Raw genomic sequence first — 72,089 nt, 5'->3', positions numbered from 1 at the left:
CTGAAGGTGGCGGCAGCGTAATTAAATTTAGATCTTTTTATAATTATCATTCACACTTCTGGCCGTGAATGAGCGCCCCACAATGAATGGTAAGGCGAATGCGAGAGAGGGATGTGCTGATTAAGCGTTTAGCGTGGTACAGTGCATGTGGCTGCTGCTTCCGCACTGATGCTATCCTATAATCTGTGAGCAGGAAACTGGAGCAGATATCAGACAGTACTGAGGAGAAACGGAAAGTACGAGAGATCTTTTGGATCAAAAGGAAAGATAACTTAAGTTTTATGTATTTTATACTCAATTGCTAGAAGAAGCAAAATTCCTTTTATGAGTGTGTTTTTCAGTTTGTTACCAAGCTTGACATTTCGAAAGAATGAAATCGGTATTACACCAATGACTGCAAGTGCGGAAGGCAGTATGGTGTCATTTAGTTCTTAATTATTCTTTTCTTTTTCTTTTTTCTTTCTTTTTTAACATTTTATGCAATGTACAATGAACAGTTCATGCTCTGTTTAATAATAATTATGCAGAATGTAAATGTATGAATACATGTTAATCAGATTTGTTTGAATGAACAGTGTCGGAGCACTGTCCAGACAATCAATTTAAAAAAAGTATGGAAGGCAGATGATGGCAAACTCGATCAACATCATGTTTTCATGTAAAAAGAACTGTATGGTTGTGCATATTTTCCTTTGGAAATGAAACGGTGTTTGCAAATGTGACTTATGAACCCCAGAGCAGCAGACGTCAGTTTAGCGTGGGAAAGAGAATGCAGACGATTTGAGAATGAATATGGCAAAATGAAGTGCGTGGGATAGCCATGGAGAGCAAAGACTGTCTGGAAGGTGAACATGTCATTATGAAGCACTTGGATACTTTGACAATACCTTGAACGCGAACAGGTTAGAGCCTGCGAGTGCAAAAGTCTAGAACATAGTTTAGCTAAGGTTGGGCAGTGTGAATACTGAGATTACTGATCATCAGTATGTCTTGTGCACCTAAAATGTTTGCCAGAAATATTGCTATATTTTTCTGTCACTGGGCACAACTTGAACTGTAGTGTAGCGACTCGCTCTCCCTGGGGAGAGCAGCCCGAATTTCACACAGAAATCTGTTGTGATATAAAAAAAAAAACAACAACAAAAAACAACAAAAACATTGCCTTGAAGTCAGACACTCGGTCGAAGAGTAAACAAATAATCGAATGTATAACCTTAGTGGCTGTCGCAGGTGATGCTGTCATGCTGACTGTTGTTGCTTGCACTTACCATTACAGGTTGTGACACAACCTCATGTTTGTTTAGCAGTGGCGAGACAATGGCGCTGGAAAAAAGAAATCTTTCAGCAGCAAGTTGTAGTGTTCTTCTGCAAAGCATATGTTGATAAAATCTTCTGTGCTGGTGAGTGTGCTGTTGTTTCCTTCTAAAATGGCAGTCCTGCCGACAGCCGTGATACCCTTTGCTACAAATGGTTATCTGAAAATTCGTCAATGAGAGCCACCTTTGTTTAGGTTAATACACGTCCCTTAACTTCAGCCACAGTGAAATTCAACTCTGTGATTGTTTATCTGATGGTTATGTTGTGGCTTGATATTCCTGTCGAATATATTCATGTTTTTTTTAATATTCGATCAGTGCTTACAAATAATATCAGAATTTATTGCTGCTCCGGTGCGAGTTCCTTTGTAAGAGAGAGAGAGAACAATAAACAACGAACAAATAGACAATGTACATTTGTTTACTCAAGCTACAACTTGAAAAAGAAAAAAAAAGAAAAAAGAGAGAAGAAAACAACAACAACAAAACAAACAAACAAGCAAGAACAAAAGCCAAGATAACGCGTCTGTTCCTTTCTTCTTTTTTTTTTAACCTGTTAACAATAACTTGGTTATACCCCATAAAAGCCACGGCTGCAGCTGTCTCACACTAGATGAATGACTTTATTCTTCCATCACTTCTTCTCCTGCATTCCCGGGTGGCAGCTCACTCGTTCATTCATCTCTGAGAATGGGTGTTTACGTTTATTGTAAGGTCGGGAAAAGAAGCCCAGTTGTGTTCAAACGCCCACCTCCTAATGTCGGAGATCATGTGACACAGCGAAATAATGATACGATTACCGCTTTCGCTTGACAGCCGACAAAACACGGAGGCAACACAGAAGTCAGACTTTTTTTTTCTCTTCACAAATTCACTTGTTTGTTTTTATGTCAATTTCATTAAACTCATGGTGATATAATTTTTATGTTGGTGTCTATTCTCTATTCAAAACATAATTCGAACATTTGTTTTATTTCATTTAATTTTATTTTTGTGAAAGGGATGTGTTAGCAGTTGAACTGTAGCGCTGAAAGTGATTTTTGACTCACTTGTGTAAACAAAGTGAGTCTATGTTTTAACCCGGTGTTCAGTTGTGTGTGTGTGTGTGTGTGTGTGTGTGTGTGTGTCCGTGTGGCTGTGTGTCCGTGGTAAACTTTAACATTGACATTTTCTCTGCAAATACTTTGTCAGTTGACACCAAATTAGGCATAAAATTAGGAAAAATTCAGTTCTTTCCAGTCATCTTGTTTAAAACAATATTGCACCTCTGGGGCGCAAAAAAAAAAGAAAAAAAAAAGAAGCCTAATTATATGCAAACTGCATTTACTGTTATATTTATAATTTTTGTATTCTCTAAACTTAGCACTTTGAGCTGATATTCGACACAACAACAAGAGCAGTCATTATCATTTTTTGTTCAAACATGAACTTCTTTTCCTAAACATGGAAGTTTTATTTATTTTGCAAACGTTTTGGTGCAGGTAGTAAAAAAGGGAAATTATTCTGTAATTAATGCTAGGGGACTTAATTTGCTTTAAACTGATCTTTCTCATCTTAAACATTATATTTTGAAATTATACTCAATACATAAAAAGCTTGTGTGTTTTTCTCTCAGTGTACAGGGCTTTCACTATGTTCATTCGCCCAAGTGGTCTTTTTCGGAAAATACTAAAATCAATACGACGAGTGGACTTTACAGATCTGATAGCTGAGCCCTGAAGGTCATGGGCAAAAATCAATTGCGTACACATATTTATACACATTCAAAGCGCGTGCTCATATTCTTCGCGAACGCGAACGGTGCCATTTTGTTTCAAGTTGTTGACCTGCCCGTTCAATCCTCTATTCAATGGACAATACACGATTACATGTGATGGAAAGTTGGAGGAGACCGTTAAATATTTATCCAGAGAAAAATTTGTGAACGCCTCAATGTTGCAGTGTGTTTGCAGCAATAGCCATTAAAAAGAATTTTTTATTGCCCTTAAAGATTTTTTGAATGCCCAAGAATAATATGATTTAAACAGCGTTCTCACTGCGAATACCACAATTGATTTATCGCCCTTTAAAAAAGTATGTTCAAATGTTAAATTTTAGAACATCAGTTTCGGAGCCACGATAGTGTAATGGATAAGGCAGTTTCTTCTCACCCTAACACGCGGGGTTCGAATCTGGTTAGGACTTTTTTCTTTCTTTCTTTTTTTTTTAAATGCGAAGCTATATAATAACAAATACAGAACACATTTTAACGATTATATTTTTAAAAAGTGTTTCACAAGTGAGTCTTGAAGGCCTTGCCTCTCTTGTTTCCCCTTGCGTTATCCCGAATATAATGTCCTCTGGGAGTTTTCATACTGAGCCAAGACGCCTTCCAAGTTGTTGGGGAAAGACACATGCCAATGGGCCTTTTGCCCCTTCACTAGGCGTTTGGCTCGCTATGATCTGGAAAAGATGGCGAACTCTTATGTTTCTTTCTGACGTATTCAAGTGCCCCATCACTGTATAAAAAAAGTGATGTGTTTGTGTGTGTGTTTGTGTGTGTGTGTGTGTGTGTGTGTGTGTGTGTGTGTGTGTGTGTGTGTTTGAGAGAGAGAGAGAGAGAGGGAGATAACAGGAACTCCACTGGCTTTGGATGGAGATGCTGGTGTATCCAGAGGTTGCAGCATACATCGTTGCCGTGCATATATATTTGGTGACAATAAATGCTGGGAATGTCGCTACAGAAAATCAGCTGCACCGGTGACAATATACACTGGTGACGATATGTGCTGCAACGTTGTGTGTATCTCTGTGTGCGGTTCTTTTTCCCTCGTCATATGAGTTATTTGGAGATTATCTTTATGACTGCAGATTGTTTAGTAACAGTTCATTCCAATCATGAATAATAAACATGACTTATTTATAGACTGTGACTCTACTCATGAGAGACAAGACACAAGATACGCACAAACTGTGTGCTTTTGTGCATATATCATATCCGCCAAACTTTCTGCACGATTGTCAAATGCAATGGGCACAACAGTATTTTTCTTGACAACATGAAACATAGGCCTATTACATGAGACGCTGCTCTGTAAACCACAGACGATGACATCACTGGGACCGGACAGACAAGTTAGGAATCTTGTTTATCTTAAGCGTCGTTTGTGTGTATCGTCTCGTCTGATATCGAAGTTCTAAGCATCCTTTGAAGCATTTCATTTTCCTGTGACTCGATTCCCCCTTATCCGTCAATTTCAGTAGATGAATACTTGATAATAATTCATTTCTCTGTTTAATTTGAAGTTGTACCCCTTTTCTTTATCTGCAGGGTTTGTAAAGCCGTCATCTTCCCCCAGAAAAGTAGATTTCTACTCATCGAAAATATGGCGATGTATTTATGGTGATGAGAAAGCTGTCGACGCTATTATTGAAACTACTGGAGGTATCATTTCAGTTTCTGCACCCACAAAAGTTTATAACTTTCAGCAGGACCTCTTGTGTTCCTTTACTTTGCAGATACCATCACAGTCAAAAGCGAAAATGCCCGTGCAACTGAAGATTTCGCTGCAAATGGAAATCTACAGCATGGTGGTTAACTGTGAGAGTCTCGCTGTCACCATTACGACAGGAGATGGGGAAAGTCTCGGGTGTGAGCACCTGAAACGTCTCAACATAGTGCAGTGTGGTAACCAATTGTCATTAGAGTTTCGGTACAAACCTCAGGTTGTCACAAATGACACAGTGAATATATGTATCAGGTATCACATTGTTCACGTCAAAAAAGGCCTCAAGAAAACGATTACTTCTGAAAAGACTGGTCAGTTTGCACAGTAACAAAGCTTACGTGCGCACGTGAGAGAAAAAGAAGAGAGAGACAGACAGACAGAAAGACAGACAGACAGTCAGACAGAGACAGAGACATTGACAGAGAGAGGTCTGTACGTGTTTGTGAGAGGGAGTGGACGTGTGGACAAATGAGTGAGAGTATGTGCATGCGTGTTTATATGAGTCATGTGAACTTGTGTTTGTGTGTGCGATTGTGTGCATGGGTGCGCGCATATGAGTATGTGTCAGTGTTTTACTTGCGTTTGCTCGAGCTTTCCTGGTTGTGTATCTATGCAGAAACAGAGTAATATATATGCTTGTGTACATTAACATATTTTGATTATGTGATGTACTTAATGTAGAAACTCGAAACAGAAATCTCTTGTATAGAGGTATTGTCTCTCATTTTCGTACTATCATACCAAATGAAAAGCTTTGCAGAGATTTTCATGAGGACATTGGCGTGATTTGCCTAAGCTGGAAGAACCATTTACACTCATGGCAGTTTATAAACTGTTGATTTATTGTGGAGTCATGGTCATGTGAAGAATACTGAGTGACAAAATCTGAATGACCTAGCATACACCAGTCATTTCAACCAATCGTTCATTCTACTACACTTTGAAAGTTCTGTCTTTGTTTTTGTCTTCTTTTCAGGATATGTGGAGACTAAATTCTGGAGAAGTCGCGTTACGTGTCTGTATAAAATGAATGACGGCATAGCTGTCACGTTGCCTAAAGGCCATAGTGTTATGATCAGCTTTCAACGCTCTCGACTGGATTCTTCTTTGCTTTGTAACGAAGTCGTGAAAGTTTATCTTTTTTTAAAAAAGCATAATGGCTCAAGACATTCAATATTTATGTCATCCTGTTCCACGATATGGCACCCTCCATTCATTATGTATGGTGAAGATATTGGAGTCAGATTTGATGGACAGACGTACAGCACTCGCTATGGAAGACTTGGCTTCCACATGCTTTACTCTTTTCACAACCAGTCTGCTGTTCTACTGCAACAACCTGGTCATGTATGGAATTGTTCTGTGCCACACTGGGCAGACTTCCGGCAGCACTTTCCTTGCAATCTGATGGCTGACTGTTCTGGGGGAGAGGACGAAGCTGTATGTCCGTACGCTGGTAAACCTCATTGCAGAGAAGGAGAGATTTCTGTCGGCGATGCGTGTTATGAATACGTCATTCCGAACGACCCTCTGACGTGGCAGGAAGCGACGGATCAGTGTCGTCTGCGTGACGCTCATCTGGCGAACCTGGTGACCCCATCAGAGTGGAATAAAATCATGAATATGTTGCAGGTGATAGACCTCTCAGATATTTATATTGGCCTACAGTCTGCAGACTTCTCTCTCCCAGCAATGTAAGTATCAGAGACTGTTTGATATAATGTACATCTCTGTTGATATTTTGTTAAATAATGAAATGACATCTGGAATTTATCTTTTCTAGTAAATTCGGCTTCTGTTTGTCTACCCTGTCATGAGTGGCATTTTCAGTGCCATCATTGTTCTCACACAGCTCATCCAAAGCAAGCCACACATTGCAACACTCATGCTCATCTGTCACAACACCATTGCTTAGGCTGCCATCACGTTCTTCCAAGACAGTCCCCAAGGATCTGCCGACGCCAAAGACTGGGACAGGAGTTCACTACGGGCATGGGAGTGGAGAGGAAAACGAAACAGGTCACCATGAGACCATGAATTCAAAAGCCACAGAAATTCGGACTTGTGTTTCTATATTTGATGATAAATATAGATGATGACGTCAACCATTGGCGCAATAGCCGAACGACTTTCAATCCTAAGGACCCGGGTTCGAATTTTAGTGACGGCGCCTGTTGTGTATAGGGTGGAGATTTTTCCGATCTCCCAGGTCAACATATGTGTAGACCTGCTAGTTCCTGAACCCCCTTCGCGTTAAAGATCCTGTCATCCATCTCAGCATGCACCCCCCAAAAAACGCGTATGGCTGCCCAGATGGCGGGGTGGATAAACAAAACGCTCATACACGTAAAATGTTAAATGTTATATCTCTTTCTGAGTGTGTGTGTGTGCGTGCCTGAAATCTGATTGAATGACACAGGAAACGAGTGATCAATGCCCAGTGGCAGCCGGAAGTCAGCTCTACCCAGGTAGACAGCCTGTTGTGCAAATGACCACATGTTTGTAAAGCGCTTAGAGCTTGGTTTTCAAACGAGGATATGCGCCATATAAGTATCTATATCAATCAATAAAAAAAAACAAAAAAAAAACTATGCTGCAATAGGGAATTATTTCAAGTGATTTTTTGACTGGGCAACATGGCTGCAGTCTATGCTTTTTTTTCGTACTACATTATCACGTAAACCAGGTGCGAGAGCAATACATATATAGTATTGTAACTATACAGATAGTTATTGGTCAGATAATGTGAGCAACGCTCTGAAAGACACATCCACAGATATCAGTTGAATTTATTCCAGCCCTTTACCTCCTTGTCTTCCGTTCGCAACTCGAACAGGATTGCCACTGTGGCTGGTTCATGTTATCTTCAGACTGTTTATAGGGAATGAGAACAGACTGTTTCTCATTCATCTGCTCAATACATCAGATACCACTATACACATCATCACCTGGATTACAAAATCTGACAATGGAGTGCAAAAAATGCACAGACTGTTTACCAACGCTCCCAGTGAAAACCTTTCATTCATCAGAGACTTTTAACAGAATCACATTTTCTGGGATTCTTCTTGCTGTCTCGTGCTATGCCTCGGGTAACGTGCACCAGCATTCCACTGAGGACACTTTGATATCTTTCCCTGCCAAGGATGCACCTGAAAATTAGAGCATGACTTCATCCGGACCATAGTGACACAAGACTTTGACCCACATGTTAAAAGTCCTTCGCCGCTGGGAGACCGCACCTGACGGCCGTGTTATGACGTCCACGTGACCCAGCCACAAGACAGGACAGCGTTCTTCCTTCAGTCTCAAATACCTAAAACAGCTTCCCTTGCCACGTGACACTCAATCACGATCAAGGTCAACATGGTTGATTCTTTTATTTTCTTTTTTTTTTTAAAAGAAGTCAAAGTGCGCAGACTTATCCAAATATACTACAGCACATTTACTAAAGAGTAATAACAAAAAAATTGCAACATTTGCAATGTCTGTATTAAATTCTATGTATTTATTTTCCAAATATATGGATTGGTGTATTTAAAGATGAAAACCATTTTGAGAGTTGTCAAATTTTTGTATTTGTTGTATCATGCACTTTATTCAGGTACAAAGCCATGCTGCAATGGTCATCGAAAAGTATCAGTTTCTACTCCGCAGTCAGTATCACAACAAGGAAGCCATTCTGCACGTACAGATCCCGTACTTTATTTTGGTAATCTGTCTCTCTGTCTCTGTCTCTCTCTCTTAGATATTAATAAATAAGCATAATAATGTCCTTACATTTTGAAACACACAAACATTTTGACAATTCACACGTGGATCTGCAAAATTGATAAAGTGAATGGAGAACAATCTTGGCTTACACTGTTAGCCTTTATCCGTGAAGTTGTCCAAAGTAAGTGTTTGTTGACAGTAACTAATAAGACATTTAGTATGCTTGGATCAACCAAAGTACATACAGTCCTTCACTGTTGATCTTTCTGATAATTTGGTAAAAAATAAATGTTACGTTAGGTTATGATAAATGCATGTTAATTATGATCATTATTATTTCCATTAATTGTAGCGACAATATAAGATAAACGATAAATAGATAATCAACCCTTTGTTAAAAAAAAAAAAGTAATCATTTGCATTATGACTGTACACAAAGTTTTATGCCTTGTGGGTTCCAAATATTTTAGATAGATGTACTTTCGTATCCTGTGATTTGTTATAAGTTCTGGTAATAAGAAATCTAGTTGCCCACATAGTTGTAGGCTTCCATGGTGTCATGCCTGTAGAGTTGACCAAAATCTGTTCAGTGCTGAAGGCAGGGTTTGCGCTGATTGGCTGACCAGACAATGAATCTGGCGGATGTGTCTTAGTGCTGCGTTTGTCACGCACGACATTTGGCCAACAGAGCAAAGTGACAGCCTAGTTGGGCATTGTTCAGTATATGACGCGAAATTGGGATTTATGGCCTGATCAATTGTATGAAACCATCATATCTTTTAAATATTTCTTTTAAACGTCAGTATTTATATTGAACAGCCCAGCTGAACATAATTATTTTTGATGGATAGGCAATTTATAAAATATCACTATTATCATTATTAGCATTATCATAATCATTATCATTAATGTGTCCTTTTCTTTTCTTGTGTGTGTGTGTGTGTGTGTGTGTGTGTGTGCGTGCTCTTGCACGTGTGCGTGTGTTCTCTGTTCCACTGTTCACTTTCTATTCCAAGGCCAAGAGAAAATTTTATATCTCTGGCAACGACAGCCTGTGATCAACCCAGACGAGCCAATTTTCTCTGTGAGCGCCATTTGAAAGCCAACAGGACTGTGCTCACCACCTCCCCTCAGCTGGCCACGCCGACAGAACATTTCACTGAGCATCATGACCGTTTCATCCACTGTCCCCGAGGCCATTTGACACAGTTGTTTTTGGCGTGTGACGTGCACGCAGATTGTTGGCATCATGACGTCATTGCCATGACCTCGTGTCTTGCCCCAGTGACCCCACTTCCGCCATCTTTTCAATGCTCCAACAACTTGGAGTTTGTGCCTTACTCCCTGCTGTGTGACTCTCGGTCAGATTGCAGCGATGAGAGTGATGAGGACTTCTGCGTTTTTCCTCCTTGTGTGGGGGCCATGGTGTTTGACTGTGACAATGGACAGGTTAGTGGTATTGGTGATTCAATGTGCTAATGTATCAATTGAATGACTGACAGAGCATGTAACAAATTGAATCATAACGAATTAGTGGGTGTTGTTTTATGTATTATATTGATTAATTAATCAGTGAGGTTGGTTAGTTAGCTGATGTTGACTGAGTGGTTGGGTGAGATTGTGTGAGCATTTATCTGATCCTACAATGTGAGTGTGCATGATGTCTGTGTGTGTAAATGCATGTATTATATCATTTTTCTTTTGTTGCAACATATTTCTTTGTGTGAAATTCAGACCGTTCCCTCCAGGGATAGTTCATCTCCACAGTGCAGTACCACCTCATTTTTGTGTAGGTGTGCTTCTTTTTGAACAGAGTAGATTTTTAAACTTGTTTTCCTCAGAGACAACCTTTGTGTTACAGTGGGTTCTTTTACTGTGGTAAGTGCATGCTGCATGCAAGACTGTGGTTTGTCTTCTCACATGAAAGACCAGTGCTTAAACCACAACTCAACTTCTGTTGGAAGAAAAATATGAAAATCGAAATCCATGCAGAAGTCAAACCCGTGAACTGTCACTTCACAGTCAGGAACATTACAACCAGGCCTTAACTTCATGCAGGTCTATAGATGCTTTGTCTGCATTCGTACATACACACATGAGTACTTACTTGTGCATGTAAATATCATGCCCCCCACCCCCACCCCCCCACCTCCCTTTATCCTCTGAAGATTCATTGAGTGCCTCACCAAAAAAAAAAAAAAAAAAATGTTTATCGTGATTTTCTGGTCTATCAGCTGTGTGTCAAGGACTGGTTAATTGCAAATGATTTCCCGATCCATTCTGCAACGTTGGTAGTTCACCGTTTTCCTTTCTTTTATTTTATCTCTTTTTTTGTCTTTCCCTTAATCTCCCATTTTCAACAGTTCCCAGAATGATCGCAAAGGATCAGTTACGTGGCCAAGGTAGTTTTTTTTTTTTTTTTTTTTTTTTTTTTTACTGATATCAGCACATCTCTATATAGTCCAGTGGTTTGGCACACTTGTTCATTGGTGATAATTATGTTCAAAGTCTATAATGATTAGTATTTTGCGTTGTCACCATAGTTCCATCACTTGGATTCTTCTCATCAGATCTGCTGAAAGTGTCATGTCTCGAATAAGCCTGATCTTGTGTTTCAAGATGTTGCTGTCTTCAATATGGGTTTCAGTCTATAAAGTGCTGGTGCTGTCTTTTTTGCCCTTGAGAGGATATCTGGTTTGGACCTCTTACTACTAATAATTAATTCGAGTTTATGAACTATTGAACGGTTTTTATCTTCATTCTATAAACAGTTCCGTTTGCAGTTATTTTGCGTCATGGCTGGCTATTAGACTGGTTTTTCTCAGTACTGATTTCAGTGCAAAATCTTGTCGATATTCCACCTTGTCTTTAATGAAGAGTGACGACTTCCTTCATGCTCACTGCCTTCCAGGCCACATGATCTGTAAAGCAAAGATTTTGTTGACTCTTCTTCCAACTAAGTATGCTGACAACATCTTGAAGTGTGTCAGTCAGGACGCATTCCAGGTATTTGTTGAAGAATGTGGGACATAGGAGGGGGCCCCAACAAACTTTCAACCGAAATGTGGAACCAGTCTCCAATAGGTTGTATTTAGTATAAATAGTATCCAAATGTTTCAACAGCTCCAATTAAACCTGAGTTTGAAAGGCATCTGTTTACCTTTGTTGCACGTGAATCCGCTGGCAAGGTGATACTTGTGTGATCACTGGTTTTGATTCAGTACATGTGTATGCACAAAATGTAAAAGGTATTCAGCAGCCAGCAGCCCACAGCACGATCTCTTGTTCCTTGTGACCCCAGTACCAGCAATTCTGGGTGCCTTCAATTTACAATGTCTGAAACCCCCAAGCTTTTCCTCTGTCAGCCTCGGCCTTCGCCCGTCGTCTCCACATGCTCGTAGCAAGGCGTTCGTCAATTTCAAGCCACAGCTTTAGATGTAGTGGCGCTACCTGGGCGTTGTATTTTGGGGTGCCAGGGGAGGTGATCAAAGTGATGTGAAATTGGAAAAGATCTGTGTATTTAGCCTGTGTGGATCAAATCATGCAACTCACCCTGGACTATCATAGAATGTGTGCGTGTAAAAATCAACCGCATAGTAGGGGGTGTTGAGGGTGTTAGTCATTGTGCTGGTGAATGACCAGTCGTTCTGCTGCTCATAAAAGAAAGATTTAAGTGGTATTTAGTATAAAAAATATTCAAATGTTTCGACAGCTCCAAACAGTTAAACCTGAGTTTGACTGCCATCTGCTTACCCTTGTCGCACGTGCATCTGCTGGCAAGATCGCGGCTTCAGATTCAGAGCAGGTGTTAAGTACAGATGTTCAGTACAGGTGTATTCGCAATATTTAAAAATTAGTCAGAAGCCAGTAGCGTGCAGCCCACAGCACGATCTTGTGCTCTTTGTGTGCCCCTCCACCTCTCCAGCCCCCATCTGCTTTAGGAGGCTGGTTGTGTTGAGCATTATTGTTAGTCTGGTGAAGCATGGTGGGAAATTAAATGTTTTTAGAGTACAGATATATCTATTGTTAACGTGTTTTCTTTTATGTTGTAGTTAATGACTATATTTTTATGTATGTTGTGTGGAAGAAATTGTCTTGTGTTGGGTTTTAGTTAAATTTGGAATGAAATAACATTTGCCTCTTTGGCATTCTATGACGCCCAATCCAGAGTTGAGGTCTCACTTGCGCGCACGCGCATGTGTGTGTGTGCGTTAGTCATTGTGCTGGAAGTGACCAGTCACGTTGCTGCTCATAAAATATAGATTTAACACCATGTGTGAGCACAACACTGGTCGCATTGGTGCATGGCTGCCAGATGGAGTTGATTACCTTTAGTCTGATGTTAAATTTCTTCATTTTTCCCCATTAAGCATCCTGCTGGATTCTGTCCGAGTCTTCGCAAACAATGATGACGTGGTGTTCCTTTGGTGTTGGAGACACATTTTCGCGATAGATACACAGGTTAAAATGTGCTGACGGTACTTCTGCCATTGCGGAATCTGGTCTGTTCTTTAGCAATGATGGTATCTGCTTGCTGTTGTAATCTGTTTAGAATGATTCTGACCATTACAATGCTGACATGGCTCATCAGACTTATTGTGCAATATTTCTGGTATTGAAGAGCTTTCTTGTCTTCGGAAGGGTGTTGATTAGTGATTGGGTCCATGAATCATTCTTTTCTTAGGAAGGGTGTTGATTAGTGATTGGGTCAATGGATCATTCTGCTCACCTGTGTTCTAAATTTGGTTGCATATTGTATTTCAGATGTCAGTTACTGTCCCTCCTCCATGACCGTTCCCTTTCTTTATAGCGCTGTATTTCTCCTTTTCTTTAGCATATGTCTTGTGCATTTTAATCTTATTCTAGTGTCACACATTTGTAAATATGAGACAGACATAGATGTGATTTAAAGGTACTTTCATTACAGACTGTTTTGACATTATGACTGCCAACTATAAATTAAGTGATTTATGTATGTGAAATTTGGGGAGTTTTTCACTAATGCAGTGACAACTTTAATTATGTTTCCTGTTTGCAAGCAAATGCGATTATCATCAAAGTGCATTTTTCTGCAGATTTATTCTAGGAACAACCCTTTTGTTGCCGTGGGTTCCTTTACAAGTACTCTAAATGAATGCCGCACACAGGACATTGGTTCATTGCCTATCGTAAAGACTTCCACCAAAGCACAACTGAAAAATAGTGGAGGGGAGGGGGAGTGAGAATCCTAGTCAGTTAGGTATTCATATCATGAATAATCGTTTCCTTGGCAGACACATTAGTATAATACAACCACACCACATAGATATGAATAGATTCGTTTACATTCATAGAAACAAACTTGAGAACATATGTGCGCAGTAGATGTGGAATTGATGTAAATTAATTGCAAACACTGCTTTGATATCATACATTTTAAAACACACTTCCATTAATGGAAATGCTAATGTCCACAGTGCATACCTGTACAACAAAGGTGCGATCAAGTCTCACAGTGTTTGAATGAAGCTGATGAACGGGAATGCAAGTCTTTCTGTTTCATCACAACAAATCACGATACATCTATTTGGCCACCAGCTGCCGTTCATTTCAGTGGTAAAGGAAGCATAACTCTGATTCCTCTGCAGAATGGAGACACAATTAACCACACATGCCCAGAAACTCATTTCGCTTGTCCAGGGATGGAATACTACTGCATGCCTGTGTACGTGCGGTGTAATGATGTGAACGACTGCCCAGGGTTTGAGGATGAAACAGACTGTGACAGCTACACGTGTTCAGGATATTACCGGTGTCGTAAATCGATAATATGTGTTCATCCTGAGCACATATGTGATGGGATTTTCCAATGTCCACAACATGATGATGAAATATTGTGTCAGTTCTCATGCCCTGCTTTTTGCACTTGCTATGGATTATCCATCTTCTGTCACCGTCCTTTTATAACAGAAAACATCACAGATGTTCGCTATCTGGATGCCAGAAACTCTGGTATTTCACCGTCAGCTTTGCTGAATATGACTATGCTGGCTTACATCAGTCTTCAGGACTGCCATCTTGTTTATCTCAGCAAGATTGGTTTTCCCAATCTTTTGACATTAGATCTTAGCCATAATAATCTGGCATATGTTAACTTAAGCCACCTAAAAGTGGCTGCACAGCTGCGGTCCTTGAGTCTTGCACACAATCCAATGACTTTTGGTTTTCAAAATTGCCAAAAGTGTATTCTTCGTTCCATAAAACATCTGGATTTTTCTCATATACCTATGAATGTACTGAATGAGAACCTTTTCCAAATATTTCCCAGTCTTCATCACCTCAATCTTTCCGCTAACAAAATAAATGACGTCCAAAGACCTTTTTATTTGACCACATTGCAAACAGTAGATCTTAGAGGCAACCCTATTGAACTCTTCCCTCAAAATGTGTTTCAGTCATTAACTTCCCTGCAAGCGTTGTATACTGACAACTACAAACTGTGCTGCCTTGCTAATTTGCCAACAAAATTCAATGTCTTTAACTGCCATGCCCCTTCAGATGAAATATCATCCTGTGAATCATTGTTACAATCTAATATTTACCGTGTATTCTTGTCTGTTTTTGCCATTCTCATTCTGGTTGGTAATCTGTCCAGTTTTGTATTCCGTGCCTTTGTGGACAGAACTGGAAGCACACAAAGCTACGGTGTCTTTGTCATCCATCTGTGTGTCTCTGATTTTTTGATGGGCCTTTACCTGGCATTGATTGGGGTGGCAGACAGGGTGTACCAGGGTACATATCTATGGAATGACATCACTTGGAGAAACAGCTTTGTGTGTACTTTGGCAGGGTGGCTTTCTCTTATGTCCAATGAAGTGTCAGCGTTCAATATATGTCTGATCACCCTGGACCGGTTTCTAGTTCTTCGGTTTCCATTCAGACACGTGCACTTTGGACGCAGGTCTGCTCACGTGGCTTGCATAATTGCATGGTTCTCGGGAACAATGTTGGCTTCAACACCAGCACTCCCCATAATGTCCCACTGGCAGTTTTACAGCATGAAGAGTATCTGTATTCCTCTGCCTGTAACCCGGAATGACTCTCCTGGCCATTTCTATTCATTCAGTATCATCGTCTGCCTCAACTTTGCCCTGTTTCTGATGATCGCTACAGGCCAGGCTTTTATATATTGGTCTGTGCGTGTCAACAGCATGTCTACTGGTCAATCTAACAAAACATCCAGTGATTTAACGATTGCTCGTCGATTAATTTCTGTTGCTCTTAGTGATTTCTTTTGTTGGTTTCCCATAGGACTTCTGGGTTTACTAGCCTCAAGTGGTTTCCCCATTCCTGGTGAAGTGAACGTGGCTATTGCTTTGATTGTGTTACCGTTAAATTCTGCGATCAACCCCTTTCTCTATACACTGAACATCCTGCTCGAGAAAAGGCGACAAGCACGTGATGAACGTTTGAAGAAGTTGTTCCTGATTGAAGTCAATGCAAAGGTCACCGAAGTGACCAGAGATAAAGTGAACCTAAACTATTCTAAAGCGGAAGCCTGTAAACTGGTCAACATGTGGATGAAATCAGGACTTGTTAATATCCAAAATGGCATGAATATAAACTAATGTGCTTGAAGAGGGCCAGGACCTCAAACATGTGTGTTAACATACACGTGAACTAAGACTGAAGTACACCAGTGTGTGTCTATTATATTGACTAAACATGAAACAAAATAGATATTTGAAAATGTCTCCTTCTGAATCAGTCTCTCTATTTCTTTGCCCCTGCATCTGTGTATCCTTCCACTGTAGACAAGTCTGACTATCTCATGACATACATGTTTCCCCTTCTTTCCATGCCTTCTCTCTCTCTCTCTCTCTCTCTCTCTCTCTCTCTCTCTCTCTCTCTCTCTTTCTCTCTCTCTCCACAGTCACACATCACTCCATTCACTCAGAAAGTGCGCCAATAGACAAACAATATTGTTGATAATGTTCCCTCTTTATAATTCATACTCAATATATATCAACATCTCTGAAACCATTCCACACACACACACACTTACACACACACACACACACACACACACACAAACACACAAACACACACACACACACACAAATTCTTTTAGAAAATTATACCTTGAAATAAATCACCTTGTTACTAAATATGGGCAATGACCTAATCCATTTTTTATACTCCTCTTTTGGCTGTCCCTCTAGACGGCTCGACACTTCAACAGGACCCTCCTGGTCCCATTCCCTTCAAACCACAGCACATGGCAAGATTCTTGACTGGACCCTTCCAGCTTCAATTACCGAGCATGAAGTTCCAACAGACCAGGGCAGGTAGGAAGCGCTGAGGTTCCACCTGAACCACTCAGCACCCTACTGTAAACTGCCTATTGACCATCTTAAGACTGCAGTAATCTCTAAGAAGATTCCACAAATGGACATTTTGGCAAACTACAAAAATATACAAAATTTGTACTAACCCGGATTTCAGTCACATTGACAAATTGTGTCTATGAACGATCTTTAAAAAGCGGAAATTCGTCTTGAAATAGCATTTGATTCTTGAGAAAAAAAAGTAAATAAATCGAATATTTTTTTTTTAAATTTCAATTTTGATTTATCTGTCCCGCGCGTATCATTTGGAGAAATAGGCACTTGTATTTACATGGCCACACCACTTGTACCTGGACCAACAAGATGCCAACAGAGGCAGCAGAGCCCAAACTGTATGGTCCTATCGCTCCGTAAGGAGTGACACAAAAATGTGATAAAAAATTTTCATATGAAAGCAAAGTTCACATCTGAACTACTTCTCACAAAAAGTACAGCTAATGAAGGCAAGTTGTAAAATTGCTGTCTCACCTAACTATTCATTTGTTCAGCAGTGTTTGACTCACTTGTGTATACAATGTGATTTTTGTTTTGACCCGATGTTCTGTTCTGTTGTGTGTGTGTGTGTGTGTGTTAGTGTGTCCATTGTAAATTTTGATATTACCATTTTCTCTCGAAAGACTTTGTCTGCCAATACCAGATGTGGCTTAAACATAGTATGGAAAGAAATCTTCACAGTCATACCAATAACAGGTTGTAAGTCTCCCGAATTAAGCCGTATTTCCGATTCCTTAACAGTTTATTTCATTGAGATTCGTTCCGAAATCCGAAAATTCTAAAAACCGCTTCCCACTCAGTTAGGCCTACTAGAATGTAGGTTTTGATCAAAGACATGACCTAGTTTTTCTTGTTCACAATTACAAGGAAAAATTACAAATCTAGACAGAACACCGGCATATTTACTGCATATAAAATATTCTAAAGTGGACACTAAATTCAGTGGAATAAACATAAGAGAAAAATTGAATCGATCATTTCCTTTAGCCCGTTGTAGACTGCTATGTGCAGATCTAGAGATCTATCGTGTGTTGCAGTGTGCTTGAAGTGATGGCAATGTCTCCTTTACCGCGGAATAATCGAGATATAATAAAACACAAAAAAAAGCATGATTCAAACGGCGTTATTACGTCCACTACAATTACATTTAGTTATCCCATGAAGAAGAAGACGTCAACATTTAGTCAAATGAGGTCAGATGTGCAGCATCAGTGGGGATTAGTCTGCTTGCTTCTGAACTGAACATGCATGGTTCGATCAGGCTGGCATGCCTTTTTAAGATTTTTTTTCTCTCACAATCTTATTTCACATATCATATTTAATAAAGAGCACTTTTCAACGACTTTTTACATTTTTTTTTTCTCCTCGTGATTCCTTTACTGAATCACAAGTGAGTCTTGAAGGCTTTGCTTCTTGTTTCATCATTGTATCTATGCATGTTATTTGTATCATTATCATTCTTCTTCTTCTGTTTCTTACAATCATCATTTTTTAATCGTATCATTATTATTTTCTATACTTTATTTTGTTTCATTTCGTTTTTTCTCTCCATTTTTATAATATATATATATATAATGATAGATAGATAGAGAGATAGATGTGTACATACATTCATACATACAAACATACATACATACGTTGATAGGTTGATGGATGGACGGACATACGTTTTGTTTTTAGTCAGTTTTCTTTAATTGCACGTTTTTCCCCTTTCCTTGATCAAAATGTTTCATTCACGCAGTCCTTGGTGATAATATATCTGAGGGTGATTCAGCATTTTCACAAAGTGAAACATTGTTTGTCAGTGTTTCTATTTCATCTAATATTATACAATGGCGTTGTTGTTGTTTTTTTCGAGCTTTTTTATGTAATGGGATTCGTACTGGCTTTCTCTCATTGTCCTTTGAAAACAAAATATTGCATGTATCAAATCATTTAGTCGTGGAGAATTTTCCACTCAACATCCTGAGCTAATGGCAAGTCAAACTGACTATGAATGCCAGCCATGGTCTTAAATAATGATTAAAATAATATATTAATGAATAAACAGATCTTTTTTTTCCAACAGTGGAGACATTATCACATTGATCGACTTTCATATGTGACGCCGTTGTTTTAAGACACTCACAAAGAGACACACAGTTCTACTTTTCAAGGATGTCGTTGCTGACTCTAGTTTTGTTTTGACAATTGTGTTGATCTAGTCAAGTGTTGGAATGCATATTGTTTTTTGAGTTATTCCTCTTGTTACAAAGATACTTCGATATCGTATTTCTTACCGAAACCTGGTTAAAGTCACAAGGTCACGAACCCAAACTTAAACAACTGATCCCCCCTGGATACAAAACTATGTCACTTCCTTGATTGTCTCGTGGAGGTGGCATCGCCACCGTCTACAGAGATATCTTGGAGTCTTCCCTCTCCTTCTCCCATAACCACGCCTTTCCACATGATACCTTCGAAATGCTAGAAGTCACTCTCAGTGTTCCCGGTCACTCAATCATCTTCTGTTGTCTCTATCGTCCTCCTCCTAGTCGTAAAAATAACCTAACGTCTTCTCAGTTCCACGATGAGTTCGGAACACTACTTGATTACTACAACCTTCGTTCTGGCAAACTTATTATCCTCGGAGATTTCAATTTTCATTTCGACAACCAGACTTCCACTGATGTCAAACGCCTATGTCTATCTCTGTCCACTCATTCTCTCTCTCAGTTCGTTACAGAACCAACACACAGATCTGGCCATACGTTGGACTGGCTCATCGCACGTGACTCTGATGCCATGGTTGCGTCAGTGACTGTAACTGACAAACTTTCTTCCGACCATTCTGCTGTTATATTCTTGCTTAATATTTCAAAACCTACCAGAACCAAAAAGTCTGTTACTCGTCGCAACCTGAAATCCATCAACATTAACACTTTTTCTTCTCAAGCTGCTGAACGCCTTTCCAAAATTTCTTTCCGTACCGACGTATCCACACATTACAACACTGTCCTCTCTCAACTGCTGGATGAACATGCACCCCCCACTACCCGCATGCTCCTTGACAGACCCTCCGCCCCATGGTACACACAAGACATTCGACTTGCAAAACGCAAACGTCGCCAACTGGAAAGACGATGGCGATCAACAAAACTGCAAGTCAACAATCAAATATTCCGAAAACAAATAAATAAAGTCAAACATATGATCTCATCAGCAAAAACAAACTTCTTTTCTTCTCAAGTTCTCGATGCCACATCCACCAAATTTCTTTACTCTGTCATGTCAAATCTTCTTGGAACTGCAAAAAAGTCTCCTCTTCCTTCTGCTTACACTTTATCTGAACTCCCCAATGTATTCTCCTCTTTCTTTTTTGACAAAGTCCAAAATATTCGTACCATCTTAGACAAAAGGTCTTTCCCACCTGTTCATCCTGATCCTCAATTCAGCGGCACTACTCTCCATTCCTTTAATGCATTGACTGAAACAGAAGTTCATGAAATCCTAAAAGAAATGACAATAAAATCCTGTGAGCTCAATCCCATACCAGCATCGGTCTTTTCCCAGTGTGTCTCACATCTTCTCCCCCAAATCACCAATATTGTCAACTCATCTCTTCTCACTGGAACGTTTCCATCCACTTTCAAAACTGCAATCGTCCGGTCTCTTCTGAAGAAACCCAACCTTGACGCAAACATTTTGAAAAACTATCGACCAGTTTCTAATCTTCCATTCATGTCCAAACTCCTTGAAAAAGCTGTCCTCAAGCAGCGCAACAACCACCTTTGTTTCAACAATCTCATCCACCCATTTCAGTCTGCCTATCGCGCTGACCACAGCACTGAAACCACTCTCCTCCACAGTCTGAACAACGTACTGATAGCGTCCGACTAAGGAAAAAAATTACCTTCTCACTCTTCTCGACTTGTCAGCCGCCTTTGACACGATAGACCATTCAATCCTTCTTTCCCGTCTTCATTTTACATTTGGTATCAACGGCACTGTTCTAAACTGGTTCAAATCTTATCTCACTGATCGATTCTAGTCTGTCATTGTTGATCATTTCCAATCTGAACCCGTTAAAATCGAACATGGAGTCCCACAGGGATCTGTTTTAGGCCCAGTGCTCTTCACACTGTACACTGCTCCTCTCGCTGAAATTATCAACCACCATAATATCAGTCATTATTCTTATGCTGATGACACTCAACTCCAGAAGAGTGATACCCCCCAAAAATTGTTGTCGCTCTTTCAAAAAACATCCAACTGCTTCCTGGACATTCAAAACTGGATGACTCGAAATAAGTTACAATTGAATGCGGACAAAACTGAAGCAATGATCATAGGAACTAAACAAAAACTGTCTTCCATCACAATTGACACAATCAAACTGGGTAGTACATCCATCCCTCTTTGCACGTCAGTCAGGAACCTCAGTGTTGTCCTTGACAATACACTGTCCATGCAAAAATTTATCAGTCAGACATGTCAAGCCTGCTACTGTCAACTGCGGCGCATCAGTGCCGTCCGGAAATATCTGTCCACTGACACAACATCTAGACTTGTCGTTTCTCTCATTCTCTATCGCCTTGACTACTGTAACTCTCTATTGTCTGGTTTGCCTGCTTCATCCATTCAGTCTCTTCAGCGCATACAAAACTCTGCTGCCCGACTCGTCCTCAGAAAGAAAAGATCTGAGCACATCACTCCTCTTTTGCAACATCTCCACTGGCTCCCTGTCTCACAAAGAATAAAGTACAAGATCAGCACTCTATGTTATAGATGCATTCACAAAACTGCCCGTTCCTATCTCTGCGGCTGCCTTTACCTCTATACTCTATCTCGCTCACTACGATCGGCTTCGGATCCACTCTGTCTACGCATACCCAGATTCAAACACTCGACTCTTGGCCGCCGTTCTTTCTCTGTCTCTGGACCCTGCGATTGGAATGAACTTTCTCTTTCGCTTCGTCATGTCTTCACACTCAGCTCTTTCAAGTCTGGCCTTAAAACCCACCTCTTCCCAAAATAGCCTCCCTTGCCTGCCCTTCGTTGTCTTTAGTTTCTACAGTTTTAGAGTTATGCATGCGTGTGAATGACTGGTGCGAAAGTGCTTTGATTTGTCTCTGCACAAGATTCAGCGCTATATAAATACCATTATTACTTATTATTATTAAGAGAATCGTCAAGAACAATAAACAGTGCTTCAAGTTGACATGCTCTGCCAGCATCTAAAAAACGTTCCCCCATCTAGTCAAAGCTGCAGTGTATATAAACAGTATTTCAATTCAAACATGTCATAATGCAAGTGCCATCATGAAATCGACAGGACAAAGAAAAAATCTTCAAACGTGGATGTAAATTGAACGGACGACACACGTATGCTCGGGTTACTTTTGTGCACAATATATAAGTCAAGTACATAAAGAACGGGATCAGTTTTAATACGTTATAGGTTCTTGGAAGTAATAATATTCGCCTCATATTCCGGAATTGTGTGACTAAAATTAATGGAGAAAAACAGAGTAATGGAGAGGAGAAATACAGCAGCGCTATAAACAAGACGATCGGTCTTCTTCTTCTTCTTCTTCTTTGCGTTCGACAGCTACGCAGTCAGGGTCGAAGTCCGAGGGATGCCACAAACTCGGACGTCCGGTGAAGATCGGCTGCCGTCCCCCAGGACGATCGGTCAAAAAACTAGAACTGCAAATAAAAATAAAAGTTGGACTGAACAGCTGTACAAAGGCATTGAGGGGAAAATAACAACAACAACAACAACAACAAATCTTGATGATAATACAAATTGTCATTGTTGATAATTTCCAGTCTGAACCCGTTAAAATCGAACATGGAGTCCCACAGGGATCTGTTTTAGGCCCAGTGCTCTTCACACTGTAAACTGCTCCTCTCACTGAAATTATCAGCCGCCATAATGTCAGTCATCATTCTTATACTGATGACACTCAACTCCAGAAGAGTGATACCCCTGAAAAATTGTCGTCGCTCTTGTAGGAAACATCCAAATGCTTCCTGGACGTTCAAAACTGGATGACACTAAATAACTTACAATTGAACGCGGACAAAACTGAAGCAATGGTCATTGGAACTAAACAGAAACTCTCTTCCATCACAACTGACACAATCAAACTCACCCACCCCTCTTTCCAGTTCAGCCAGGAACCTCGGCGTTGTCTTTGACAACACACTCTCCATGCAAAAAAATTATCAGTCAGACATGTCAATCCTGCTACTGTCAGTTGTGGCGCATCAGTTCCATCCGGAAATATCTGTCCACTGACGCGACACCTAGACTAGTTTCTCTCATTCTCTATCGCCTTGACTACCGTAATTCACTATTGTCTGGTTTGCCTGCTTCATTCATTCAGTCCCTTCAGCGCATACAAAATTCTGCTGCCCGACTCGTCCTCAGAAAGAAAAGATCTGAGTACATCACTCCTCTTTTGCAACATCTCCACTGGCTCCCTGTCTCACACCAAATAAAGTACAAGATCAGCACTGTATGTTATAGATGTATTCACAAAACTGCCCCTTCCTATCTCTGTGGTTGCCTTCACCTCTACACTCCATCTCGCTCTCTACGATTGGCTTCGGATCCACTCTGTTTACGCATACCCAAATTCAAACATTCGACTGTTGGCCGCCGTTCTTTCTCTGTCTCCGGACCTTGCAATTGGAATGAACTTCCTCTTTTGCTTCGTCAAGTCTGCGCACTCAGCTCTTTCAAGTCTGGCCTTAAAACCCACCTCTTCCCAAAATAGCCTCCCTTCCCAGCCTCTTCCTTGTCTTCAGTTTTTGCAGTTTTAGAGTTATGCATGCGTGTGAATGACTGGTACAAAAGCGTTTTGATTTGTCTCTGCACAAGATTGAGCGCTATATAAATATCATTATTATTATAATTATTATTATTATTATTATTATTAAATAATGCTTTCAAAATTGTAAAATAGTAGAACAGGCAGAAACAAAGTTAATCAATCTTCATAAAGGACAAAAACGGCTATATCTCACACAGGAAAAAGACAACAAGTGGACAGAACTGTTCTGAACTGTACAACAGATACAGCAAAGGACATCGTAGTGTCCAAATATTAACTTTCCAAATCTCTATGAGGATGCAGTGACAACGTCTGTCATCCGCCTCAGTCACAAAACGAGAAGGTCCCACCCCCAGCAATACGACATCCCATCCAACAGGACACAGTACCGGCAGATGACATTCTTTCCTAGAACCATCCCGGAATGGAACAACTTGCCCACTGAAGTCACCACTGCGCCATCCCTGGCAGCCTTCCAGGCCAGGTTGGCCAACCTCCGACAAGTTCCAAACAACAGCCATCTCCCCCCCTCCCCCGGAAAAGAATTGTGTGGCAGATTCATCGACAAGTCGATGTTGGCTACCCATCCAAAAGAAGAGAAGAAGAACGTCTCTGCAGAACTCTTGAAACATGGCGGAGTAAAACCCGAACTACCATATACAACATAATCTGGTACAAAGGGGAGTGGCCCTCGACATGGTCCCAGTCACTAAATGACGCCCTTACTGTTCAAGGAAATCTGCACTGCAAGTAAACCACACTATCTGTTTGATCACTTGTGCCAGCAAAGTAATGCTCAAGATCATTGCAAACATATTACAACCATTAGCAGAAATTATCACCACTGCGGAAGAACAGGCTGAAAGACACCTGCAACACCAGAAAAAAATATACCACATCTTTATAATGAAGGAACGTAACCTCGGAATACCTTAATTGATATGCCTGCCAGCCTTTCTTTGTTTAAACCGGGAAGATTATGTTTATTTGTTTATTTCCTTGCGTGATTTGGCGAACATGTAACAGTTATACAATTCCCCTCTTGACCATATGGCTTACTTAGCTGAAGGATATAAACAATGCCAAGTGTTGTGTCTGTCACACACACACACACACACACACACACACACACACACACACACACACACACACACACACACACAAAAGCAAGCAAGCAACAAGACGCTGCTTTAGAGCATTTGAAAAAGAAAAAAAAAACCATAAAATAGTTTACTATCTTTTTTCCAGTTCATACTGGGCAAAACGCCTAGTGAAGGGGCAAAAGGCCCATTGGTATCCGTCTTGCCCCGTCACGTTGGTAGGCGTATGGGCCCAGCACGAAAATTCTCAGATGATAGAATTTTTTAGGACAACAATCAAAGGGACAAAATAGCTGTCAGCTGTATTGTTCAACAGAAACACATTCCTTTCACACACACACACACAGATTACCAAAATAAAGTACGGGATCTGTACGTGCAGAAAGGCTTCCCAGTTGTGATATTGACTGCAGGTAGAAACTGATGCTTTTTGAAGTCCATTTTGTATTATGTTGTCCTGTATTAGATGACTGAGACAATGATATATTCCGTTCAGATACTATAGCAGACCAAGTAATTTTCGGTTAGTATTATTTCTGTCTTCTACAAATGATAACGTTTTTTCGAATCTCGCCCTATTTATCTATAAGTCATTAATTAAAACGACGTAGTTTCATGATTGGTTAAACAGAACATAGCTTTGTTTGAGCATACATGTTGTAAGATTATATCCTTATGCAAATCTGTTCTCACAAAATATGTAATCACCCCTTCAAATGAAGCCATGGCCTTATTGAATAAACTTTTCGTTTCGTTTCGTTTCTCTCTCAACACGTCTTTTATTATTGCAGTCTAGTTAAACCTCTTGTGCGTGATCTTCAATACATTTTCTTACCATCACTTAAAGTTCTACTCATGTGATGTGATAACTTATTTGAAGGAGCAACATATTTTAAACGTTCTGTGAAAATGACGCTGAAATTGATTTTAGAGTCCGCATATGCTTCAGTTTGATAGATGAGATCAAACGAGCTAACGCACTTCTTGAAGGATATGCCATATAACGTGCTGTCAAATACCACAGAGGAATACTGGCGTAGAGGTAATACATCCCCCTTGGAGGCGAGAGAATATAGTACACTGGTTCAATTCCCACACCCGCCAGCATTTTCTTCCTCTCTGCTACACTTTGAGTGGTGGTCAAGACGCTAGTCATCAAGATGAGATGATAAAACAAAGTACTGTGAACAGCATACACTTAGCGGGTGTAAAAGAACCCACACTGGCCTATTCATGCTACATGACATCTGCTTGAAAACAAAAAGACATATGTCTGATCTATGTATAAACCTAGCTCACTGGTCAAATACTAGAAAGGCTATACGCCGTAGTGATAATACCATCAAGGTGTACAGTACATAAACTTCATCAGCGAATGTACTGAACAAGGGCACTGGTTTGTTGTAAGCCTTAAAAATGGCAAATGTTTAATTCCACTTTAGAGCGCATACGTGTGTTTTAAGAAAATAAATGGGAATGCAAGCTGAATTCATGGAGTTGTACAGGCAGCCATTCAGTTTCATTCTATTTGATTTCCCAAGCGTCGAAGTCTGTGAGTGTGTACATTCTTCTGACACTAAAATTCCCAGCAAAGTTTTCTTTCCTTACCTGTTTATTCTGTTGGAAACAAGACTGACAGGTGAGAGCAAAAACCGATGTACCAGAAACACAAATAAATTTCCGATTTCGTAGCTGGGCTGGCAGTAAATATGTGCACTGAAATCGTAGCACGGGAAAGGTGAAGAAAGAAAGCAGAAAACTATTAAGTCTGGAAATGCAGAATTAAATGAGTCTTTTACACTTTGCACTGCTGGTTTTTCCAGGCTACAGCTTTCTGAATGCAGTGCTAACAGAGCGTTATCCCCAGGTCACTTTATGCCCTCTATCTGGGCCGTATTCATAGGGACTGACTTGCGAACGTCAGGCGTAAAGCAAAACGTCTGGACGTCAAAATTTTCGCCGCAGCAAAGTCGGTATTCATGGGCGGGCGTGAAGGTCTGACAACGAACGTCTGGACTTCTCACAATTTGTTCTTGACAACGCCTACGTTCTTATTTAGAAATGGATTTTCCCGAATAAGTTCCCATATGCCCATGCTTGTCAGCTGCTGCACGGATTGAAATTTACACTTGGTTTGTTCAGCCTGGAGTTCATTGGTTTGTTGTGTCCAGAGAGCATCACTAACATGTGCAATCGTGCAGTATGCACGTGGTTGTTATGTTTTGAAGCATGTGTGTGTGTGTGTGTGTGTGTGTGTGTGTGTGTGTGTGTGTGTGTGTGTGTGTGTGTAATTATGATTTGTATGTATATGTTTTTCTTTGTGTAATTCAATGAAAGAAAAATTGGAAATAAACTATTATCACTTCACATCAATTGAGGAAACAACGAACACAGTTCCGAGGTGAAGACTCGAGTGAGGCAAGAATACGTGATGTCAGCGTTGTTCTTCAACATGGCCATGGACTGCGTGATGCAAAAAACAATAGAAGATCAACCAATAGGTATCAGATGTACTCTCATGTAGATTCGGAAAGATCTGGACTTTGCAGACGACTTTGCACTGGTTTCTCACACTTACCACATGTAAAATACGACAAACCGTCTCAACAAATTTGCACAATAAGTAGGCCTGAACATCAGCCTGAAGAAATCAAAGTTGATGCTTCTGACCATTCTCGACCCTTTGCCAGTGAACATATATGATGTTCGTCCTTAGGATTCGAAGATGAACATGGCTTCAAAAATCAGATGGTGATGCATGTGGCTTCAGCTGCATGGGCTCCTGTTGTGATTTTGCTGCGCCAAGCTGGACGGTCCAGAGTAAGTGTCTCCCACGTGTTGATGTCGACGCTCAGGTCTTTGAAAGACGCTAAGAGGCAGTCTTTGTAGCGTTTCTTCTGCCTTCCACCTAAGTGCTTGCCCTGACACAGTTCTCTGTACAGCAGCTGCTTAGGCAGTCGACTGTCTGGCATTCTGACCACATGTCCAGCCCACCTGGCTTGGCTTTTCTGCAGGAAGGTGTAGACATTGCAGAGGCCAGCTCGTTCCAGGATTTCCGTGTTGGGGACTTTGTTCTGCCACCTGATGTGGAGGAGTCTGCGGAGAGAGCTCAGTATACACACATACACACAGATAGACAGAAACATAAATGGATATTTCTTTCCACTCCGTCTCTATTAAAATTTCTTTAAAGATACATTAGGGCACTGAGCAGAACTATCTACAAGATTCCTCCAGTTCTGTCCGTTGGGTATCTGCAGATATTTATTATCATTATAATTATTGACATAATTAGTATCATCATCATCTTTATTATTAGAGCCATGATGCCGCCGACGCCGCCGCTGCTGCTGCTGCTGCTGCTGCTGATGTTGATGACTATTGTCATCATATACATTGTTATGTGTGTGCTTGTGCACGTGGGTATGTGCGTGCGCATATATACATGTTCGTTCGCGCGTGCATACGTACGTATGCCCGTATGCCCTTTAGTATGCATGTATGTATGTATGTACGTGTGTGCGTTTCATCTGTCTGTCTCTCCATCTGATGTCTGTGTGTATGTCTGTCAATATGTCTGTCCACCTTGTTTCAGTGTTTTGAGGAAAGATTTTAAAATGTATCGATTATTTAACACTGATACCAAAAATAAATCTGTACTTAAAATAAGATATTCCATTGTTGCCTGAACCACACAATGATCAACGTCTGTCTGGAAGGGAACATGATCAGATAAATGTAACATGAGGAAAACTGCAGAGAGAGAGAGAGAGAGAGAGAGAGAGAGAGAGAGAGAGAAATTCATACGCTAATGTGTGTGTGTGTGTGTGTGTGTGTGTGTGTGTGTGTGCATGTGTGTGTGTGTGTGTGACCTGTGCAAAAAGCAACACTGTCGCCCAGAAAAGAAGGCGAGAAAGGTGTTGAAAACTCGCCCATAGCAGACAACAAACCAGAGGTGCGTTAAAAGAGGGTCAGTGGGAGCCAGCCAGACAGCACAGGTTCTCCGCCTTGTGACATCACACTTCTGTCCGAGGGTGGCCAACACCAACGCGGCTGGACCGACATATGGGCAGCTACCCATGCTATCTCCCCAAGTCAACATCAAACGCAGCGAGGTGTGAATGGTTGTGTTGCCACAAGAAGAACACCACTACAGAGCGATATTCAGTGCAAGAGCAGAGCACTAGCAATACATGATGGCCACACAGCGAGCAGACAGACTGAGTCACACAACTGCAGCGCACCAACAGCAAATGCTGTCCACGCGGCGAGTGGACAGAAGTAGCCACACACCAACAGCACATGGACAACACTCACTGACCACATCGTGAGAAGACAGGTGGGGCTACACACCAACAGCATACGGACAACACACTGCTCCCATGGCGTGTAAACAGATGGGGCCTCACAACAACAAATCCCCAAAGGAAAGGAAAATAGGACACGTCTGACCACCCAATTTAATCGACAATTTTAAATGACAAAGTGGAAAATCTGCCCCATTAAGTTACACAGTATATCCTTTATACAGTACTAAGTTAGCCTATTTGATTTCATCTGACGGGCGCAATAGCCGAGTGGTTTAGGCGTTGGACTTTCAATCTGAGGGTCCCGGGTTCGAATCACGGTGACAGCGCCTGGTGGGTAAAGGGTGGAGATTTTTACGATCTCCCAGGTCAACATATGTGCAGACCTGCTAGTGCCTGAACCCCCTTCATGTGTAAACGCATGCAGAAGATCAAATACGCACGTTACAGATCTTGTAATCCATGTCGACGGGCGCAATAGCCGAGTGGTTAAAGCGTTGGACTGTCAATCTGAGGGTCCCGGGTTCGAATCACGGTGACGGCGCCTGGTGGGTAAAAGGTGGAGATTTTTACGATCTCCCAGGTCAACATATGTGCAGACCTGCTAGTGCCTGAACCCCCTTCGTGTGTATATGCAAGCAGAAGATCAAATACGCACGTTAAAGATCCTGTAATCCATGTCAGCGTTCGGTGGGTTATGGAAACAAGAACATACCCAGCATGCACGCCCCCGAAAGCAGAGTATGGCTGCCTACATGGTGGGGTAGATAAAGAAAACGGTCATACACGTAAAATATTAATGTTATATGTATGTCTGAGTGTGTATGTGTGCGTACCTGAAACCTGGTTGAATGACACAGGAAACGAGTGATGAGTGCCCAGTGGTAGCCGCCATTCAGCTCTACCCAGCCTGTTGTGCAAATGACCCCATGTTTGTAAAGTGCTTAGAGCTTGGTCTCTGACCGAGGATAGGCGCCATATAAGTATCCATATCAATCAATCAATAAATAAAAAAATTTAAAAAAACACACACACACACAAAAACTATAAGTATCCATATCAATCAATCAATAAAAATTTTTTTTTAAAAACACACACACACAAAAACTATACTGCAATTGGGAATTATTTCAAGTAAATTTTTTTCTGTTCTTTTTCACATTCACTTCATTGTTTTCATACAATTTCAGTAAAGCTTATTCTAATGTAATTTCGATGTTAGTGTCCGGTCTTCAATCAAACAATACAGATAGTTATTGGTCAGATAGTGTGAGCAACGCTCTGAAAGATGCATCCACAGATATCAGTTGAATGTGTTCAAACCCTTTACCTCCTTGTCTTCCGTCTGCGACTCGAACAGGATTGCCAGTGGCTGGTGCATGTTATCTTTAGACTGTTTATAGGAACTGAGAACAGTTTCTGACTCACCTGCTCAATATACATCAGATACCACTATGCACGTCATCACCTGGATTACAAAATCTGACGATGGAGTGCAAAAAATACACAGACTGTTTACCGACGCTCCCAGCGAAAACCTTTCATTCATCAGAGACTTTTAACAGAATCACATTTTCTGGGATTCTTCTTGCTGTCTCGTGCTATGCCTCGGGTAACGTGCACCAGCATGCCACGGAGGACGCTTTGATATCTTTCCCTGCCAAGGGTGCACCTGAAAATTAGAGCATGACTTTATCCGGACCAAAGTGACACAAGACTTTGACCCCTATGTTAAAAGTCCTTCGCCACTGGGAGACCGCACCTGACGGCCGTGTTATGACGTCCACGTGACCCAGCCACAAGACAGGACAGCGTTCTTCCTTCAGTCTCAAATAAAACAGCTTCCCTTACCACGTGACACTCAATCACGATCAAGGTCAACATAGCTGATTCTTTTCATTTTCAATTTTTCTAAGAAGTCAAAGTGTGCATACTGATCTAAATATACTACAGCATATTTACTAAAGAGTAATAACAAAAAGTGCAAAATTTGCAATGTCTGTATTAAATTATATGTATTATTTTCCAAATATATTGATTGATGTATTCAAAGATGTAAACCATATTGAGAGTTGTCAAATGTTTGCGGTATGTATTTTTTGTAGCATGAACTTTGTTCAGGTATAAAGCCATGATGCAATGGTCATCAGAAAGTATCAGTTTCTACTCTGCAGTCAACATCACAACTGGGAAGCCTTTCTGCACGTACAGATCCCGTACTTTATTTTGGTAATCTCTCTCTCTCTCTCTCTCTCTCTCTCTCTCTCTCTCTTAAATATTAATAAATAAGTACCTTACATTTTGAAACACACAAACATTTTGACAATTTACACGTGGATCTGAAAATTGATAAAGTGAATGGAGAACAATCTTGGCTTACACTATTAGCCTTCATCCATGAAGTTGTCCAAAGTAAGTGTTTGTTGACAGTAACTAATAAGACATTCAGTATTCTTGGATCAACCAAAGTACATGCAGTCCTTCAATGTTGCTCTTTCTGATATATTGGTAAACAAAAAATGTTACGTTAGGTTATGATAAACGATATTATAATTCAACATGCATCTTAATTATGATCGTTATTATTTCCATTAATTGTAGCAACAATATAAGATAAACGATAACAAAATAATCAACCCTTTGTTAGAAAAAAAAAGCACAAACAAACAAAAAAACAAAAAAGCAATCATTTGCATTATGACTATACACGAAATTTTATGCCTTGTGGGTTCCAAACATTTTAGATAGTTTAGATAGTTGTACTTTCATATCCTGTGATTTGTTATAAGTTCTGGTAATAAGAAATCTAGTTGCCTACATATAGTTATAGGCTTCCATGGTGTCATGCCTGTAGAGTTGACCAAAATCTATTCAGTGCTGAAGGCAGGGTTTGCGTTGATTGTCTGACCAGACGATGGATCTGGTGGATGTGTCTTCATGCTGCGTTTGTCACGCACGACATTTGGCCAACAGAGCAAACTGATCAGCTTAGTTGGGCATTGTACAGTATATTATGCGAAATTGGGATTTATGGGCTGATCAATTGTATGAAACCATCATGTCTTTTAAATATTTCTTTTAAACATCAGTATTTACATTGAACAGCCCAACTGAACATATTTTTGATGGATAGGCACTTCATAAAGTATTGTTATTATTATTATTATGATCATAATCATTATCATTAATGTGTCCATCTTTTCTTTTCTTGTGTGCTTGTGTGTGTGTGTGTGTGTGTGTGCGTGCGTGCGTGCGCATGCATGTGTGCATGTGTTCTCTGTTCCACTGTACACTTTGTACTTCGAGGCCAAGAAAAAGTTTTATATCTCTGGCAACAACATCCTGTAATCAACGGAGACAAGCCAGTTTTCTCTGTGAGCGCCATTTGAAAGACAACAGGACTGTGCTCACCACCTCCCCTCAGCTGGCCACGCTGACAGAACATTTCACTGAGCATCATCACCGTTTCATCCCCTGTCCCCGAGGCCATTTGACACAGTCGTTTTTGGCGTGTGACGTGCACACAGATTGCTGGCATCATGACGTCACTTTCTCATGTCTGGCACCCGTGACGCCACTTCCGCCATCTTTTCAGTGCTCTAACAACGTGGAGTTGGTGTCTTACTCCTTGTTGTGCGACTTTCGGTCAGACTGCAGTGATGAGAGTGATGAAAACTTCTGTATTTTTCCTCCTTGTGTGGGGGCCATGGTGTTTGACTGTGGCAATGGACAGGTTGGTGGTACAGGTGATTCATTGTGCTAGTGTATCAGTTGATCAATTGAATGACTGACAGAGCACATAACAAATTGAATCATAAATTAGAATTAATGGGTGTTGTTTCATGTATTGTATTTTTTTGATTAATCAGTGACATTGATCAGTTAGCTGATGGTGACTGACTGACTAAGATTTTGTGAGCATGTATCTGATTCTACAATGTGAGTGTACATGATGTCCGTGTGTGTGTGCAAATGCATGCATTGTATGACTTTTCTTTTGTTGCGACATATTTCTTTGTGTGAAATTCAGACTGTTCCCTCCAGGGGCAGTTCTACTTCACACTGCAGCACCACATGTGCAAGTGTGCTTGTTTTCGATCAGAGTACGTTTGTGTGTGTGTGTGTGTGTGTGTGTGTGTGTGTGTGTGTGTGTGTGTGTGTGTGTGTAATCCATGCAGAAGTCAAACCTGTGAACTATCACTTCCCAGTCAGAAACATTACAACCAGACCTCCACTCCATGCAGGTCTATAGATGTTTTGTTTGCATGCATTCATACACACATGAGTACTTACTTGTGTATGTATATATCATAGAGATCACCCCTCACACCCCTTAGTCCTCTGAACATTCATTGAGTGCCCCCCTGAAAAAAAAGTTTATCATAATTTTTCTGATCTATCAGCTCTGTGTAACTGCAAATGATTTCCTGATCCATTCTGCAACGTTGGTAGTTCACCGTTTTCCTTTCTTTTATTTTATCTCTTTTTTTGTCTTTCCCTTAATCTCCCATTTTCATCAGTTCCCAGAATGATCGCAAAGGATCCTGTTACGTGGCTAACGTAGTTTTCTTTTCTTTACTGATATCAGCATATCTCTATGTAGTCCAATGGTTTGGCACACTTGTTCATTGGTGATGATTATGTTCAACGTGTATAATGATTAGTATTTTGCGTTATCACCAAGGTTCCATCGCTTGGATTCTTCTCATCAGATCTGCTGTAAGTGTCATGTCTCGAATAAACCTGATCTGGTGTTTCAAGGAGATATTGCTGTCCTTCCATATGGGTTTCAGTCTATAAAGTGCTGGTGCTGTCTTTGCTGCCCTTGGGAGGATATCTGGTTTGGACCCCTCACTACTAATAATTGATTCCAGTTCATGAACTTTTGAACAGTTTTTATCTTCATTATATAAACAGTTCTGTTTGCAGTTATTTTGTGTCATGGCTGGCTATTAGACTGGTTTTCTCAGTACTGATTTCAGTGCAAAATCTTGTCGATATTCCACCTTGTCTTTAATGAAGAGTGACGACTTCCTTCATGCTCACTGCCTTCCAGGCCACATGATCTGTAAAGCAAAGATTTTGTTGACTCTTCTTCCAACTAAGTATGCTGACAACATCTTGAAGTGTCAGTCAGGACGCATTCCAGGTATTTGTTGAAGAATGTGGGACATATGAGGGGGCCCCAACAAACTTTCAACCGAAATGTGGAACCAATCTCCAATAGTTTGTATTTAGTATAAATAGTATTCAAATGTTTCGACAGCTCCAGTTAAACCTGAGTTTGACTGGCCTCTGTTTACCCTTGTTGCACGTGAATCCGCTGGCACAGCTGTGTGTTCAGAGGCTTTGATTCAGAGCAGGTGTATGCGCAAAATTTGAAAGGTATCGAGTAGCCAGCAGCCCACAGCCCACAGCACGATCTCGTGCTCTTTGTGTGCCCCTCCACCTCTCCATCCCCCACCTGCTTTAGGAGGCTGGTTGTGTTGAACATTATTGTTAATCTGGTGAAGCATGGTGGGAAAGTAAATGGTTTTAGAGTACAGATATATCTACTGTTAACGTTGTTTTATTTTATGTTGGACTTAATGACTATATTTTTATGTATGTTTGGTGGAAGAAATTGTCTTGTGTTGGGTTTTTGTTAAATTTGGAATAAAATAACATTTGCCTCTTTGGCATTTTATAACGCCGAATACGGAGTTGAGGTCTCACTTCTGTGTGTGCGTTAGTGATTGTGCTGGAAGGGACCAGTCACGTTGCTGCTCATAAAATAAAGATAAAACACCATGTGTGAACACAACACTGGTCGCATTGGTGTATGGCTGCCAGATGGAGTTGGTTACCTTTAGTCTGATGCCTGACTAAGCGCGTTGGGTTACGTATGTAGCGTATATGGATTTGTCCGAACGCAGTGACGCCTCCTGGAGCTACTGAAATTGAAACTGATGTTAAATTTCTCCATTTTGCCCCATCCTGCTGGATTCTGTCAGAAGTCTTCACAAACAATGATGACATGGTGTTCCTTTGGTGTTGGAGACGCATTTTCGCGATGGATACACAGGTTAAAATGTGTCTGACGGTACTTCTCCCATTGCGGAATCTGGTCTGTTCTTCAGCAATGATGATATCTGCTTGCTGTTGTAATCTGTTCAGAATGATTCTTACCATGACATTGCTGACATGGCTCATCAGACTTATTGTGCAATATTTCTGGTATTGCAAGAGCTTTCTTTTCTTAGAAAAGGCGGTGGTTAGTGCTTGGGTACATGGATCATTCTGCTCACCTGTGTTCCAAATTTGGTTGCATATCGCAGTTCAGATGTCAGTAACTGTCCCTCCTCCATGACCATACCCTTTGTTTGTAGCGCTGTATTTCTCCTTTTCTTTCTCATATGTCTTGTGCATTTTAATCTTATTCTAGTGTCATTCATTTGTAAATATGAGACAGATATAGATGTGATATAAAGGTACTTTCATCACAGACTGTTTTGACATTATGACAGCCAACTATAAATTCAGTGATTTCTGTATGTGAAATTTCGGAAGCTTTTCACTAATGCAATGACAACTTTAATTATTTTCCCTGTTTGCAAGCGAATGTGATTATCATCAAAGAGCATTTTTCTGCAGATTTATTCTAGGAACAACCCTCTTGTTGTCGTGGGTTCCTTTACGAGTACTCTAAATGAATGCTGCACATAGACCATTGGTTCATTGCCTATCGTAAAGACATCCACCAAAGCACAACTGAAGAATAGTGGAGGGGAGGGGGAGTGAGAATCCTAGTCAGTTAGGTATTCATATCATGAATAATCGTTTCCTTGGCAGACACATTAGTATAATACAACCACACCACATAGGTATGAATAGATTCGTTTACATTCATAGAAACAAACTTGAGAACATATGTGCGCAGTAGATGTGGAATTGATGAAAATTAATTGCAAACACTGCTTTGATATCATACATTTTAAAACACATGGCATTAATGGAAATGCTAATGTCCACAGTGCATACCTGTACAACAAAGGTGCGATCAAGTCTCACAGTGTTTGAATGAAGCTGATGAACGGGAATGCAAGTCTTTCTGTTTCATCACAACAAATCACGATACATCTATTTGGCCACCAGCTGCCGTTCATTTCAGTGGTAAAGGAAGCATAACTCTGATTCCTCTGCAGAATGGAGACACGATTAAGCACACATGTCCAGAAACTCATTTCGCTTGTCCAGGGATGGAATACTACTGCATGCCTGTGTACGTGCGGTGTAATGATGTGAACGACTGCCCAGGGTTTGAGGATGAAACAGACTGTGACAGCTACACGTGTTCAGGATATTACCGGTGTCGTAAATCGATAATATGTGTTCATCCTGAACACATATGTGATGGTATTTTCCAATGTCCACAACGTGATGATGAAATGTTGTGTCAGTTCTCCTGCCCTGCCTTTTGCACTTGCTATGGATTATCCATCTTCTGTCATCGTCCTTTTGTAACAGAAAACATCACAGATGTTCGCTATCTGGATGCCAGAAACTCTGGTATTTCACTGTCAGCTTTGCTGAATATGACTATGCTCGTTTATATCAGTCTTCAGGACTGCCGTCTTGTTTATCTCAGCAGGATTGGTTTTCCCAATCTTCTGACATTAGATCTTAGCCATAATAATCTGGCATATGTTGACTTAAGCCACCTAAAAGTGGCTGCACAGCTGCGGTCCTTGAGTCTTGCACACAATCCAATGACTTCTGGTTTTCACAATTGCCAAAAGTGTATTCTTCGTTCCATAAAACATCTGGATTTTTCTCATATACCTATGAATGTACTGGAAGAGGACCTTTTCCAAATATTTCCCAGTCTTCATCACCTCAATCTTTCCGCTAACAAAATAAATGACATCCAAAGACCTTTTTATTTGACCACATTGCAAACAGTAGATCTTAGAGGCAACCCTATTGAACTCTTCCCTCAAAATGTGTTTCAGTCATTAACTTCCCTGCAAGCGTTGTATGCTGACAACTACAAACTATGCTGCCTTGCTAATTTGCCAACAAAATTCAATGTCTTTAACTGCCATGCCCCTTCAGATGAAATATCATCCTGTGAATCATTGTTACAATCTAATATTTACCGTGTATTCTTGTCTGTTTTTGCCATTCTCATTCTGGTTGGTAATCTGTCCAGTTTTGTATTCCGTGCCTTTGTGGACAGAACTGGAAGCACACAAAGCTATGGTGTCTTTGTCATCCATCTGTGTGTCTCTGATTTCTTGATGGGCCTTTACCTGGCTTTGATTGGGGTGGCAGACAGGGTGTACCAGGGTACATATCTATGGAATGACATCACTTGGAGAAACAGCTTTGTGTGTACTTTGGCAGGGTGGCTTTCTCTTATGTCCAATGAAGTGTCAGCATTCAATATATGTCTGATCACCCTGGACCGGTTTCTAGTTCTTCGGTTTCCATTCAGACACGTGCACTTTGGACGCAGGTCTGCTCACGTGGCTTGCATAATTGCATGGATCTCGGGAACAGTGTTGGCTTCAACACCAGCACTTCCCATAATGTCCCACTGGCAGTTTTACAGCATGAAGAGTATCTGTATTCCTCTGCCTGTAACCCGGAATGACTCCCCTGGCCATTTCTATTCATTCAGTATCATCGTCTGCCTCAACTTTGCCCTGTTTCTGATGATCGCTACAGGCCAGGCTTTTATATACTGGTCTGTGCGTGTCAACAGCATGTCCACTGGACAATCCAACAAAACATCTAGTGATTTAACAATTGCTCGTCGATTAATTTCTGTTGCTCTTAGTGATTTCTTTTGTTGGTTTCCCATAGGACTTCTGGGTTTACTAGCCTCAAGTGGTTTTCCCATTCCTGGTGAAGTGAACGTGGCTATTGCTTTAATTGTGTTACCATTAAATTCTGCGATCAACCCCTTTCTCTATACACTGAACATCCTGCTCGAGAAAAGGCGACAAGCACGTGATCAGCGTTTGAAGAAACAGTTCCTGATTGAAGTCAATGCAAAGGTCACCAAAGTGACCAGAGATAAAGTGAACCTAAACTATTCTAAAGCGGAAGCCTGTAAACTGGTCAACATGTGGATGAAATCAGGACTTGTTAATATCCAAAATGGCATGAATATAAACTAATGTGCTTGAAGAGGGCCAGGACCTCAAACATGTGTGTTAACATACACGTGAACTAAGACTGAAGTACACCAGTGTGTGTCTATTATATTGACTAAAAATGAAACAAAATATATATTTGAAAATGTCTCCTTCTGAATCAGTCTCTCAATGTCTTTGCCCCTGCATCTGTGTATCCTTCCACTGTAGACAAGTCTGACTATCTCATGACATACATGTTTCCCCTTCTTTCCATGCCTGCTCTCTCTCTCTCTCTCTGTCTGTCTGTCTGTCTGTCTGTCTCCCATGCTCCGCCGTCACGCATCACTCCATTTACTCAGAAGGTGTGCCAATAGACAAACAATACCGTTGATAATGTTCCATCTTTATAATTCATACTCAATATATATCAACATCTCTCAAACCATTCCACACACACACACACACACACACACACACACACACACACACACACACACAGATTCTTTTAGAAAGTTATACCTTGAAATAAATCACCATGTTACTAAATATGGGCAATGACCTAATCCATTTTTTATACACCTCTTTTGGCTGTCCCTCGAGACGGCTCGACACTTCAACAGGACCATCCTGGTCCCATTCCCTTCAAACCACAGCACATGGCAAGATTCATGACTGGACCCTTCCAGCTTCAATTACCGAGCATGAAGTCCCAACGGACCCAGGGCAGGTAGGAAGTGCTGAGGATCCACCTGAAACACTCAGCACCCTACTGTAAACTGCCTATCGACCATCTTAAGACTGCAGTAATCTCCAAGAAGATTCCACAACATGAGATGCTGCTCTGTAAAACACAGACGATGACATCACTGGGACCGGACAGACAAGTTAGGAATCTTGTTCATCTTAAGCGTCGTTTGTGTGTATCGTCTCGTCTGATATCGAAGTTCTAAGCATCCATTGAAGCATTTCATTTTCCTGTGACTCGATTCCCCCTTATCCGTCAGTTCAGTAGATGAATACTCGATAATAATTCAATTCTCTGTTTAATTTGAAGTGGTATCTCTTTTCTTTATCTGCAGGGTTTGTAAAGCCATCTTCCCCCAGAAAAGTAAATTTCCACTCATCGAAAATATGGCGATGTATTTATGAAGATGGGAATGCTGTCGACGCTGTTATTAAAACTATTGGAGGTATCATTTCAGTTTCTGCACCCACAAAAGTTTATAACTTTCAGCAGGACCTCTTGTGTTCCTTTACCTTGCAGATACCATCACAGTCAAAAGCGACAAGGCCCGTGCAACTGAAGATTTCGCTGCAAATGAAAATCTACAGCATGGTGGTTAACTGTGAGAGTCTCGCTGTCACCATCATTACGACAGGATATGGGGAAACTCTGGGGTGTGAGCATCTGAAACGTCTCAACATAGTGCAGTGTGGTAACCAATTGTCATTAGAGTTTCGGTAGAAACCTCAGTTTGTCACAAATGACACAGTGAAAATACATATTAAGTATAAAAGTGCTCCGGTCAAAAAAGGCCTCAAGAAAACGATTACTTCTGAAAATACTGGTCAGTTTCCACAATAACAAGGCGTGCGTGGGCACGTGAGGGAATAAGGACACACACACACACACACACACAGGGAGAGGTCTGTACGTGTTTTTGTGAGGGAGTGGACGTGTGGACAAATGAGCGAGAGTATGTGCGTGCGTGTCTATATGAGTCACATGTGAAATTGTGTTTGTGTGTGCGATTGTGTGCATGTGTGCACACATGAATATGTGTCAGTGTTTTACTTGCGTTTGCTCGAGCTTTAGTGGTTGTGTATCTATGCAGGAAAGGAGTAATATATATGCTTGTGAGCTTCTTTTCTTGTAGAATGGATGGTCAGACAACACACAAACAAACACACACACACACACATATCTCTCTCTCTCTCTCTCTCTCTCTCTCTCTCTATATATATATATATATATATATATATATTAACATATTTTGATTATGTGATGTGGTTAATGTAGAAACTCGAAACAGAAATCCTTTTGTGTACAGGTATTGTCTCCCATTTTCGTACTATCATGCCAAATGAAAAGCTTTGCAGAGACTTTCATAAGGCCATTAGCGTGATTCACCTTAGCTGGAAGAACCATTTACACTCGAGGCAGTTTGTAAACTGTTGATTTATTGTGGAGTCATGGTCATGTGAAGAGTACTGAGTGACAAAATCTGAATGAGCTATAATACACCAGTCATTTCAACCAATCGTTCATTCTACTACACTTTGAAAGTTCTGTCTTTGTTTTTGTCTTTCTTCAGGATATGTGGAGACTAAATTCTGGAGAAGTCGCGTTACGTGTCTGTATAAAATGAATGACGGCATAGCTGTCACGTTGCCTAAAGGCCATAGTGTTATGATCAGCTTTCAACGCTCTCGACTGGATTCTTCTTTGCTTTGTAACGAAGTCGTGAAAGCTTATCTTTTTTAAAAAAAAGCATACTGGCTCAAAACATTCAATATTTATGTCATCCTATTCCACGACATGACACCCTCCATTCATTATGTATGGTGAAGATATTGGAGTCAGATTTGATGGACAGACGTACAGCGCTCGCTATGGAAGACTTGGCTTCCGAATGTTTTACTCTTTTCACAACCAGTCTGCTGTTCTACTGCAACAACCTGGTCATGTATGGAATTGTTCTGTGCCACACTGGGCAGACTTCCAGTAGCACTTTCCTTGCAATCTGATGGCTGACTGTTCTGGGGGAGAGAACGAAGCTGTATGTCGGTACGCTGGTAAACCTCATTGCAGTGAAGGAGAGATTTCTGTTGGCGAGGCGTGTTATGAACACGTCATTCCGAAAGACCCTCTGACGTGGCAGGAAGCAGCGGAACAGTGTCGTCTGCGTGACGCTCATCTGGCGAACCTGTTGACCCCATCGGAGTGGCATGAAATCATGAATATGTTGCAGGTAATAGACCTCTCAGATATTTATATTGGCCTACAATCTGCAGACTTCTCTCTCCCAGCAATGTAAGTATCAGAGACTGTTTGATAGATTGTGTGCAATTTTCTAACATCTCTGTTGATATTTTGTTAAACAATGAAATGACATCTGGAATTTATCTTTTCTAGTAAACTCTGCTTCTGTTTGTCTACCCTGTCATGAGTGGCATTTTCAGTGCCATCATTGTTCTCACACAGCTCATCCAAAGCAAGCCACACATTGCAACACTCATGCACATCTATCACAACATCATTGCTTAGTCATGGAACCAGACTAAATAAGTATAGCATTTCCACTGTAGTGGAGGCTGCCATCACGTCCTTCCAAGACAGTCCCCAAGGGTCTGCCGACGCCAAAGACTGGGACAGGAGTTCACTACGGGCATGCGAGTGGAGAGGAAAACGAAACAGGTCACCATGAGACCATGGTTTCAAAAGCCACAGAAATTCGGACTTGTATCTATATATTTGACGATGAATATAGATCATGATGTCAACCATTAGCACAATAGCCACATGACTTTCAATCCTAGGCTCCCGGGTTCGAATCTCGCCTTTTGGCAAAAGGATGGATATTTTTCCGATCTCCCAGGTCAACATATGTGTAAACCTGCTAATTCGTGAACCCCTTTTGCGTTAAAGATCCTGTAATCCATGTCAGCGTTTGGTGTGTTATGGAAACAAGAACATACCCAGCATGCACACCCCCGAGAACGGAGTACGGCTGCATACATGGCGGGTTAAATAAACAAAACGATTATACACGTAAAATGTTAAATGCTACATCTCTGTCTTAGTGTGTATGTGTGCATTACTGAAATCTGATTGAATGACACAGGAAACGCGTGATGAGCGCCCAGTGGCAGCCGTCTGTCAGCTCTACCCATTTAGGCAGCCTGTTGTGAAAATGACCCCATGTTTGTAAAGGGCTTAGAGCTTGGTGTCCGACCGAGGATAGGCGCCATATAAGTATCCATATCAATCAATGATTTAAAAAAAAAAAAAAAAAAAAAAAAAAAAAAACACCAACAAATCAAACAAACTTAAAAAGCCATGCTGCAACTGGGAATTATTTCAAGTTATTTTTTGACTGGGCACAATAGCCGAGTGGTCAAAACGTTGGACTGTCAATCTGAGGGTCCCAGGTTCGAATCACAGTGACGGCGCCTGGTGGGTGAAGGGCAACACGGCTGTAATCTATGCTTTCTTTTATAATACATTATCACGTAAACCATGCCAGAGAGCAATACATATATAATATAGTAACTATACAGATAGTAATTGGTTAGATAATGTCAGCAATGCTCTGAAAGACACATCCACAGATAGATCTCTCTTTCATATCTGCTACGTTGTATCCAGAATATAAATGGACAACGCATAAAGATACACTGGGAAGTGATCACTCTTACATATCTGCTACGTTGTATCCAGAATGTAAATGGACAACGCATAAAGATACACTGGAAAGTGATCATCTACCGATCATCATGACTTTCAATAAAACTGAAAGATATACGGAAGTTCAAAAAGACAAAGTCCCAAAGTATAACTATAAAGATGCTGTTTGGGAGAAATTCGAAAGTATGCTTGCTTGCAAAAACATGGAGTCCGTAAACACTGGAGATATAGATAATTTATATTCTTTCTTTACTGACACCATATTACAAGCCGCCGATATATCAATCCCAAAATGTAATTCGCTTAAATCAAACAAGCATTTAGGAAATATTGGGTGGACGCCAGCCTGTGAAGCAGCAGTAAATGATAAAAAAATGAAGTTTATGATTTATATGAAAAAACAAGTCACAAGAAAATCTTATTGAAAAGAAAAGGGCAAACCATTATAGTAACATGATCATTGCACAGGCTAAAAGACAATATTGGTCCTCATTCTGTAATAATGAGATATCCAGTCATAAAGATACAAAAAAGGTTTGGAAAAATTCAATGAAATGAAAGAAGGTATAAATTTGCCATCTTGCCCATTTAAGATAGAAGACAAAGAATTCCCGTCCAGTGCAGAGAAAGCAGAAACATTTGTAGAAATGTTCTCAGAGTCTATGCGATTGGAAGGTCTATCGCCTAAAAAGAGTAAACACAGAACCGAAGAAGAGAGCAAAAGTGATTATAAGGATCCAAGTCCCGGTAACAGCCAATACATCAATGCTCCACTCACACTCAGTGAGGTTAAAGACGCATTACTATCCCTCCCTAAAAAGAAAACATCTGTAGGACTTGACGTGGTCTCAAATGAGATGCTTAGGCACTTACCAGAAAAATTTGTTGCTTTGTTATTTAAGCTTTTTTCAAAAGTGCTGGATTGATGGTTTAATGCCAGCACAATGGAAACAGTCTATTGTAATACCAGTTCATAAACAAGGAAAATGTAAAACAGATAAGAACAGTTACAGGCCAATTGTGCTAACATCACATACTGGTAAGCTGATGGAAAGAATAATTTTGAGAAGACTGATGTACTATTCCCATAAAAATAGAATTATCCCAATTGATCAAGCGGGCTTTCAGAGAGGTAGATCTGCAATTGATAATTTGGTTAAACTTACAGCACATGTAAAACTACAATTTGCTAGAAGAAAAAACGTTCTTGCAACTTTCTTTGATATAATGAAAGCCTATGATCAAGTTTGGCATGCAAAGTTACTCTTTAAACTGAAATCTGTTGGCTTTTCAGGGCGTCTCTATAATTATATCAAAGATTTCCTGGCTAAAAGACGTATACAAGTACGAGCTGGAAATACGTACTCAAATCCTAAGACTCTTCACATGGGATTACCCCAAGGTTCTGTTATTGCCCCTGTTCTATTTAACATCTTGCTGAACGACTTACCCCAACATTTATCAAAACACGTGATCCTAGTGCAATATGCAGATGATATATGTATGTATGAAAAGAAATACATCAAAAAGGGCATTAAACTATATTAAGAAAACATACCAAAGAGAAACAGATAAACTGAATAAGTATATTGTCGACAATGGTCTTACAATATCAGCAGAAAAAAACTCACATTATGCTTTTTAACAACCGTAATAATCCAGAAGAGTTACCGACATTTTAAATTAAATATGAGCCCATTCAGTACAGAGATATGATAACATTTTTAGGCTTAATGCTTACTTCAAAACTAGCTTGGAATGCCCATATCGACTATATAATAACAAAAGCAAGAAAATGTTTAAACTTGCTCAAAGTTATAAGTAAACAGTACTGGGGACAAGATACAACGATATTGAAACATTTATCATCATCACTTATTCGATCCAAACTATCGTATGGACAAGAAGACTTTTTCAATGCTCCAAAGTATTTGAAACTTCAAAGCATAGACTGTAAATTCATATAGACTTGCCCTTGGCGTACCTTTCCACGCATCAACCCTCGGAACATATAAAGAAATAGGAGAATTACCTTTGGATGAATACCGAAACCTGGCATGTGCTAAATACGTATTGAGAAGCTCAACAACTGAAAATTTTACATTGGAGGAAGTAAGAATTACATCTGAAAACAACTTCCCAAAAAGAGCTAAAACGATATCTTATCTAACACCAATTGGCACGTTTGTGTCAAACCTTTTCCAAAAGTCCGAAATTAATCCAGATAATGTAGACACGCAGAAAACAGTAAGTCCATGCCCTATTTGGGAGATGAGTAAAGCACAGTTTGATATCAATCATACTGACATTGCAAAAAAAGAAAATCCAAATATCATGGCAACAGAAGTCCGATTACACCTTCAGAATCGATACCGTGACCACTTACATATTTACACAGACGGCTCACTCCTATACAGTGGCCAAGCAGGTTCAGCTTTCGTTATACCAAAACTGAAAACTGAACGATCATACCATATTGGTAAAGATCGGTCAATATTCACAGCTGAACTTATCGCTGTTCTTATGGCTTTAAATTATATTCTTGATCTTCCAGTTTGCCTTCCACAAGTCTTATTTTGTGTTGATTCAAAATCTGTATTATACGCTTTAAACTCATCAAATTGTAAGAACAAGTCCAAAATAATAATAGAAATAAGTCACATTGTACAGCTTATGAATTTGAGAGGAACACGTATAACTTTTTGTTGGGTTCCTTCTCACCTTGGTCTCCTATATAATGAATGGGCTGACAGGGCTGCAAGAAAACGTGCAAAACACCAACAGGGAACCACATACCTTTATGTACCTTTGTCTGTACAAGAGGGGTACTGCTTATTAGAAAAAGCATCATGGAGCAAGGTCAGGGAAGTATACCAGCAAAATGGCAAAGTTTTAAATAAAAGTATAGATAATATTCAACAACCGGAATCTATAAATCAATCAAATGCATTCAGTAATTTATACAGATTAAGGCAAATTCAGACATTATCAAACAGGATAAAGCTGAACGCTTTTATAACAAAGTTCAGCAGAGATGTTAAATGCATATGTGCAGAATCTATTTCTAGAAAACGCATACTCTTTGAACGTCAGAGTCTGATATCGTTTTTACCAAACTTCTCGGAAAATACTTTTGAAAGTATTTTTGACAATTTCAAGATGCTATCTGTTGTTGCAGAAGGTTTGCTGCATAGTCCAATTGGACATTTGTTATAGTTGTTACAGTTGTTTGATGTTAGTGTTTCCTTCTATATTGTGCCTATATCTCCCGTTTTAATGCTTTATTTTTTCCAGTGCTCTGTGTCTTTCCCCACTACACACACACACACACACACATACACACACACCATTTCTCACCCTCTGCCCAACACCGTTCCCTCTACCAGGCCCCGCCCTCCAGCCCCCCGCACCCCCCCCCCCCCCCTTTTTTTTTCTCGTCTAATATCACTTAAAGTGGAAGATGTTAAACTGAAGACTACTACTACTACATCCACGGATATCAGTTGAATGTGTTCAAGCCCTTTACCTCCTTGTCTTCCGTCTGCGACTCGCACAGGATTGCCAGTGGCTGGTGCATGTTATCTTCAGACTGTTTATAGGAACTGAGAACAGACTGTTTCTCACTCAATACATCAGATACCATTTACACGTCATCACGTGGGTTACAGAATCTGACGACGGAGTGCAAAAAATACAGACTGTTTCCCGACGCTCCCAGTGAAAACATTTCATTCATCTGAGACTTTCAGCAGAATCACATTTTCAGGAATTCTTCTTGCTGTCTCGTGCTATGCCTCGAGTAACGTGCACCAGCATTCCATCGAGGACGCTTTGATATCTTTCCCTGCCAAGGGTACACTTTTAAAATTAGAGCATGACTTCATCCGGACTTTGACCCCTATGTTAAAAGTCCTTCGCCGCAGCCAGCAGAGAGGACAGCGTTCTTCCTTCAGTCTCAAATACCTAAAACAGCTTCCCTTACTACGTGACACTAAATCATGATCAAGGTCAACATGATTAATTCTTTTCATTTTCAAATTCTTTTAAGGAGAAGTGTGCAGACTGGAGAAGTGTGCAGACTGATCCAAATATGCTACAGCACATTTACTAAAGAGTCATTATGAAACAAGTGTAACATTTGCAATGTCTGTGTGAAAATTCTATATGTTTTTTTCCCCCAACATATACATTGACTGATGTATTCAAAGATGTAAACCATATTGAGAGTTGTCAAATGTTTGCGTTATGTATTAATTTTGTTGTAGCATGGACTTTGTTCAGGTACAAAGCCATGATGCAATGGTCATCGAAAATTATCAGTTTCTACTCTGCAGTCAGTATCACAACTGGGAAGCCCTTCTGCACGTACAGATCCCGTACTTTATTTTGGTAATCTCTCTCTCTCTCTCTCTCTCTCTCTCTCTCTCTCTCTCTCTCTCTCTCTCTCTCTCTTAAATATTAATAAATAAGTACCTTACATTTTGAAACCACAAACATTTTGACAATTCACACGTGGATCTGAAAATTGATAAAGAGAATGGAGAACAATCTTGGCTTACAGTATCAGCCTTTATCCGTGAAGTTGTCCAAAGTAAGTGTTTGTTGACTTTTAGTATGCTTTGGTCAACCAAACACATTCATTGTTGATCTGATAGTTTGGTTAAAAACAAAACAAAAAAAAACAAAAGTTATGTTAGGTTATGATCAATGATATAATAATTCAACATGCATCTTAATTATGATCATTATTATTTCCATTAATTGTAGCAACAATATATTTGTATTATGACTGTACACAAACTTTTATGCCTTGTAGGCACCAAACATTTTAGATAAATGTATTTTCGTATCCTGTGATTTGTTATAAGTTCTGGTAATAAGAAATCTACTTGCCCACATATAGTTATAGGCTTCCATGGTGTCATGCCTGTAGAGTTGACCAAAATCTATTCAGTGCTGAAGGAAGGGTTTGCGCTGATTGGCTGAATCTGGCGGATGTATCTTCATGCTGCGTTTGTCACGCACAACATTCGGCCAACAGAGCAAAGTGATCAGCCAAGTTGGGCATTGTACAATATATGACGCGAAATTGGGATTTATGGGCTGATCAATTGTATGAAACCGTCATATCTTTTAAATGTTTATTTTAAACGTCAGTATTTACATTGAACAACCCAATTGAGCATGTTTTAGATGAAAGGTACTTTGTAATTTACAATGATAATAATAATTATTATCATTCATTATTAATATCATTCATTATTAATATCATTAACGTGTACTTCTTTCCTTTTCTTGTGTGTGCGTGTGCGCGCGCAAGCGCACGTGCGTGCTTCCGTGTGCATGTGTGTGTGTGTTCTCTGTTCTACCGTTCACTTTGTATTTCAAGGCCAAGAGAAAGTTTTATATCCCTGGCAACGACAGCCTGTGATCAACCGAGACAATCCAATTTTCTCTGTGAGCGCCATCTGAAAGCCAACAGGACTGTGCTCACCACCTCCCCTCAGCTGGCCACGCCAACCGAACTTTTCACATAGCATCATCACCGTTTCATCCCCTGTCCCCGAGGCCATTTGACACAGTTGCTTTTGGCGTGTGACGTGCACACAGATCGTTGGCATCATGACGTCACTGTCTCATGTCTGGCACCAGTGACGCCACTTCCGCCATCTTTTCAGTGCTCCAACAACTTGGAGTTGGTGCCTTACTCCCTGCTGTGTGACTCCCGGTCAGATTGCAGTGATGAGAGTGATGAAGACTTCTGTGTGTTTCCTCCTTGTGTGGGGGCTATGGTGTTTGACTGTGGCAATGGACAGGTTGGTGTTATAGGTAATTCAATGTGCTAATGTAGCAGTTAATCAATTGAATGACTGACAGAGCATGTAACAAATTGAATCATAATGAATTAGTGGGTGTTGTTTTATGTATTATATTGATTGATTAATCAGTGAGGTTGGTCAGTTAGCTGATGTTGACTGACTGATTTGGTGAGATTGTGTGAGCATTTATCTCATCCTACAATGTGAGTGTGCATGATGTCCGTGTGTGTAAATGCATGTATTATATCACTTTTCTTTTGTTACAACATATTTCTTTGTGTGAAATTCGGACTGTTCCCTTCAGGGATAGTTCACCTCCACAGTGCAGTGCCACCTCATTTCTGTATGTGTAAGTGTGCTTCTTTTCGAACAGAGTAGATTCTTAAAACTTGTTTTTCCTCAGAGACAACCATTGTTTTGCAGTGGGTTCTTTTACTGTGATAAGTGGCCAGCGTAGTTTTCTTTTCTTTACTGCATGCAAGACAGTTTTTTTGTTTTGTTTTTGTTGTTGTTGTTGTTGTTGTTTTCCCCTTGCGGAGAAGGTTATATTTGTCAAGAAACATGTAATCACATTTCACATTTGGGTAAACAATATAGTGAAATACATTGATTCCAACAAAAACAATGAAGCATTACACCATAGAATCTGCTTCAAGCAAAACACATAAAAACTGACCCTCACTTCACTGAATTTATATCATTCATCTAACTGCAAGATTTTTGTTTGTTTGTTTTTGTTTTTGCATATCCCCTATCCCAACAAACACACACACACACAGAGTCACACACACACACACACACACACACACACAGAGTCTTTAACGTGTAATCCCTCGGTCAATACACCACCAAAATAGCATCATAATCAAGACCGTGGTTTGTCTTCTCACATGAAAGACCAGTGCTTAAACCACAACTCAACGTCTTTTGGAAGACAAATATGAAAATCGAAATCCATGCAGAAGTCAAACCTGTGAACTATCCCTTCCCAGTCAGGAACATTACAACCAGACCTCCACTTCATGCAGGTCTATAGATGCTTTGTTTGCATTCGTACATAAACACATGAGCACTTACTTGTGCATGTAAATATCATGTCCCCCACCTCCCTTAATCCTCTGAAGATTCATTGAGTGCCCAAGTGAAAAAAAATGTTTATCGTGATTTTTCTGGTCCATCAGCTGTGTGTTAAGGACTGGTTAATTGCAAATGATTTCCTGATCCATTCTGCAACGTTGGTAGTTCCCCGTTTTCCTTTCTTCTATTTTATTCCCTTTTTGTCTTTCCCTTAATCTCCCATTTTCAACAGTTCCCAGAATGATCGCAAAGGATCCTGTTAAGTGGCCAACGTAGTTTTCTTTTCTTTACTGATATCAGCATATCTCTACATAGTACAATGGTTTGGCACACTTGTTCATTGGTGATGATTATGTTCCACGTGTATGATGATTAGTATTTTGCGTTATCACCATAGTTCCATTGCTTGGATTCTTCTCATCAGATCTGCTGTATGTGTCATGTCTCGAATAATCCTGATCTTGTGTTTCAAGGAGATGTTGCTGTCCTTCAATATGGTTTTCAGTATAAAGTGCTGTGCTGTCTTTGCTGCCCTTGGGAGGACATCTGTTTTGGACCCCTAATTACTAATGATTGATTCCAGTTCATGAACTATTGAACAGTTTTTGTCTTCATTATATAGACAGTTCTGTTTGCAGTTATTTTGCATCATGGCTGGCCATTAGACTGGTTTTCTCAGTGCTGATTTCAATGCAAAATCTTGTCGATGTTCTACCTTGCCTTTAATGAAGAGTGACGAATTCCTTCGTGCTCACTGCCTTCCAGGCCACATGATCTGTAAAGCAAAGATTTTGTTGACTCTTCTTCCAACTAAGTATGCTGACAACATCTTGAAGTGTCAGTCAGGATGCATTCCAGGTATTCGTTGAAGAATGTAGGACATAGGAGGGGACCCCAACAAACTTTCAACCGAAATGTGGAACCACTCTCCAATAGGTTGTATTTAGTATAAATAGTATTCAAATGTTTTGACAGCTCCAGTTAAACCTGAGTTTGACTGGCCTCTGTTTACCCTTGTTGCACGTGAATCCGCTGGCAAGATGATACTTGTGTGATCGCTGGTTTTGATTCAGTACATGTGTATGCACAAAATTTAAAAGGTATTCAGTTGTCAGCAGCCCGCAGCCCACAGCACGATCTCCTGTTCCTTGTGACCGCAGTAAAGCAATTCTGGGTGCCTTCAGTTTACAATGTCTCAAACCCCCTGATTCCCAAGCTTTTCCTCTGTCAGCCACGGCCTTCACCCGCCGTCTCTGCATGCTCGTAGCAGGGCGTTTGGACATTTCAAGCCACAGCTTTAGATGTGGTGGCGATACCTGGGCGTTGTATTTTGGGGTGCCAGGGGAGGTGATCAAGGTGATGTGAAATTGGAAAATATCTGTGTATTTAGCCTGTGAGGATCAAATCCTGCAACTCACCCTGGACTTTTATAGAATTTTCTTCTTCCTCGTTCGCCTCCCATTAAATGAGCAACCCGGTGTCCTCGATGAAGGCTGCCGTCCGTTGCAGCTCCTCCAGGGTGCCGTACAGTTTGGCTTCCACTGCTGTCGGTGTTGGCCAGTACTTCCTCCTGGATGCTGCATGCGTCCTACAGTCTTGAAGGATGTGGTCGGTTGTCATTGGTGGCTCACCACAAGGGCACTCCCCACTCTGTCCAATGCCAAATTTTGTGTGCATGTGGTGGAGCAGGCAGTTGTGTCCAGTCCTCAGGTGGAAGATCTAGACCTGTTCCCGGATGGTATCTGTCTTCTGGGTTATATTTGGGGTGCTGGAGACGCCACTATATTCCTTGCTGTGCCTTGATGATTGTCTTGATTTCATCGTATGACACCAGTTTGTTGGCCTGCTCCTCCTGTGCACCGTCTTATGTCAGAATGTCCGCTTTTTCGTTGCCTCTGATGCCACAGTGTGCTGGTACCCACTGTATCACCACTTTCTCCATTTTGGCACTTGGGGCAACAAGGGCTGAAGTGATATGGTTCTGTTCTTTGCAGTGGGAGTTTTTGAGGGCTTGGAGCATGGAGAGAGCGTCTGAGAACACCACCACCTGCCCTGTTGTTCTTGTGGAGTTCTGCGAGACTGTTGTGGCTGCCTCACAGAGGGCTTCTCACTCAGCTCGAAAGTTGGTGGAGTATTTTCCTGTTGGGATTGCAATTTCTTCATCTCCGTCTTTGTATCGGAGGAAGATTCCAGCTCCACCATCCCTCGTTGCTTCTGTGGCGGAGCCATCTTTAAAGACATAGTTCCAGTCTTCCTGGTGGTACTGGTTGCAGATGTACTCCATGGCCAGGGCCTTCCTTTGGGTGTCTGACTGTGTTCCTCTCTTCTCCACTCCGGGAATGCTGGTGACGACTGTTGGGAACACCTGCCTCTTCCAAGACGGGTGGATGACATTTGCCGGGATAGGCTTTGCTCCATGTTCCATCAAGACTGGGTTTTGTCTTTCAAGGCATCTTGACTGGTAGATAAAGTTGCCTCTTCTCAGCCTCTCTCAGCACCTTCTTCTTGGTCTTTCCGGCCCTGAATCTTGACTCAGGCTTGGCGGTTGTGTAGGTACTGGCTGATCCAGGTGTATATCCTCCCAGAGACACCACATCGCCGTAGTTTGAGCCGGAGTCCATCCTTCCAGACTTTGTCGAACACCTTCTCCATGTCAATCCAGACAGCAAGCGTGTTCTTCTTTTCTTGGAATGCGTCCTCAATGCTTTGAGCGATGAATGTGATCTGGTTTTCTGTTGATCTGTGTTGGCAGAAGCCTGCCTATTCAGGGCTTTGCAGCTGATATTTCTCAAGGTGCCAGACAATCCTAGTGTTGACAAGTCTCTCCATCAGCTTTCCTAAGCAGCTTTTAAGGCTGATGGGTCTGTAGCTGTCAGCCTTCAACTTGTCCTTTTCCTTTTTGTGAATGAGGATCATGTCTGCTACCCTCCAACACTGTGGGACTGATCCTATCTTCCAGCTTGAGTTGAAGATTGTTAAAAGGACTGCCTTGCTTTTCATCCCAAGATGCAGAATCATTTCATTTGTGCTTCCGTCTGGTCCAGGTGACTTCATCAGGTTGAGGCTCTGCAATGCTTCCTCCAGCTCTTTCTCTGTGAAAGCTGAGGTCATGACTTCCTCTTGGGGCTCTTTCTCATGAAGTTCACCTTGGGCCCTGTGCACTGCAGCTCTATGTTCAGGAGGGACTTCCAGTTTGCTGATGTTTTCATAGACGTCTATGAAGTGGTCTGCTGCTTTCTTTCCAGAAAGGTAATTTCCATTCTCTTGTATTGTTATTATAGTGTAACTTGTTGTTTCGTTGCTGAGGGTTCTAGCAGTTTCCACAGCTTGCTGCCATGCTTGTCGAGATTTAGGATTTCAGTTTTCTCTTGCCAGCTTTTTCTTGCAGCTTGTGCACAGGACAGCTTGTATCTGGCACTTACTTCCTTCAGCACTATGTTGTTCTCCAGTGATGGCGGCTTTTCTGCTCTGTCCCTGGCTTCCGTAACAGCATTTTCCAGATTCTGGAGTTCCTCCATCCAGTAGGGCTTGTAGTCTTTGCATGCTCCTCTTGGGATGAATTCTATGGCAGCTTTCAGGACGGCCTTTGTGAACCATTTTGTTTGAGTCTTTCTGCCTGATGTTGATTGGCTTTGTGTATGTATCTGTGAGGGTCTCAAAGAGAGTCCAGTCTGCCTTTCTGTAATTCCATTATGGAAAACGCTTTGCTTGTGGAGCCTGCAAGTTGAGGTTGTTAGAGAGTTTTACTGGCTTGTGGTCACTTCCTCCAAGCTGGTTGAGGACTGTTCTTGTGGTCCTGACGAACAGGTCGTTGGTGACGAACGCTAGATCTGGTGTTGATGTGGTCATCCAGCATCTAGAGTAGAAGGTGGGTTCATCATCTTCTTGGTTGATGAGATGAAGATGCGTGTCAATCTCCCAATCCTCAATTTCTTCGCCTCTCCTGTCCGTCTCCTCATAGCCCCATCTCTCTGAGTGACTGTTGAAATCTCCCACCACCACCCAGTTGTTGTCTGGGATGTTCATGTATGTGAGGGAAAGATTACGATCTTGAGGGCAATAGACATTGTAGTTCCTGATGTTTTGTTCTTTAAAGACTATATCAACCCCTTGGATCTCTGCCTGTTGATTGGTGTTGATCTTGAGTTCTTATGCGGCGATGGAATTCCACACCAAGACAAGCACCCCTTCTTTGTTTCTTTCCTCACGGTCCAACCTGATGGTCTCGTAACCCCTCACTTGAAAGCGATGGTTTATGGTCAAATGTGTCTCTTGGACACATGCAATGTCAATATTTTCTTGGTGCATCCTTTCTGCCAGACCAAGTTTCTTCTTATGCACCCCTTCTGCAATCCACTGGAGAATGTTGTGTTCTGGGTAGTAATGTTTGCTTGGCCCCAGCAGGAGGAGGAGGTCTCCTTCGTCGCATGTCGGACTTAACGACTACATTTTTATGTATGTCTCTGAAGGTCGAGCGCCACATCGAGATTCTCTGGACTGCATCATTATGGAAGCGTGGATGCATGGTATCGTTGTTTTAACTGCGCCAGTGGCCCGATACCGCCGTCTTCAGCTGGAGTTTTCTTTCGGGATGCCTCACCCTTAGCTCATTGCCCGTACGTCCTGCCCTGTGAGCACAAGCGGGATTGTTTCTCCGAGGATCCCACCCCGGGTCTAGAGGTTATAACGCGCCTCTTGACCGCATGATGAACACGTCATAGGACACATGGGGTGTTTCAGTGAGGACAACAGTGCCACCTGTTGACCCACCCCGTCCTGGTAGGAACATCGCCAGTTGGTCCGGGACAGCTTAATCGGCCAGGCAAGCCTGAATTATATTGCAGTTAACCCCTATATCTGAGGGCCGTTCCCACTATCCACCACACCCGCCTGGTTGGGGATGGTTGCCCCACTACTGAATTGGAAGCAGCCTGGTCCTGGCGTTAAAGAATGAGAATCTGTAAAAATCTACCCCATAGTAGGGGGTGTTGAGGATGTTAGCCATTGTGCTGGTGAATGACCAGTCATTCTGCCGCTCATAACAGAAAGATTTAAGTAGTATCTAGTATAAATGACATTCGAATGTTTCGACAGCTCCAAACAGTTAAACCTCAGTTTGACTGGCCTCTGCTTACCCTTGTCGGACGTAAATCTGCTGGCAAGATCGCGGCTTCAGATTCAGAGCAGGTGTTCAGTACAAGTGTTCAGTACAGGTGTATTCGCAATATTTAAAAAGTTAATAAGAAGCTAGTAGCGTGCAGCCCACAGCACGATCTCGTGCTCTTTGTGTGCCCCTCCATCTCTCCACCCCCCACCTGCTTTAGGAGGCTGGTTGTGTTGAACATAATTGTTAGTCTGGTGAAGCATGGTGGGAAAGTAAATGTTTTTAGAGTACAGATATATCTATTGTTAACGTTGTTTTCATTTATGTCGGACTTAATGACTATATGTTATGTATGTTGGGTGGAAGGAATTGTCTTGTGTTGGGTTTTAGTTAAATTTGGAATAAAACACTTGCCTCTTTGGCATTTTTTGACGCCCAATCTGGAGTTGAGGTCTCACTTGTGCGCGCAAGTGATGAAAGTACCTTTATATCACATCTATATCTGTCTCATATTTACAGATGTGTGACCCTAGAATAAGATTAAAATGCACAAGACATATGAGAAAGAAAAGGAGAAATACAGTGCTATAAACAAAGGGAATTGCCATGGAGGAGGGACAGTCACTGACATTTGAACTGCGATATGCAACCAAATTTGGAACACAGGCGAGCAGTATGATCCATGAACCCAATCACTAATCAACACCCTTCCTAAGAAAAGAAACTCTTGCAATACCAGAAATATTGAACTATAAGTCTGATGAGCCATGTTACTAAATATGGGCAATGACCTAATCCATTTTTTATACTCCTCTTTTGGCTGTCCCTCTAGACGGCTCGACACTTCAACAGGACCCTTCCGGTCCCATTCCATTCAAACCACAGCAAATGGCAAGATTCTTGACTAGACCCTTCCAGCTTCAATTATCGAGCATGAAGTTCCAACGAACCAGGGCAGGTAGGAAGCGCTGAGGTTCCACCTGAACCACTCAGCACCCTACTGTAAACTGCCTATCGACCATCTTAAGACTGCAGTAATCTCTAAGAAGATTAGACTAATGGAAATCTCGGCAGACTACAAAAATATACAAATTTGTACTAACCCGCATTTCGGTCACTTTAAAAAAATTGTCTATGATCGATCTTCGAAAAGAGTAAATTCTGCTTGAAATAGCATTTCGTTCTCTCGAGAAAAAAACAATGAAAAAGTAAATAATTCGAATAATTCAAACAATTTTCTGTTTTCAGTTCCACGATTATCATTGGTAGAAACAGGCACCTTTATTTACATGACCACATCACTGGTACTCGGAGCAACAAGATGCCAATAGAGGCAGCAGAGCCCAAACTGTACGGGCCTATGTCTCAGTAAGGAGTGACACAAAAATTTGATCAAAATTTTTCATATCAAAACAAAGTTCACATCTGAACTACTTCTCACAAAAGGTGCAGCCAATCAAGACAAGAGGCCAAATTGCTGTCTCACCTTTACTATATCAGTTTTTTTAACTCTCCTGTGTAAACAAAGTGAGTCTATATTTCAACCCGGTGTTCAGTGTGTGTGTGTGTGTGTGTGTGTGTGTGTGTGTGTCTGTGGTAAACTTTAACATTGACATTTTCTCTAGAAATACTTTGTCTGCCAATACCAAATTTGGCTTGAATATAGTATGAAAACAAATTTAAAAAGTCATACCAATAACAGGTTGTAATTCTCCCAAACTGTATTTCCGAATCATTCATGGTTTATTTCGTTGAGATTCGTTCCGGAATCCGAAAATTCTAAAAATCCGCTCCCCACTGAGTAAGGCCTACTAGAAGGTAGGTTGTGATCGAATACGACATGACCTCGTTTTTCTTGTTCACAATTAAAAGGGAAAAAAAATACAAATCAGCTAGAACATACACACAATGATACTAACTATACCATCAGCATGTTTACTGCATATGAATATTCTATAGTGGACACTGAATTAGGTGTAATGAACATAAAAGAAAAATTGAATCAATCGTTTCCTTCAGCCTGTTGTAGACTGGTTCGTGCAGATCTAGAGATCTACCATGTGTTGCAGTGTGCTTGAAGGGATGGCAACGTCTCCTTTACTGCCGAATAATCGAGATATAATAAAACACACAAAAAACATGATTTAAATGGCGTTATTACGTTCACTACAATTATATCTATTTATCCCATGATGAAGAAAACGTCAACATTTAGTCAAATGACGTCAGATGGGTAGCAGCAGTGGGGATTAGTCTGCTGTTGTTGATGCTGACTCTAATTTTGTTTTCACAATTGTGTTGATCTTGTCAAGTATTTGAATATATATTGTTTTGGAGTGATTGGTCTTGTTACCAAGAGAATCGTCAAGAAGATTAAACAATGTCAGGACATGCTCTGCCAGTGTCTAGGAAACGTTCTCCCATCTAGTCAATTTGCGATGTATATAAGTAGCATTTCAATTCAAACATGTCACAATGCAAGTGCCATCATGACATCGACAGGACAAAGAAAAAATCTTCAAACGTGGATGTAAATTGAACGGACGACACACGTATCCTCGGGTTACTTTTGTGCACAGTATATAAGTACATGAAGAACGGGACCAGTTTTGATATGCTATATGTTCTTGAAAGTAGTAATCTCCGCCTAATATTTAGACATGTGTGACTTCATGGAGAAAAACAGAATAAAGGAGAGGAGAGAAATACAGCAGCACTATAAACAAGAGGATCGGTCAAAAAACTAAAACTGCAAATGAAAGTTCGTTTGAAGAGCAGTGCTAAGGCACTGAGGAAAAACAAAACAAAAACAAAACAAAATTTGATGACAGTACAAATAATACTTTCATAATAGTAAAATACTAGAACTGGCAGAAACAAAGTTAGTCAATTTTCATACAGGACAAAAACGGCTAATGTCACACAGGAAAAAGACAACGATATGGACAGAACTACTCTGAACTGTACAACAAATACAGCAAAAGAGATCGTAGTGCATAAATATTGACTTTCCAAATCACTATGAGGATGCAATGACAACATCTCTGAAGAACTCTTGAAACATGGCGGAATGAAACCATAATTATGCAACAAAATCTCGCACACAGAGGAGTGGCCCTCGACATGGTTCCAGTCACTAATCGATGCCCTCACTAATGAAGGAAATCTGCACTGCAAGTTATACCGCACTATCTGCTTGATCACCTGTGACAGCGAAATAATGCTCCAGATCATTGCAAACATATTACAACCATATGCAGAAATTATCACCACTGCTGAAGAACAGGCTGAAAAACACCTACAACACAAGAGAAAATTATACCACATTTTTATAATGAAGGAACTTAACATCGGACACATGATGCTTTAAAAGAGCCCTTCCACTGTTCTGCTTGAGTCATGCTCTTCCGGGAGTGGTTCGTCCTCTGTTGGTCCCCACCGGCACCCAGCTCTCATCTATGGGTCCTAGAAACTGCTAGCATGCGGCAGCGCCCAACCCCCAGGCAACGGCTTTGACAGGCTGGCTAAACTAGGTGAGGGTAGCCGACGGGTCTCAAACCTTCGGTGAGTTAGGACTTGTCTACCCAAGCATGTGAAGACTGGATCCGGCGGACACTGCGGAAGAAACCTTCATGGTTCAACGGAGAGGAAGGCAGTTGCAGCAGAGCACTGTGGAGTTCTGAGGGCAGGATGAGGCACATAGGACATCCTGGTCATCCACTGCATCCGTTTCCATCTCCAGTCATCTTGACCTCGTCTTGCCACTGGATACAGACGGTCTCGGACAAGAGAGTGAGGTCGACGGTGCGCAACTCCTCCTCACTATAAACAAAGTCATCGCGCAAGTCATCAGTCATCCTTCATCCCATACCATCATTTTCCCCAAGCCCTGTGGCGACAGGCCAGCGACGAAGCAACAGGTGTGGGTACACTGGCAGTCGTAGCCGCGGACCTGCACACAGGCGGCTCAGGCCATAGGGTCGTTTTTCACCAACTGGAGCAGCGGCGGAGATCGGCAGCCCCCTGAGCGACTGAGCAGCCCTCTTCAGGACAGCACTGCTCACCTCCATGGCATGAGAAAAGGGCTAGAAAAGGTGCCCTAAACATTGCCTGCTCCACACCACCCTAGTCAGCATACCGCGGCTGACGGGGACCCTACTCAAGCGGTCAACACACAAAGGAAAGAAAGAAGAAAACAAGGAGCACCCCATTGACTATTGCTACATGGAATGTGCGTACGCTTCTGGAGAGGCGACTCAGCCAGACCAGAGACGCACAGCACTCATTGCGAGTGAATTAGCCAGGTACAACATCGACATCGCTGCCTTAAGTGAGACCAGGCTGGCAGAAGAAGGCGAACTCTGTGAGCGAGGCGCAGGCTACACCTTCTTTTGGAGTGGTCGCGGACCTGAGGAGAGACGTGAGGCTGGAGTTGGCTTTGCAGTGAAGACAACCCTCCTTGGCAAGCTGGCTGGCCCCTGAAAGGAGTGAACGATCGCCTGATGACAATGAAACTCCTTATATGCAACGGGAAGAAGTTTACCACCATTGTCAGTGCCTATGCGCCCACCACGACCAACCCTGGATGAGATCAAGGACAAGTTCTACGAGGACCTGAACGCTGTTATCAAGCATGGGGTTGGTAACTTAACAGCAATGGCCAGCTACTTCTCCAGACATGTGCCGAGCACGAACTTCTTATCACAAACACCATCTTCTCCCTCCCTACCAGTAACAGGACGTCATGGATGCATCCTCGCTCTGGGCATTGGCATCTCATCGACTTTGTCATCGTCAGGAAGAGGGACAGGCAGGACGTACGAGTCACGAGGGCTATGTGCGGCGCCGAGTGCTGGATAGACCACTGCCTTATCCTCTCCAAGCTCAACCTCCGCATCCAGCCCAAGAGACAGCCTCAGGGCATGAAAGCACCCAAACGCCTGAATGTCAACGAGCTGGAGCTAGGCAACTAGTGCCTGGGGCCTTCTGTCAGGAAGCACAAAGACTGGTTTGATGAGAACTGCACTGAGATCAAGCAGCTGCTAGAAGACAAACGCCAAGCCTACAGAGCCCACATTGAAGATCCCAAGTCACAGTCAAAGAAAGACATACTGAAGAACGCACGCAGCACCATCCAGCTAAAGCTGCGGCAGATGCAGGATTCCTGGTTGAGCAACAAAGCTGATGAGATCCAGGGCTTTGCAGACAGGAACGACATGAAGAACCTCTATAACGGCCTGAAAGAATTCTACAGTCCCACCAGCTCTGGATCTGCTCCACTCCTCAGTGCTGATGGTTCTACCCTGATCACTGACAAGGACGGGATCCTTGAGAGATGGGCTGAACACTTTGACAGCGTACTGAACCGCCCTTCCACCATCAGTGAAGAAACCATCAACCGACTCCCCCAGGTGCCAGTCAGTGAGTCGCTGGATGCCATTCCAACTTTGGAGGAGACCCAGAAAGCTATCCGTCTGCTATCCAATGGCAAAGCCCCTGGCTCAGACTCCATTCCAGCTGAGGTCTACAAAGAAGGTGGTATGGTGCTGACTGAGAAGTTTCATCAGCTGTTCCAGCTCATCTGGCAGCATGAGGCAGTTCCACAGGACTTCAAAGACGCTTCCATCATACACCTGTACAAGCGCAAAGGAAATCGTCAGGCCTGTGACAACCATCGTGGAATATCCCTGCTGTCCATCGTAGGCAAGACTCTGGCCAGAGTGCTACTCAGCCGTCTCATAGCGCACCTTGAGCAAAGTCTCCTAGAGCCAGTGTGGTTTCCGGAAAGAACACGGAACTATCGACATGGTGTTTGCTGCCAGGCAGCTCCAGGAGAAGTGTCAGGAACAGAACGCCGACCTTTACTCCACCTATGTCGATCTGACCAAGGCCTTCGATACTGTTAGCAGAGATGGCCTTTGGAGAATCATGGCGAAGTACGGATGTCCCAGAAAGTTCATCACCATCATACGGCAACTATGATGGGATGCTGGCCTGAGTCCAAGACAATGGAGAGACTTCAAAACCATTCCCTGTCTCCAACGGAGTCAAGCAAGGGTGTGTTCTTGCCCCCACCCTGTTCAGTCTCATGTTTTCAGCCATGCTGACAGATGCCTTCAGAGAGAGCTGACGTAGGCATTGGCATCAGGTACCGCACAGATGACTCACCCTTCAACCTCAGGAGGCTTCAAGCAAAAGCCAAGGTGAGGACAGACACCGTCAACGACTTCCTGTTTGCTGATGACTGCGCTCTCAATGCTGCCTCCAAAGCTGACATGCAGCACAGTGTCGACAAGTTCTTTGCTGCCTGTGACAACTTTGGCCTCACAATCAGCACAAAGAAGACTGAGGTGATGCACCAGCCAGCTCCAGGAAAGCCTTATGTTGAACCAAACATCTTCATCAACGGGCAACGACTGAACGCAGTGGACAAGTTCACATACCTGGGCAGTGCACTGTCTCGCACAGTTGTCATCGACGACGAGGTGAATGCCAGACTCGCCAAAGCCAGCGCTGCCTTCGGCAGACTCCATAATAACGTTTGGAACAGGAGAGGCATCACACTGGAGACGAAGCTCAAAGTATACAAGGCCATAGTTGTCACCGCACTGCTCTATGGATGTGAATCATGGATGGTCTACAAACGCCACGCCAAAAAGCTGAACCACTTCCACACCACTAGCCTCAGAAAACTTCTCGGCATAAAGTGGCAAGAGAAGATCCCTGACACAGAGGTGCTCACTCGTGCAAACTTGCCCAGCATCTACACCATCTTGATGCAGGCCCAGCTGCACTGGGCAGGCCATGTAGTTCGCATGCCAGACCACTGGCTCCCCAAGAAACTGCTGTACGGCGAACTCCAACATGGCAAGCGCTCCCATGGAGGCCAAAAGAAGCGCTTCAAAGACACTCTGAAAGCTTCTCTGAAGGTCTTCAACATCAGCCACGACACAAGGGAGCTGAATGCAATGGACAGACCAAAGTGGCGTTCAGCTGTCAACAGAGGCGCCAAATCCTGTGAGGCCAACAGAATCGCTGCAGCAGAGCAACACAGACAGGCCAGGAAAAGCAGTGCCAGCAAGTCCCCGACAGCCGCCACCATCCCCTGTCCACACTGCGTCAGAACCTTCTGGGCACGGATTGGCCTGACCAGTCATCTGCGCACCCACAGAGCCCAATCCACCCACCCCCAGGATGACTAGATGGTCCTCGTCGATCCCGACGGACGAACCACACACCCTTCGATATATTCCTAGAATATATCATGACTGCTGTACTTGAAGGTGCTGCCATAGTCAGCACTGGACGAAAATCCAACACAAACCTTGGCTTCACAGATGAAATTGATGGCTTGGCAGGTAGTGAGCAAAAAGTCGTCATGCTTGCTGAAAGACTAAATGAATCATCAAATAGATATGACATAGCAATCAGTACTGAAGACAGGTGCAACATCTGAGTGGTTAAAGCGTTGGACTTTCAGTCTCAGGTTCCTGGGTCCCGTCACGTCATTTGGTGGGCTGAGAATGATAAATTTGCTGGTGTGGTTTCCGATCTCCTAGGTCAAAAGACGTGCAGACCTGCTTGTGCATTCACACCCTTTGTATGTATACATGTACAAAAGATCAGATGCGGACGTTAAAGAATCCGTAATCTATGCCAGTAATCAATGGGTTATGGAGACAAGAATGTACCTACCATTATAAACTCTGGAACGTGTGAGTTGCAGGTCTCGAAAGAAGGAAATGAAGAAGAAGCACCAGGAAGACCAAGTTGGTGTCCAGCCAAAACACATCACTGCAGGTATAGATGGTCATGGACTGTAGCTCAGATCTGTTCAACTATTCATTTTCCTGGTATTCACTCACAGTGATGAGATATACAAACCGAGAATCATTTCTCTGCCCTGTTGACACCTTCACAAGAAGATTGATTTTCTCTTGGTGGCATGTATTGTCAGTGTTTTCCGTGTGCGAATAGGGTTACCCTGTATCATATTTCATTACAAATCGATTTTTGCATAGTTAACCCCCTCCTTGTTCACCCACCCCATCCAGCTAGATAGCAGTATGGGTTGTGCTGATTGCACGTGGGTCTCGGGTCGATCTCAGTTCAGGTTGCCACTAAACTGAGATCAACCTTTCTTTGCTGGTCAGCGACAGGATTCTGGGCTTTTTGCCCGCGACTGTCACAGGAAGCAGTCGTGCCTCTTGTGTCTCTTCAGGGCTGTTTGCCCGGGTTCTGCGCTCAGTAGTGAGGATCTTTTTCCTCCGAGTGGCTTCGATTCTTTGGTGTTCTGTGTTCCGTGTTCTTCCAGCCTTCTGGTAATAGTACCTCGTCTGAAAGGTAGGAGGAGACTGTACAGACAGTTCTAACCGTGTGTTTTGTATGTCTGTGAATAAGAGAGAAAGAAGAGGTGGGGGTGGTGTGAATGATATTTAAGTAAATACAATATTTTTTGCTGTTTTATGTGCATGTGTATGCATTTTAAACATACATTTTATAAGAATGTGATGACATGATTAACGTGTATTGAAAGGGTTCAACCATAAAAGTCGACATTTATTAAGTTTTCCTTGTAAATCCCCTCAGCTGTTTATCAGTTTTGTATATATATATATATATATATATATATATATATATATATATATATATATATATATACGTGTGTGTGTGTGTGTGTGTGGTAACATTATATGTGATACATAAAGTAGGATATCCGGACTACCCCCTTTATCCCTTTCTGTCATGTATCTTTGCTTCTTGGGTGTGGCTTCGTAGTCAGCCTTTGAAACCATATTGACTCTAAGACGTTTATATATCAGTTCTATCTGGAATCCATGAACTGGTCAAAATTGCAATATTCTAGTCTTGTGTTGGGGAAGGGAGGTCAACCCGAACTTTTGTAAGATTTGGTTATTGACAAACTGTTGGCTAGGTATACTTGTGTATTGTTAATTTGAGGACGGGAGGGGGCCAAGAGAGGATTCTGCCAGTGTATAATAGACGATATCCAGTGTTTGCAGTTTTCCCACTTCCCTGTCCATCCACTGACTTCCCTACTCTTCCACTGGGCATGTATTATCTCCCCTTGGCTCCCATTGCCTGCCTTTGACCTCCGTGGGATTCTGCCACCAACTTCTACTCCTTTCCACCGCCAGTGTCCTCTGGCCTGGCCGAGTCTCTACAAGGGATTCTACGTTTGTCCTTGTCTTCGTCGTCGTCACTTACTGTTCTTCGTTGTCGTCACTCACTGTTCTTCTGCGTAATGACTTACTTTTCTTCTTCTTCGTCGTCACTTCTTCATTGTCGTCGCCTCCGTCTCCTACTCGTCTTCATTGTCGTCGTACTTTGATTCAGTTCCAGTCTTGTCTCCGTCTCCTAATCACCTTCTTCGTCGTCGTACTTCAGTTCTGTTCCAGTCTCGTTTTCATCACCTACCCACTTCATCGTCCTCGTCGTCCTTGTGTAGTGCTTTAGTGCCTCCATCATCATCAACGTAGTACTAGTCTGTGTCTGAGTTTCGTCTACACCGTTTTTCCCTTCAAGAAGATTGATTGATTGATTTTGTTATTCGGGACACCATCTACCTCCGCTTGGAGGAAAGTGATCAGTTATCTTTTTTTTCTTTTCTTTTTATTTTATTTTTTATTGGTGCATACTTCAGTGTTGTACTTTGTTGTTTTGCTTGATCTTCGTGATTATCTCTGTATATTAATTGTTTATATATGATGTGCTGAATAAATATATATAAACCTTTATTCTGCTATAGTCTGTTTTAAACCCTATTCTTAATGTATGGTGACAGTGTTATTTATTTTGTATTTTATAGAATTTCAGCCATCACTAGTTTACGTAACGTTTCCATTGTGAACCCCTTAAGTATTCAATTCGAAGGATTGTTTCATATATTCGTTATCTTCACAAGGTTGAATTATCATTGATAAACGATTTCCAAACTGCCCCATTTTCCACTTCTTCCTTGACACATCCTGTGTACATGGTCTTCCTTCAGAAAGCGATGTGTTCACTTGAGAGTTTGAAGGGATGGGGAATGTTGAATGGAATTTTATATCATTTTTCATGTCCCGCTTTAACCTCAGTAAACCTTTTAGTTTTAAATTGTCTTTTATATTCATATTGGGGTTGGGTGGCGCGGGCAGGTGAAGTCCTTCAAAAAAAATAATAAGATTTGTGCAGTTTTGCAGTGTTCCACGCAAACCCACATGCAAGCATAGGATATACTCTCTCTCTCTCTCTCTCTCTCTCTCTCTCTCACACACACACACACACACACACACACACACACACACACACACACACACGTACGCATACACACATACTTTAGAACACTTTAAAGAAAGTTCTGATCGTGACCAATGCAGTACATCACAGCAGAAGACTGAAAATTCGCATAAACTAGACTGCACTTTAGTCCTTGTTCACTTAAATTTACACACAGCTCAGCAGACTAGAATCCCAAATGCTTGAGGACCTGGTCTTCTTTACGTACCTTTATGACCAGAACCCTGTCTTACAGTGCAGATGGAAGGGGTTCCATTTCTTTTGTTTGAGCAAGTTGTCCACACCTTACTACCATACACCAGAAGGTGCTGAATGTGCGTATAAATTATGTATGTAAGAAAGGGAGCCAGTCGCCGTGCTGTGTGAAAGGAATAATTAAAAAAACAACAACATGATGCTCAACAAGCATTCTTTCTTTTGTTGAAAGTTCTAAATATTCTTCACTTTCCTTTTCAAATGCACTGACGACTGGAATATAACACTCCCCCGCCCTTTTTCTGAGGGAAAGGAGAAATCAGAGGATGCATAAAGTTCTGCAAATGAGCAGGACAGTCTCTGCATCCATGGAAGGCTCTTTCACTCTGTCAAATCCTTTCAATGTTAATATCAAGACCCAGCTTAGATGAAAATAACGAGAGGAAAAAATCTGTCCTGAATAGCTGGTGGAGGGATAATTTAACACCAGATCCACGCCACCAAACTGGCAGCAAAGCAAGGTGCATAGGTATATGCATTTCTTATTTTGGACATCTGGGAATATAACTCGTAACTTTCAAAATATGATTGATGAGCTTGGCGACTGACACACTGAACTACGTAGCCCCCCACTTATGTGTCCACAACCCCATTCACTGGACATGTTGATTCCATCTTCAAAACAAGTGTTCAATGTTTTATTGAAAATATATGTAAAAATGTTAGTAATAGAATAAAACATGCATTACCCTAATTTCATTTACCAAACGGCGTAAATGGATTAATGTATTAATCATAAAGTTTTGCACATCATTATTGAATATGATACTTTTGTGTCTGCTGAAGTATGTTCGACCTGTTGAGACGGGACACATGCATGTTAAAACTATGTCATATCTTTATACCCATGTCATTCTGGATATTGACAAGTCCTGATTTCATCCATATTCTGACCAATTTACAGGCTTCCAACTTAGAATAGTTCAGGTTCACTTTATCTCTGGTCATTTCAGTAACTTTTGCGTTGACTTCTGTCTGGAACAGCTTCTTCAAACGTTGATCACGTGCTTGTCGCCTTTTCTCGAGCAGGATGTTCAGTGTATAGAGGAAGGGGTTGATCGCAGAATTTAATGGTAACACTATCAAAGCAATAGCCACGTTCATTTCACCAGGAATGGGGAAACCACCTGAGGCTAGCAAACCCAGAAGTCCTATGGGAAACCAACAAAAGAAATCGCTAAGAGCAACAGAAATCAATCGACGAGCAATCGTTAAGTCACTGGATGTTTTGTTAGATTGACCAGTAGACATGCTGTTGACACGCACAGACCAGTATATAAAAGCCTGGCCTGTAGTGATCATCAGAAACAGGACAAAGTTGAGGCAGACGATGATACTGAATGAATAGAAATGGCCAGGAGAGTCATTCCGGGTTACAGGCAGAGGAATACAGATACTCTTCATACTGTAAAACTGCCAGTGGGACATTATAGGAAGAGCTGGTATTAAAGCCAAGACTGTTCCCGAGAACCATGCAATTATGCAAGCTATGTGAGCAGACCTGCGTCCAAAGTGCACGCGACTGAATGGAAACCGAAGAACTAGAAACCTGTCAAGGGTGATCAGACATATACTGAATGCTGACACTTCATTGGACATAAGAGAAAGCCACCCTGCCAAAGTACACACAAAGCTGTTTCTCCAAGTGATGTCATTCCATAGATATGTACCCTGGTACACCCTGTCTGCCACCCCAATCAAAGCCAGGTAAAGGCCCATCAAGAAATCAGAGACGCACAGATGGATGACAAAGACACCATAGCTTTGTGTGCTTCCAGTTCTGTCCACAAAGGCACGGAATACAAAACTGGACAGATTACCAACCAGAATGAGGATGACAAAAACAGAAAGGATCACACGGTAAATGGTAGATTTTAACAATGATTCACAGGATGATATTTCATCTGAAGGAGAATGACAGTCAAAAACATTGAATTTTGCTGGCAAGTTAGTAGGGCAACACAGTTTGTAGTTGTCAGCATACACGGCTTGCAGAGAAATTAATGACTGGAACACATTTTGAGGGAAGAGTTCAATAGAGTTGCCTCTAAGATCTACCGTTTGCAGTTTGGTCAAATTGAAAGGTCTGTGAATATGATGTATTTTGTTAGCGGAAAGGTTGAGGTGATGAAGGCATGGAAATATTTGCAAAAAGTCATTTTCCAGTATATTCATATATATGTGAGAAAATTCCAGGTACTTAATGGAAGGTAGAATACAATGCTCGCAATTTTGAAAACCAGAAGTGATTGGATTATGTGCCAGATTCAATGACTGAAGCTGTGGAGCACCTTTCAAGTGGTCCCACTCAACATATCCCAGATCATTGTGGCTTAGATCTAACGTCAGAAGATTAGGAAAACCAATTTTGCTGAGGTGAACAAGACGGCAGTCCTCAAGACTGATATAGACTAGCGTAGTCATATTCAGTAAAGCTGAAAGTGGAATACCTGAATGGCTGGCATCCAAATAACGAAGATCAGTAATGTTTTCTGTTCCAAAGGGACGGTGACAAAAGATGGATAAGCCATAGCAAGTGCAAAAGGCTGGGCAGAAGAACTGACACAATATTTCATCATCACGTTGTGGACATTGGAAAACACCATCACATATGTGTTCAGGATGAACACATATCATTGATTTACGACACCTGTAATACCCTGAACACGTGTAGCTGTCACAGTCTGTTTCATCCTCAAACCCTGGGCAGTCGTTCACATCATTACACCGCACATACACAGGCATGCAGTAGTATTTCATCCCGGGACAAGCAAAATGAGTTTCTGGACATGTGTTGTTAACAATGTCTCCATTCTGCAGAGAAATCAGAGTTACGTTTCCTCTTCCATTGAAATGGACGGCAGCTGGGGGCCAAACAGAAGTTGCAGCATGAATAGCAGTATTCAAACAGAAAGACGTGCACTCGTGTTCTCGTTCGTCAGCTTCATTCAAACACTGCGAGAGCTGATCGCACCTTTGATGCTGAGGTATGCACTGTGGACAATTACATGTTCACTAATTTCATGTGTTTTATTGTTACACATCTTTTATCAAAACAGTCTGATGTATTCAAATTGTATTTTACAGCCATGCATCTGCATCTACATCCGTACATATATACTCAAATGTTTGTGCATTCATGTAAACAGATTTACACTGACCTATGAACAGTGGTTGCCTGATGCTAATGTTTCAGGGGATTACAGCACTAGACATACTTATATTACTATCATTCATCACATTGCATTCAGTTCGCCATGCATTATTCATTTCATTATCCATCATCTTTTCCATTATGTTTCAGACACACTGAAGACCCTTTTTGTCATCGCTTGAATCTATGCAAATAAAGTGTTGGTGAAAGCAAAGAATTGTCAGACTTATTTATGAGAAAAAGAGGTTAGAAGACCAACATGGCCAACATACCCTGTCCCGCACCTGACTGCCACACAAGTTGGCCTGCAAAACACTCCGGTGGAGGTGCAGACCCGCCTCCTCCATCTTCATAGTGCCACTGCCCACCAAACGGATGTACATCTGACCGCTACCATGAAAGCCTCACCCGAGACGGTATGCCACCCCGTCATCTCCACAGCTGGAACTAGCGAGGAGTGGACTTACTTTGAACAAAGATGGTCAGACTATAAACAAGCATCTGGTCTCACGGGTAGCGACGTCATCTTTCAGCATCTTGACTGCTGCGATGAGACCCTCAGAAAAGATCTCACACGCACGTTCGGCACATTGGCCTCCAGCAATGAGGAAACCATCCTCAGTAACACTAAGTCTCTGGCTGTCTGCCAAGAAAACGTCATGGTCGCTCATGTACAGCTACAACAGATGCGCCAGGACCGGGACGAACCCGTCAGGGCCTTTCTGCCCGTCTTCGAGGGCAGGCAGGTGTCTGCAAACTTCAAGGTAGAATGCCCCTCGGACACCTGCCATACCATGATTGATTACAGCGACTTCATAGTCCGTGATGCTCTCATACGTGGGTTGGAGGAGGAGGAGATCTGCCTTGATATCCTGGGTGACTCCAAACAGGACACGACCACGGAAGAAGCCCTGAGATACGTCGAAGCAAAAGAAAGTGGAAAACGCTCAGCCAGCCAGCTCCTGAGCCACAGCACCACCTCAACCACTGCTGCTTCCAGCTCATACAGGCACCAGGATCGGTACCGCCTGGCCAATAAATCCAGTGAGCCTCGTGATACACCTGCCCCTGCCCCCTGCATTCACTGTGGAAGACATGGCCATGAACGTTGTGTACAGGAATGCATGAGGATATGCCCCGCCTACAACCACAAGTGCGCAAAGTGTGGCATCCTGCACCACTATGAGAGTGTCTGCCGCCAACAACGCCGTCCACAGTGACAGGCTCAAGCCAACGCAGCTGACACGGAAGACCACACTACTGCAACATTCAACAGCCTATGCCCTATGGTCGACCGCCCTGGTGAATCCCCTACCCAAGCAATAACTCTTGACCACCATGTGTACAATGAACTCTGCAATGCCTGGGTAAAACGCCCTTCCAACCCCCACCCCTTCATTCAAGCCAACCCAGCTAACGCGAAGGCATTGGGCTTCCCCACTTCTCTCTCACGACTGACAGCAGCCATCCGTGACAACGCTATGGCAGACACTGGATGCCACTCATGCCTGGCTGGGACAAGCCTCCAATCCAAACTTGGCCTGGACCAGCGCCACCTTATACCGGGCAATATGAAAATGACTGCCACTAACAGCAGCCCCATAGATATCATCAGTGCCCTGACCCTATGCATATCTGGGACTGCCCCATCCTAACAAAGTGCATGACCTGTCAAATCGTCTACACCACCCCTTCAACTGACAAACTTTTCCTCTCCAAGCAAGCCTGTGTTGCTCTCTGCATGACTCCTCCCCATTTCCCCATGGCTGGAGAAAGCTGTGGGACTGTTTGCACACCACTGCAAACATCTGCAACAATGACTCAGAATGTATCTGGCTATCCCCTACGACAAACACCACCCCCTCCTCCCACTTCTCTACATTCCCTGCCACTGAGGAGAACCGTGGTCACCTAGAGAAGTGGCTACTAGAATACTACAGCTCCAGCACATTCAACGTCTGTGAACATCAGCAACTCCCCAAGATGTCCGGCCCACCGATCCGCTTAATGGTAGACCCTGATGCCAAACCAGTCGACCACCACACGCCCATACCTGTCCCAGTTCACTGGCAAGAGGAAGTGAAAGCAGGTCTCTTCCGCAATGTTCAGCTTGGAATTGTTGAGCCTGTCCCCATTGGTACACTTGTACACCTGGTGCCACAGAATGGTGGTATGCCCCAAGAAGTCTGGAAAACCTCAGTGGACTGTCGATCTTCAGCCCCTCAACCAACATGCGGTCCACTAGACACATCACACCCAATCCCCATTCCACCAAGCCCGCGCTGTACCACCCCATACCCGAAAAACTGTCTTTGACGCTTGGAATGGCTACCACAGCATCACCCTTGCTGAAAGGGACTGCCACCTCACCATCACGCCCTGGGGCAGCTTCCGCTATTGCGTTGCACCACAGGGATACATTGCTTCAGGGGATGGCTACAGCCAACGGTTCGACGAAATTGTCTCAAGCATCCCCCAGAAAACGAAGTGCATCGACGACACGTTGATGTGATCAAACACCATCGAGGAAGCATTCTTTCAGGCCGTCCAATGGCTCGACGTCTGTGGTTCCAATGGCATCATTATGAATCCCACAATGTTCGACTTTGCCCAAACTACCATCAAATTTGCTGGGTTTGAGACCACTCCTACCATAGTGCGACCCTCTGCCCACTATCTTGAGGCAATCCATGACTTTCCCACCCCTAAGAACATCACTGACATCCGCAGCTGGTTCGGTCTGATCAACAAAGTCTCCTATGCCTTCGCTTCTGCCAAACGAATGCTGCCGTTTCGGGAACTTCATAAGCCAAGCACCCGGTTTGTATGGACAGACCAACTGAATACTCTTTGAGGAATCCAAATCACTCATCATCAATGAGATCCAAAGAGGTGTGGAGATCTTTGACAACACCAAGCCGACCAGCCTGGCCACTGACTGGAGCAAAGATGGCACTGGCTTCTGGCTGTTCCAAAAACATAGCGCATGCTTCTCCTCCCGCCCCTTCTGCTGCAAGTCTAGCTGGAAGATCACCCTGGTATGGAGCTGCTTCACTTCAGCAGCAGAATCTTGCTATGCACCAGTGGAGGGCGAACCACTTGCTGTTGCTGATGGGTTGGACAAAGCATGTCACTTCACCCTTGGCTGCACCAATCTCATTGTCGAAGTTGTCCACAAACCTCTCCTGAAAGTATGTAGTGACCACTGCCTGGACGACATCCCAAAGCCTTGATTGTGCAACCTTAAAGAAAAACCCTGTGGTTTAATTTCAGTATTGTTCATGAACCAGGCGCTCCCAGATGATGTTGCTGCCATGACCCATCCCATCCAACTGAGCCACTCACCCACCCATATCTCTGCCACATTCTTTCCAAGCGACCATCCGCTCTACCAGAGATGACAACACTACAACATGCTCTCACAACGACTACATTTCACTGGTTACCGAGATTGTCCTATCTGTCACATGGGACATGATCCGTACTGCTACTGCCAGCAACCCAAGCATGACCAAACTCATGGACGCAATAAAGGATGGCTTCCCAGAGGACCGTTCCAAAGTCCCCTCAGAGCTGCAGCAGTACTACCAGTTTGTGATGGACTCACCAGTTTTGATGGAGTTATCCTGTACCTTGACAGGGTTGTCATTCCTACCTCCCTCCGCATGCACGTGTTACACTCAATGCATCAGGGCATAACACAAATGTGTTCCAGAGCAGA

This window comes from Babylonia areolata, chromosome 29 (genome assembly GCF_041734735.1).
Source record: "Babylonia areolata isolate BAREFJ2019XMU chromosome 29, ASM4173473v1, whole genome shotgun sequence".
NCBI lineage: Eukaryota > Metazoa > Mollusca > Gastropoda > Neogastropoda > Buccinidae > Babylonia > Babylonia areolata.
Note: the sequence above shows the minus strand (reverse complement) of the source record.